Below are 72,089 nucleotides of genomic sequence, written 5' to 3' on the forward strand. Positions count from 1 at the left end.
CCAACCCATTTTTTTTCCTCTGTTCGGGACCTAACACTATTGCGACCAGTAAATTGATCTATTGTAGTATATCCCGTGTCCTTAGTTTAGTGCATGTCGTATTACTCCATCACTATTGAGAAATTTTTTTTACAGTTGCCGCTCTTGCATTTATCGCAAGGATCTGACTCTAATTGAAAGGTCCCGCTATTTATACCCTTCGGAGTGTTGAAACACCCTCCAAAGGCGCGCCCATTGGTCAGTCAAAATTGGATTCCTTAGCAACAAAATTAAGGTATGACACCGATAGTGACCATGCATCAGAACCCTAGTCTTATAACTAGGAAACAATGATTAGAAGATTAGGAATCACATAGATGAAGACTAACTAACTCATTTTTTCCTTGTTTCAAGATCATCTTTGGTAGACAAAGCCGAGTCTTGTCACTATCAACAAGGCATAAAAAGTAACAAGGACTAAGATGTGTTCCTTGGATTACTGAAAAATTCTATTCCCCTAGTTTGAAGTAGTCAGGACTAGGTAGATCTTACATCCCGTAACGTACCACGAAAAGGTGATCTACCCACGTTACGGGGATACCCAACCCATGCCCACATATTGACGGATCGCTTTCCTGAGCCGGGGAATTGGATTGGCCGGAATTTCAGCACCGATGAGTAGCAGCCTACCGCCACAATGCTCGGTTTTCTCCGCCGAAGCTGCGGCCATCTTTGTTGTCGTTACAACACCCTCCATATTGGTGCTATCCGATTCGTACAGCGTGATACAAGCCCTTACATCGGAGACCCTGACTCACCCCTGGATACAGGGTATTGTGGAGGCCACTCCTCCAAACACGGTGTTTTCCTGGATCCCTGGGCACTGCGGTATCCCAGGAAACAGCGAAGCCGACAGCTTGGCAGGGTCTGGACCATCTGGCCCCCGTTACACCGACGAAGTGCCACTACAGGACATATTTAAAGCGATGGATAGTCAGCAAAATGTAGGAAGCCTGGGAAGCAGAGTGGTGCCAATCCCAATCCCTCTCCATCCGAAGAATCAAAGGAACGACGAGCAAGTGGACGGATATGTCGAAACTACGGGATCAGAAGGTGGTTTCTCGTCTAAGGACAGGCCATACAAGGATCTCACATAGTTTTGGTGGGACGCAGTTCCACAGAATGTGCTACGTTTGCGGAACCACTGCATCGGTGGAACACATCCTATGCCTGTGTCCGCAATACCAACAACTACGGGAGCAGTACGCACTTCCCAACAGCATAAGGGACATGCTGGGCGACGAACCTTCCACTTTAGCGACAGTTATTCATTTCCTCAAGGACGCTGGGCTATACAACAACATTTAGGTCCTTTTAACTTTCTTTTGGCTGACGGGTCATCTCTGCCGGACGGAGGAGCTCCGATATTTTTCAAAACCCTACATAACTTTGATGTACCAGATTGTTTTTTTTCTCGTTGCCTAACAATACAGTCTTCTTACTGGAATCTGTTTTAATTGCTTCTATTTGAGTACATGTGAATTGTAAGCCAACTCCGTAACCGCCCCTCTGGGGCCTCCTATTTTTATAGAGATGAACTAGCCAACGGCTAAAAATCTCTCTAATAAAGCTAAAAAAAAAAATAAAAAAAAATATTATTGTCATGACAATCAAAATTAATTATTTAAACGTGTGGACAACTACAGTCAAAGTGCAATGTCTGTAATCTCTATACAAACTTCTAATCATTTGCGCGACCTAACCTAACAGTTTCCTTGTCCGAAAATTTTATAATTAGCGTTGAAGACATGTGAAGACATTTTGTCGATCTAGTTGAAGATTATTTTTTTTCCTATATATGTCTGGCATCCTTGCATAACTAACAAGTTCCCTCCCTGTCATCTAGCGCTTGCTAGTAGCCACTAATCTTAAGCTAGACGAATGATTTAAGTTGATCCTGTAGGCTGCTGAGTGCGACCACTAAGGCTGTGTCCGCCCCGTAACGTGGGTAGATCACCTTTTCGTGGTACGTTACGGGATGTAAGATCTACCACCGATTCCTAGTCTTGACTACTTCAAACTAGGGGAACAGGATTTTTCAGTAATCAAAGGAACACATCTTAGTCCTTGTTACTTTTTATGCCTTGTTGATAGTGATAAGTCCTCGGGTTGCCTGGACCGAGGATGATCTTGAAACAAGGAAAAAATGAGTTAGTTAGTCTTCATCTATGTGATTCCTAATCTTCTATTCGTTGTTCCCTAGTTTGAAGTGGTTAAGACTAGGGTTCTGATGCATGGTCACTATCGGTGTCGTTCTTTAATTTTGTTGCTAAGGAATCCAATTTTGACTGACAAAGGGGCGCGCCTTTGGAGGGTGTTCCAACACTCCGAAGGGTATAAATAGCGGAACCTTTCAATTAGAATCGATTCCTTGCGATGAAGGCAAGAATGACAACTGTATCAAAACCGAATACTTCATCATTTTTCAATAGTGATGAAGTAATACGACATGCACTAAACTAAGGACACGGGATATACTACAATAGATCAAATTACTGGTCGCAGTAGTTTTATGTCCCGAACAGAGAAAAAAAAAAAAAAAGGCTGTGTCCCAATTGCCGGGTGTAGTTTAACTCGTAGTCAGTGATGGCGAAATCATAAATCAAATGATATTTTTCCGCTCTCATGCGCTCTCAATATCACGCGTGATATTGGAACAAAATATCATGCTCGATATTGACTTTACAAGCTCCTTTGACTATTGCGAGACTATTCACAACGTGCAAAAACAAAGCTGAGAGTTGATTCGACATAAAAATTATCCCGTTTCACATCGTTTTCTTAGAAAGAGAAAGTATAGTTTGCTATCTCTTTTTACTCTTCACAGATGGCAGACACGAAGTGACTGTAGCCAGCCGTTATGGATGTTTCGGTTGCGTTCGGTTGTAAAGCAAAAATAATAAAACTCAATTTTACCACAGTTTGTTGAGATTTACTGCTGGTGAGTTTTGTTAGCTTGATATTCCGAGCTGTGATCATAGTTTGCAAAATCAACCGAAGTTGTTTGCTCGTTGATTTTCATCTAGGAAAATCAAGCGTGATCTTGGGCATTGATGAGATTCGATTTTTTGATATTTTCCCAACACTGCTCGTAGTTTAAAGTGACGGATCGAAAATTGATCCTACTATCCATGCGTGACTAAAATAGCGGATAGCCAGCCAAAAGGTAAGATTTTATCAACCGTAAGTGACTTCTGTTCAAAAATAGGTTTCGAAATTCAACTACGAATTAAATTAAACCCGGAATTTTGGACACAGCCATGCAGCAGAGCCATGAGAAGTATTTTTTCCAAACAAATTCCAGAATTCGTGTACCGCTCCAAATGCAGCACATATGCGAATGCAATCAAGCCGAACGATTCGGTCCTTAATGTTCCGTGGAAAAATCAAAGAAATCGTGGGCGGATGGCGTGTGTGTGTGGCACCACTCTGACCAACATGGATGATCGCTAACCTGCAGCTCTTGCAACGACGACGAAAGTGCATTTGTGTGTGGAAACGTGTGCGATTATAAATTTTTGCGTGAGGGGTGACATTGACAGAAAACGCAAATCGGAATAATTGTTCTACACCAAGCAATCCATTAATAATACATGTGACATAATATATGTTTTCCTGGGCTACTCATCTTTTCGGGGGGAGCAAACGGTTACCATGGTTGGCCAGCCGGCCGCAGAAAAACAGGATAACGGAAGGATATAGATGTTGGGATTTATGTTCTGCTCGGTTGCAAACATTTGGCTTATTCTCTTCTGAATTTCCAAAAACCAGGGACTCTGTCCCGAGAGAGCATAGAACGGAGGAAATGAATTAAAACAACATTTGGTTGAACGATGCAACAGCAGTAGCACCATAAACGCAACCAGCCGACACGTCGCACGGTATATGCATTTGAAAACGGCAATAGAACAAGTGTGCTACCGAAAGTGGTCCCTATTAGATTTGTGTGGTCAACAACAAGGCACAAATCGTTAATGTGGATATGGAAAATCCTGCACTCAAACCAAGTTTTTCCAGAGCCAGGGAGCGACACATTCTAGCCAGGATCTGGTTACAGCAAATGAAGCATTCCATGACGAAAAAGTGCATTTTAATAGGGAGACATTATTGACGTCGGTCGACTGCTTTGATCTTTTCGTTTCCTAACGAGGTTTTAATGGACGTCAAATGTCCCTTGAAAGTTGAAGTAGGCTACAGATCCGGACGTTTTCTTCTTCTATTACAAATTATTGAACAATCTGCACCTACATTTAACCATCAATAAGCACCTAATTTATTGCCCCAAATATTTCAGTCCGATCACTTATAGTAGCCCGTTCTATTTCTCTCTAGCAGCTTCGACACTCAACTTTCATTAGTAGCTTCCTTTTCGATAAAAAATAAAAATAAAATAAAACGTGATAAAAGTTAATTGCCCGCCATTTACGCGCGCCTGGCTGATGGCCCGTCTGCAAGCGTCTCCTTTCCACCTTCCAGTAGTCGTCGCACCCGTAGACTAGCCGCACAGAAAAAGAACAACCTGGAGAACAGAAATTTCCCACAGATCCCCACTTTGCACACCTGGTTGAACGGGCCCCCGCGAGACGCCAACGAATGCAGAAGAGACAAAAGTCGAATGCCCGTTAAGAGACTAATCAACACTCCGAGTCGGATCAATAATAAGAATAAAATCAACGGTAGTAGCAACTTGGCAGCAGAAGCAGCAGGGTTCGATCGAAGATTCGAGAGGGAGCATATTGTGGGGGGGGGGGAAAGAGGCGACTTCAAGGAACGTTAAATCGTTTATTATATTTGCCTACTTGGATGCGCGCGTTGAATAATGTTAAATGACGACTCCCCGAGCCAACGTGGAGAAAGAGCTGGAATTAAGCCATTTCCTGTATATATTCGTCGACGACGACCATGTGTGGACTCTGCCAGCTGAATTCGAAATGGGCTTTCTTCTTGATGTTGGTTGGAAGAAAGGATCGATTCGTGGATGATTCGATGAAATCGTAAAAAAAGCACATCGTCTGAGGCCCCAGGTGACTAATGTACCATAAAATTGGATTCTATCGATAGAAACAAAACAATGTAGAAAGTCACATGACAATGATGGTCACTCGGGTGATGCTTGACAAAGTGTATATAATGTGTTCTACGTATTCTTCTTGTTATACAAAAACAAATGTTAGAGCAAATTGAACAGGTTTGCTGCCTTTGCTGCCCGACCTCATCATGCATTAGATCTCGTTTTAAAAATCGAGGTGAAAGTCTATGGGATCGAAATTTTTTTTTATTTTTAATAACCGATATATTTTTTCAAAATTAAAGAACCCTAGTGGGCACTTCGCTTAGTGAGAAATTAGAATTTAATTAAAGTCATGAATAGTTATGCATATTGTACAAAATATTTGTTCAATAGAACGTCAAAATTTGTTTATCAAAAGAAGCATTGTAGAGGGAAGCAAACTGATAGTCGAACTCAATGGTGAATAACAGTACTTTAGTAGTTTTGAGAATTTTTGGACAAAATTAACCCCGGTAATCTGTTTCTAAACCCAATTTTGTGTAACTAATTTTATCCAAAAAATAGGTTTTCAATAATGCATGGTTCTTTAAAAAATATCATACATTAAAATCCGTCTTCATCGAGCAATAGAATTTCTTTTCCATCTCGTGTCCTCATTCTCAAGTGTATCAAATAAAATTCCGGATTATAATAAATTTCAACCTATCTGCCCGGCAACAATGCATTACAATGCGAGCAACATCCTGTCCTTTGATCGGAGTTCTATGCTAAAATAAATGATGCTGCGGAACAGCTTAAAGCAAGGCACCACTGAAGGAAGTCAAATCCAATAAAGGAGTCTAAAAAGGACAAGCCGGGATTTTCTGTGCAACTCTGGATAAATAATGACCGCTTGCTGAGAAGGATTCGTAGCTGAGAGCAGAAAAAAAAAACCCCGAATCGGACCTGACAATTTTCAGCCGAAATTTTTAAATGACTCCAAGGTGACAATGAAGAGGAAGTCCATAAATGCGTGTGCTGTCTTGGTTCGGTTCAGGAGAGTATCAATCATTGCCTTTGTTGAGTAGGCTCTTGAAGTGATGTGCGTAACATCGCATGGCCTGCTGGTTGGCTTTGAGAGCACCTATGCCTACTAGATGTGAATGGATGCTAAGCGAGTGGTGAAGGTGATTGTTCCTGGAATTTCGATCAATACGAAGGAAAGTGGCGGCCCTTTTGATAAGGGATCTGTTTTGAGTTTGGTTTATAGCAAATTTGATCCATCAAAATAGTTGAAGGAAGGTTAAAACACATCTGTTCTGAAAAATGTAGCGATGAGTCGTTCCCACGCTTCGATACCAGAGTCCCTAAAAGTGTTCCAAGCGAGTGACTGGTGGAGCATATTTTTGCGGTTCACTAGCCTTTGCACTCTCTACAACATCCAAACGGTCGAACTTATCAAGTGTCATCATATTATGGCCACTTGCTGTGTGATCCATCCATCGCAAAGCGTCGGAGCGGATGAGTAATACCTACCTACTGCAGTTTGGCGTAACGTTATTTGAAATTTGATGTCTCGTTTTCGCCAACCACCGACTTTGGTCTGCTGCGGTTGATATCTATCCTTCCTTCGGGCAAGGAGTAGGAGGATGACGAACTGGACGAGGGTTGCACACATGTGTGTGCCCAAAAGGAGGCTTAGTGATAGGAACCAGCACAGTTTTTGTTCTGCCTCACTACCGTTGATAGTGAAAACATGTTGCAGTTCTTTGAGACGGTATCGAATTACCTCGTAAATAAAACGGCAGTTTTTTCTTTAATTAAGGCTAGAGTTTAAGTTTACTGTACGATATCGTTTTGGTGGGGAAATTTCCCACGAACGGTTGGTAGACCCCCCATGGTGAGGGATTTGTTTTTTTTTTGTATTCTACTTGATTGAATATTTTGCGATGTAGCCAGTAATTAACAGGCTGATCGATCTATAGAGATAAAGATAAAAATATTTTTACTAAAACCTGAGATTAGCTGTAGAACTTGTCTTGGAAAAATTCTTCAGGAACGTAATTTGTATTTTTGAACATTTATACATCTTCAGAATAATACTTGCTAAACCTGAGCTATTGAAAAACTATCCAGAGGACTTTACTGAAATCTTTGTCTATCTAGAGAACTTTTGAATATTTCCTGAACAATCGTCTAGGAAAAATATCTAAGAGAATATCCTCTAACTTCTACAACGTTGCCTGAACTACACAAATCCTTTAAGTTCTAGAAAAGTTCTCTAAACTTTTTCCAAGTTCCATATTTTTTAGCAATGTTATTTGTACCAAGACCTCAGAAAATTTATGAAATTCGTCAAAATTCCGGGAAAATCCTCACCCTCATCCTTTCTAAAGAAGATTCTTGAACATCAATGATTATTTTTCTTTTCCCTTGATTTGTTTTCCGTCGATCTTATTTTCCGTGATGAGCATCAATGCTACCGACGCCAGGGAAGCAGCCCCACACCTGGACCCTACCTATCGACCCATCAACTCATGGGGGCCAACGGCTTTACTTCCCTTCCAAAGGAAGGCGTGATCAGAGATGTTATGCCTCAGAACATCCCGGAGGCGCCGACTGGGATTGAATTCTCTGATGATAAAATAAGTTCCAAAAACTTCCACGAAATTCATTGAGCTTCTTCGAAGTTAGCTACGAAGTTCCATGAGTTGAAATTAAGATCGCTGAAGTTCTTAGATGTTTGCTAAAGAAATTTTTCTGATTTTCTCTGAAATTCCCAGATTTTTTCAAAATTCCCTGCACTTTATCCTGCCAACTACCAGCATGAGATATTAGACTGATGCAAATTTTGACATTTTCGCTCCACAGTGCTCAAACGGTTCCAAATCGGGTCCTGATTAGTCTCCCAAAATTTGAACTCATTTGATAAGAAACTGACTTGGCACAAACCTTTTGAAGTTTATATGGAAATTACTATAGGAAATCCAAACTTTTTGTTCATTGTCTTCTTACCTTTTTCCATATTGCACTGTTCAAAAATTCAAAAGCTATAATTATGGAAAATTTTCTCAGCTTCAACTTAGCAGAATATAGTTGTTGAGCCAAACGTCAAATAAAATAGTTATTAATTGTTTAAGAGATTGATAATCTTCTGGCATGATCAAGCAGCTGTTTTGTGAGCAATACTGTATCTTGCAGTGTGACATAGTAGCCATGAATTTTGTGCTCTATTCCAAGCGCCAGAAACACCAATGTTGCCTGCTGAACAGTTGATTGAGCATAATCATAAGACATTAGTGGCTTGATTTATTGATAACTTTTGATGCTTACATTATATTGAAAAGTGGGTTTGGACAAAGTTGTAGCTGAGAAAATTCGCTACGAGCTCAGTTATCATTTTTTAAAGTAGAACGATATGGTAAATTGTTAGATAAATATGAACGAAACATTTGGTTTTCCTATAGTAATTTTCATATAAACTTCAAATGGTTTGTGCCAAGTCAGTTTCTTATCGAATGAGTTCAAACTTTGGGAGACTAATCAGGACCCGATTTGGAACCGTTTGAGCATTGTGGAGCGAAAATGTCAAAATTTGCATCAGTCTAATGAGATATCCTTCTACTACCAGAACGTCGATGGTATCAACTGTGATGTCGACGATTTTCGCGTAGGTACCTCGGATCTTTGCTACGACATCATTGTTCTCACGGAGACATGGTTGGATTCACGCACGCTATCTCGTCAGGTGTTCGGCGACGATTACGAAGTTTTTCGTTGCGATAGGAGTGCTGATAATAGCCGGAAAGCTAAAGGCGGAGGTGTTTTAGTGGCTGTAAATTCTAGGTTTAAGATTCAATTTACTTTGATGCTTTTTGGAAAATTTCAAAAGCAGTTTTTTCCGACGCAATATTTCAGATTGAAAAAAGCTCACACTATTCGATTCCTTTTGATATTTTACACAAAATGACGCGACCTTTTAGCAATCTAAAATAATGCGTCGAAAAAAACTGCTTTTGAATTTTTAAAAAATGCATCAAAGTAAATTGAACCTTAAAGCGAGGTTACTAGAAAATAATGCTTGGATATGCTTAGAGCAGTTGTGGACGTCGATCAAACTGGGCGATCGTACCTTGTTTCTCTGTGCGGTGTACTTTCCTCCCAACCGTAAACGCGAGCGTGACCCCATCGAAGCCCATTGCCAAACGGCTTTCTCTGTTCTGGATACCGCTAAATCAACCTATGAAGATATTGTGTTTGATGACTTCAATCTCCCGGGGATTTCATGGAAAAAATTTGCAACGGATTCCTCTATCCTGATATGGATCACTCTATCATTTATTCCAACGCTTCGCTCCTTCTGGACAATTATAGCTCAGCCACTCTTTCTCAAATCAATCATGCTATTAACCAGAACAACCGCAGTTTGGATCTTTGTTTTGTAACCTCCGATGACATAGCTCCTATCTTATGCGCCTCGCACACTCCTCTGGCGAGACTGGATCGGCACCACCCGCCGCTACTGGTGACTTTAAGTACTAAGCTGATACATGATTTTAATATTTCACCTGCCACCTTTTCCTACGATTTTCGCAACGCGGACCATGGTAGTATCGCCGAGTTACTCTCCAGTTTAGATTGGGACGACTTATTGGACACCGTTGACCATGCTTGGCATACACAGTTTTGATCATGAACTGCTCATTTGCTAATAACTTTACACAGAGTTGACGAAACAGAGTCCTTTTATATCAGTAGATAGAATAGAGTTTAAGCTTGAAATAGTGTATGTATCTATTTTCAAAGATCAAAGATGATTTTAATACTAGTAATAAACTGTATTCGTTTTTGGGTTGTAAAAATGAAGTAAGAAATGCTCGCTACACACCTCGGACTTTAAGCGTAAAAATTCATTGGTGTAGATTCAAATGTTAAGATTGACCTACTTTTCGTATATCTATAGTAAGCTATGATACTAATCTATCAATTACTTTAAAGAAAAACAAATTTCAAATACTGAGTAAAAAGTTATTAACAAATGCAATTGGTGTGTACAACTGTGTATGCCAAGCATGCCGTTGACATTGAGTCCACCGCTCAAACTATTTCCAATGTCTTGGCATATGTCATTGACAGACACGATCCGAAAAAGATTCATCATCATACGACCCATCCACCATGGCATACGAACGAATTTCGTCGACTGAGCCGCTCTTAGGAAATTCACCAAGCACCGCACACTATCCCTTCAACGTTACTATGTCAGGATCAATCACGAATACAAACGAGTTGCGAGACGGTGAAAAGCTTAAGTCGCGTCCCAAACAGTTTTGTAAGTTTGTCGACGAACAACGTCATGAAGCTGGTCTGCCGTCGCCTATGATACATAATTTATTTATTTGATTAATTTATTTAATTAAATCTTCAACATAGTGTTGTACAGATATTTTCTAGGCTAGGTGTCGAATTCTATGTCTGTAAGTAGACTTACTAATGTTAAAATCATATACATCAAACGTTTCATTAAACACACGACAACACAAAGTCCACGGTTCGTTGAATCCATAGTTGGTCCGATGGGTAGGTTGCCACAGAAGTGTGTAACTACGTAGAACTCTTTGAGGAGCATTGATGTGGATTTGACTCACAAGAGAGTTGCAATCCACGTCACCGTTAAGCAATCCAAACACGAAGAGTCGCTGAAGTAGTTTCCTCCTTGCTGCCAACGTGTCCAGGTCAATCAGCCTGCACCGTTCTTCGTAAGGCGGCAAACTTACCGAATCGTTCCAGGGCAGAACACGTAAAGCGTATTTTACGAAGTTTCGCTGAATGGCTTCGATTCTGTTAGCTTAAATAGCGTGAAAGGGTGCCCACACAACAACAGCATACTCTAGAAGACTGCGGACGAGAGCACAGTATAGTGATTTCAGCGCGTAGATGTCCTGGAATGCGTTTGTGTTTCGTTTCAAGAAACCTAATGTGGCGAATGCTTTAGCAGTTATCATGGAGATGTGCTCATTGAATCTGACTTTAGAGTCGATGATAACACCCAAATACTTAACTGAAGAAACGAAGAGCAAACTACTGAGTCCTATCCTATAGTCATGTCGTAAGGGCTCGCGTGAACGGCTAAAAGATATTGCGCAGCATTTTGTGAAATTAACCTGCATACCGTTCAATGTACACCAGCGCAAAAGGGAATCAATATCCTTCTGGAGTGCGCACCAGTCAAGTCTTGACTTAATTGTACGAAAGATCTTTAAGTTATCGGCGAACATAAGTTTCGAAGAACACAGTCACAGTCTACACAGATCGTTCACGAACAGGATGAAAATTAAAGGCCACAAATGGCTACCTTGGGGAACACCAGAGGGTATCTCGAAACTAGGCGAATTAACACCGTTAATGCTCACATAGGCTGAGCGGTCAGTTAAGTAAGACTGTAGCCACTTCGTGGCCCAATTAGGTATTCCCATACACCTCATTTTGTCCACTGCAAGCACATGTGGAACCCTATCGCACACCTTACTGAAGTCCACGTAGATCGCATCAACTTGTCGTCGTTTTTCAATGGAGTTGATCAGCGAGTTGACAAACACCATTAAGTTGGTTGTTGTAGAGCGTTTCCTCACGAAGCCGTGCTGATGTTCGGTGATTATTGGCCTAACCGCTTGATATACGACCTCATATACAATCTTCTCCTGAGCTTTTGGGAGGCAGCTTAGAATCGGAATTCCGCGATAATTTTCAACGTTGTGGATGTTTCCAGTTTTGTGAATAGGTGTGATGGATGCAACCTTCCACATTGTGGGGAAAACACCACTAACTAGCGAACGATAGAAGATAATCGACACAGGTGAAGTGAGAGATGCAGAAAATTTCTTAATGAACGATGGCAGCAAACAGTCTGGACCAGGGCCTTTAGAAGGATCTACAGATGAAAGAACTTTCATCACCTCTTCAACAGATACATCCAACTGCGGCAAATGCAAGTTGTAATGAGCTATGCTGCTCATCCAAACACGACGATCATTCGGAGAATGAGCGGGAGGGGTAGTCGAAAAAACATCCTTGAAGAATTTTGCGAAGAGATCAGAAGCTTCTTCCGCGGAGTCAGCACGAGCTTCTTTATAGGACACATTGAGTGGTATACCGCCATTCCGCCTAAGTTTCTTCACGTAGGTCCAAAAAGACGATGGATCCCGCTTTGCCTCCGACTCAATGCGCAATACATATTCATGGAAAACTGTGTTCAACCGGCTGATGTAGTGCTCCTCCATGTCGTGAAGTAATCGCCTGTTTTCCTCAGTCCGTTGTTTGAAAAGACGTTTCCTTGCTTTCCGTAACCTGTTTCGGAGGTTCCTAAGTTCCGTGGTTCACCATGGTTGAACACGGTAGTGACCACGGAGGCAATGTCGTCGCATAGGAGTATATTTGTGGACAGTATCGAAAATGGCACCATAAAACCGGAAAACAGCATCGTCAACGTCACAATCAGTCAAAAGCGTCGTCCAGTCTATCGAGCCTATCCGGGCGTTGATAAGGGGTTCATTGCAGAAGTTGAAATCGTAATAACAGCGGTCCAGCCCAACGTCGTCAGTATTACGAAGGTAATCAAATTTGATAATGGTAAAGTGGCTTCATCTACGCAAGATATCTGTCAGCTGTTCTCTGAAAAATTAGCTAGTGCCTTCACGGACGAGAAACTGAGTGACGACCATGTCCGACTGGCTGCCAGTTACGTACCACTCTCTGGCCAAACCATGAGTAGAATTGATATCAATCCCGAGATGTTTTCCAGGGCTTCCTCGAAACTCTAGTCGTCGTACAATCCGGGTCCTGTCGGAATTCCATCGGCGTTCCTCAAAACGCACTTGGGACAGTTTGTTGTCTCCACTGCTGCACATTTTTCAACGGTCCGTGGACGTCGGCTTTTTCCCATCCTGTTGGAAGCTAGCGCACATGTTTCCAGTACATAAGAAGGGCAACAAACAGGACGTTGGCAACTACCGTGGCATCACTTCGCTCAGCGCTGTTGCTAAATTGTTCGAACTCGTTGTTATGGAACCGTTACTCACTTACTGTAAGCCGTATATTAGTATCGACCAGCATGGTTTCATGGCTGGTCGCTCCACTGCCATTAATTTGCTGTGCCTTACTTCCTACATCTCTAACAGTATGTTGGATCGTGCTCAGACGGATGTCATTTATACTGACTTATCTGCAGACTAAATTGAATCACCGCATATCATTCGCAAAACTGGACAGGCTAGGTATCGACGGCTGCCGTTTTGCTATGGTTTCAGTCGTACCTCACCGATCGCTATGGTACTGTTGTCATATTGGTGATCACCAGTCCCGTATGTTCACTACCACGTCCGGCATACCCTAGGATAGTCACCTGGGACCGCTGATTTTCCTGATTTACTTCAATGACGTGAATCTGGTAATTGAGGGACCACGATTAACTTACGCAGATGACCTTAAACTCTTCCTTAGAATTCACTCAATTGAATACTGTTGCTTCCTTCAACGTCAGTTGAATGCTTTTTGGTGATTGGTGTATTCTGAATCGTGGTGTATATGAACCCATCCAAATGCTCGGTTATCTATTTTTTTGCGCAAGAAAGAGACTCTTATGTTCAAGTATGTTTTGGTAGGCACTGAAATTGAGCGTGTCAGTCAAACTGTGTGATTTTGGTGTGATTTTGGATACACAACTCTCTTTCAAGCAGCATATCTCGTATGCCATCGACAAAGTTTCCAGAATTCTAGGGTTTATATTCAGGATTGCCAAAGACTTCACGGATATCTACTGCCTTAAATCGTTGTACTGCTCCTTGTCTCGCTCCATATTAGAATACTGCTCGGTCTAAACACCCCTCACTACAACAGCGGTGTCGTAATATGAGAAATGCGCTACGTAATCTGCCGTGGATGAATCCCTTCCGATTGCCTAGCTACGAAAGTCGTTTGCAACTGATCCATCTGGAGCCCCTGTCAGTCCGAAGAGATACAGCAAGGGCATTGCTTATTGTAGATATTTTGCAAGAACGCACAGATTGTCCTGTTCTCCTTGAGCAAATTGACATCAATGTTCAACCCAGAGCCCTACAGAATAATGCAATGCTGCGCCTGCCCATACAGCGAACTAATTATAGCATGTTCGGCGCAATCGTTGATTTACAGAGGCTCTTCAATAGGGTCTACGTACTATTTGGCTTTGACCTGACTCGCCAACTGCTTCGCCGGAGCAATGCAATGTTCATTTTTTTACGAGATGACTATTGACTTATTGATGTTTGGTTTTAGTACTTTTCATGTTTAGTTTAGGTTACATCATTGGGGCCAATGAAACCTGTTGATGTTTGATTATAAATAAATAAATAAATTAATAAATAAACTTCTATAAAGGTTTACCAAGCTCCTCGAATTTCTACGTAACTGGCTAAACTCTTACAAAGTTCGCTGTACTTCTACGTTTCTCATTGATTTTCCGCAAAATTCTACAAAGCTTCCTATACTTGTACGGGAATCTCTCAAATATTCAAAGTCCATTAAATTCAAAGTGCCTTGAAATTTATCTATTTTCCCTTATGTAAAGTTTTCCAAACTTTTTTTTTAAGTTCCCTGAATTTCTACGAAGTTCTCTGAAGCTCTACGAAGATCCCAGATGTGTCTTGAATGTCTACGAAGCTCCCTGAATGAAAGAAGTTGTATGAAGTTCCCCAAAGTTAAAGAAAAATTCCTGAAATTCAAAAATGTGGAATCAATTTCTCTTAAGTTAGCTTAATTTCTTCAGAGTGCAGTGCAGTTTGGTATGCAATGGTCATTCTACAATTTTTTTTATAAAATTATCTGCACTCCTACGAAGTTCACTGAAGTGCTTCGAAGTTCGCAGAGCTTCTACAAAATTTGCTGCACTCCTTGTAAGTTTTCTAAGTTTCTACATATTTTCCTCTGAACTTCAGCGTGGTTGCCTCTGATTTTCAATGCAATTACCATTGAATTTTTAAAAGGTTTTTTGAAGATCTACGGAGTTCCTTGAAATTCTACAACGCTCCCTAGACTTTTACAAAATTCTCCGAACTACTACGAAGTTCCCTGGAACCAAATATTGTTCCCTTAACTTATCTGAGCTTCTGTAAAGATACAATTATATAAATCTCAACAACCATCCCACCTTTCGCACATTTTAAAAGACATGTCGTCCACATCGATTTTTCAAGATATAGCTAGCATCCCTTCATAACAGTAGGATAGATAAAACCAGATTATGTAACAGTAGGTAGTAGGAGTCAGGCCTAGTGGTTTAATAGCACTAAAGGCTGACTAAAAGTAAATTGGTACGCACAAAAATACCTGTAATTCGTGATTCAATAAGTTTAAAAAGTCCATTAATGGTTGCTTTACAGTACTTTTATTAAAACTCCAAAGTTACAGCATTAGATGGTTACATTTCTCCAGTTCGAATGAAATCTCTAACCTTCCTCTTGATGGTGCCCATCAGCGCTCGCACAGTAGAAACGGACACGGAATCAGCGTATTTCTTCCATTTTCCCACATTTGCTGGATGTCCTTGACTGCCCCGCTGCTTCGTTGAAGTCGCCACTTTGAAATTGCCCAGTATTTTTCGATTGGTTGAAACTCCGGGCAATTCGGAGGATTCATTAGCTTGGGGACTAAATCGATCTTGTTGGCAGCATACCACTCCAGAACCACCTTGGAGTAGTGGCAGCTGGTCAAACCAGACCAAAAGATGACTTTGCCCCTATGCTTGCGGATGTAAACTTGGGATGTCAAACTGCAAATCGATTGCCAAATCCTGGCCTTCTTCGAGAACTTGTCGGCAAAGACGAACTTGAATCTTCTCGGCACATCCCCACGTCCAGTCGCGATGTAAAACTTTTGACCGGGAAGCTGCTTAAAATCGAGTATGTCTCGTTATCGGGCAAAGTGCAGCCTTGTGTTTCGTCAATACACGGTCGTACAAGAGCCTTGCACGCTTTTTGGCCACAGAATTCTGCTTCATGTGTCGGTTTGGATGTTTACCGGCTTTGTACGACTTTTATCCTTCCCTGGCAAGGATGTTCCGCACCTTTTGAAAGTTGGCGTTGTACCTTCTGGCCACATCTCGGATCGAAATACCGGGGTTGGCTTTAACGCACCTCAACACCTTGCTTACGATCCCTACACACTAATCGAGTCAGTACGGTTTTACTGAGTTTTTGAATTGCGGAACTGTTCGGTAAAAGTTTAAATATCTGTGGAAAATTTATTAATGGGAAATTTTTTTCTGAACTTGCACATATTTAGTTCTGTTAACCCCATTTAATAATAGAAAATATAATTGGTCGATTTCATTGGTTCCTTACGGATAACTGTCATTTGAATTTTTACCGACTTTTTCAGCAATTCAAAAACCCAGTAAAAAAATACTGACTCCAGTAAACAAATCTTAGTGTGTAGTTCGAATTTTTTCGTAGGTCCGCTAATACCTTTCCACACTCAGAGTTTCCTTGTAGGTTTTGAGTACTCGACAAACTGTTGTTTTCAGCATCCTTAGCACTTTAGCCAGATTGGAACCGGACCACTCCGGATTTTCCAGGTGTTTGTGCGCAATATTTTTCTTCTTTCGATTTCCATTTGACGTTATTTCTGAACGCGATCAACTACTTTGATCAACCTTGCACCAGTTGTTCTCCTTAGAAGTGTAAACAAATCACTGTCAAAGATTTTCGGTTCCCAACACTAGAGGCGTGCTAGCGGCGCGCGAGGGGCGTAGCAATTTACTTTGGTATAGTCACTAGTCAGCCTTTAATTCCTGCACTTTTGGAGTCTTAGTGATGCTTCTAAGCTCTGATATTGAACGAATATGCATAAACGCGAACCATAAATTCACCTTACCGAAAATGGTTAAACATTGTTTATAATCCCTACTAAACTTTAACTGAAATCGTTATGGAACTTTACATGAACGTTTCTGTTATAAAGTTTTAACCTTGTGTATAATGGTTCTTTGGAATTGTATCTTACAAATAATGGGTTGTTAAGAACATAAATTTTCGAAGAGAGGACTATATTAGAACTCTTTAAAATATGGTTTGAGAACTTTAATCGTAATGTCTATGGTAGACAGTAAGGTCCATGAATGGTTATTATCATCGGTCAACTTTACGTGGAATATATCGGTAATCAGTAAATACAGGCAACCAATACGCGATATATTCCACATAAAGTTGATCGATGTTACAAAACCATCTTTAGACCTTACCAACTAAAATGACCATTACCATTAAAGTTCTCAAATCATAAATAAAATGGTTCCAATATAATTCCTTTCCCAAAAATGTATGGAGAAAACAAGAATTTGGAATGGTAATGGTGCTTAACAACCCATTATTTGAAAGGTTCACTTCCAAAAAAACCATAATACATAAGGTTAAAACTTTATCACACAAACGTTCATGTAAAGTTTCATAACCATTTCAGTTAAAGTTTAGCAGGGATTGTACGCAATTTGGTTAGGTCAAATAATGGTGAGCGGGGGGAGGGGACGGGGGGACACTGCTGCAGAACAATACATTGTCCTTCAGTTCTTCTGCTTTAAACGTGTTGAAATCAATATTTCTAATTCTAATGCTGACTACACGTAAACAAAACATAGGTATTGAACATTTTTCAAGATTACTGAAAATCGGTGATTCTCGGTAGGAAAAGTGAAAAATCGGTAGTTTTTAACCTTTCGTCTGTGAATCGATAGGCATCCCGAAAATCGGTAGGTCTGACCACCCTGAGTACAACCCTACTCTATGCCTAGGGAAGTTCAAAAATGTTTCTACCCTAGACTAGATCTGGAATCAAACCCAGCCGTCTCCTGCGTGGTTTTGCTTTATAAAGCTATAGCTGCGCCTTTGCCAAAGGAGCTAAGAAAGGCCCCCTTTCATGATATACTCAAATGATATATCGACAAAGTTATGCAGTGTCATCTGCATCCCCAGGAAAATACCTATCTTATTTGATGATTTTAACATGTATTTAATGACGATACCAGTGATTGAGTGATAAGCGTGACTGCTTTCTCATTCCAGTGTGTCTGGGTTCAATCTCAGCCGAGATCGTTGGAATTTTTCTGAGGCGAACAAATCTCTGGTTACGTCTTCCTTCGAAAGGGAGGTAAAGCCGTTGGCCCCGGTCCATATATAACTTTGATGGGTTTGATAGGTTCCAAGTGTGGAAGTCGCCTACCTGGGACTCGATTGCCGTCAGTGATAAATCATCGCTCGTTGGTGATTGGCACTCAATTGAGTTCATTTTCAGCTCACATGTTCTTCAATGCTTACCGATAACAATCCTGATAAGCACTGGACTGGGCATAGCGAGCCTTTTTTGTTTCTTAATATAGACAATAGGGTGTCTTCAGAAGAGATTTTATAAATGACAAGACCCATTGAATGAAGTTAACTTTTATTTCGGAACTTCACCGCAGGTAGCACTGTAGAATCTAAATTTTTAGTTTGACTAGATAGAGATATGAATACTGCAGCTAAGTTGTAGGTTGTTTCATAACTAAAAACTTTGCTGAAGACGCCATGTCTCTATCTCCTTGCTATTTTGAGTTTTGAAGCGTTTTTTATAGAAGGGCCTCACAAATCCGTTTTTTTTTTTGTAAATATTTCCGAAATTATTTGTTTTAGATGACTATAATGTTCTGCAACTTTTTAATAATTAATAAAATACACAACTTTACTCAAGACAAAAAGTTTCTATCTGAAAAACAGAAAATGTTATAGGCAATATCAGCTCAAAAATAGCCAAATTTCAAGCATCCACAAACTTCAAAGAGGCTAAAAGGGGCAGACGACTCATCAATATGATGAAACTATAGTGAAAATACTATCATTTCATCTAGTAGTCATTTGTATCCCATTGTATCCATGTGAGCAGACCAATGTTTAATTAACAGCATTCTAACCACCCACCATGTTTTGTTTGTTAGTTTTTGACATGCCAAAGCAACCCATGATTACCAGTTTTTAACTGTCATTCGAGCGTTATGGTACAAAACGTTCGTTGCATTTGCGTTCATCACAGTAAAAATTCGTTTGCAAATAACATTCTGAAAATTGTGATAATATGTCCAACTGCATAGAAGGTAAGTCAAATATTTTTTTACATGTATGAATGGTATTGCGTTTTGTTTTCTGGATATTCTGCATGCATGTAATTTTTGTGTTTTATTGCTCGGGAATGGTTTTTGAGCAACTACCAGTCAAATATACTGAACAACAATAAAATGGTTGCCTCCGTTTGCAACGAAGTTTTCGCTCATTATGGAATTGAACCTGAGCTCATGGTAGCAACTGCCATAGTAGCTAAACAAATTACACTATCGATGTGTAGATTTAAAAAGCTATGGCAAAAACATAACCGAACCGAAGAAAAAGTATATAGCAATGATTACTTTACCAGCCTGTTTAAACTTCCTTCGAAAAGTATTAATGACATTCCTTCGTCATCCTCATCTGCTAAACGTGACAGAAAGTTTCTGGCATTCGAAGACAGCAGTGAAGTTTTAAAAAGACGGTAGACATCGGATTTAAGGAACAAATATCCAACGGCTGAGTTAGCATATGCTACTCAAATGAAACTAAGAGAGGAGGGTAAACACCATTCCGCGACTATTGTGCATGATATTAAACGAAGGAGTACTTCAATAAATAAATAGTAACAAAGACATAGACAAAGAGGTAGACATTTTTTATTAATATTGCGTTTAATCACCTAATATAAACATATGTTAAAAGTACTGATAGGATCATACCGGGAAGCTATCTAGGACGACAGTGAATAAAGATTTGATCCATCGGCTCCTAGAATCGTCAGATCCATTCATTTCTAGTTTAAGAGGTGTTAGCGACAAGCGATAGATGGATTTGGTTGAGAATGCTAAAAATATGCTGGATCTACAATCAATTCACCAGCTGGAAGACACTGATTTGGAGTCAAACAAAAATAGTGATTCCAATTGAACAAGGCTGATATTAAAATAATTAATTCAACTGGAAATTCTTTATCAGGGTAATGAAAATAAATAAAATATAATAATAATCAATTGCGCCACCGGGATGTTCTTGAGGCATAACATCTCTGATCACGCCTTCCTTCGGATGGGAAGTAAAGCCGTTGGTCCCCGGTTCATGAGTTGATGGGTCGATAGGTAGGGTCCAGGTGTGGGAGCTGCCTTCCTGGCACGTCGGTAGCATTGGTGCTCAGCACGGAAAACAAGATCGACGGAAAAAACAAACCAAAAGAAAAAAATAATAATAATAATCAATGGATACTGTGGGTACAACGGGATACATATGACTACTAGATGAAATGATAGTATTTTCACTATAGTTTCATCATATTGAGGAGTTGTCTGCCCCCTTTTTGCTTATTTGAAGTTTGTTGATGCTTGAAATTTGGCTATTTTTGAGCTGATATTGCCTATAACATTTTCTGTTTTGTAAATAGAACCTTTTTGTCTTCAGTAAAATTGTGTATTTTATTGATTATTAAAAAGTTGCAGAACATTGTACTCATCTAAAACAAATAATTTCGGAAATACTTACTAAAAAAATATTTGTGAGGTCCTTGTGAGATCGCTTCATAACTCAAAATCACAAGCAGATAGAGACATGGCGTCTTTTACAAAGTTTTTTCTTATGAAGCAACCTACAACTTAACTGAAGTCTTCATATCTCTATCTGGTCAAACTTAAAATTTAGATTCTGCAGTGCCACCTGCGGTGAAGTTCAGAACTAAAAATTGTCTTGTCATTTATAAAAACTCTTCTGAAGACACCCTATTGAAAAAACCACTGTGAAAGGTGCTAATGAAAAAAGTTCATGGATTTGACCTTTTGTACCACTGTGGATTAGTTCAACATTGTTTCTTGTTGACGCTCCAAAATTATCAAGTTAGCATTGAAAAAACATGTTTTTTAAGGTTTTTAAAATATTCATCAATATTTATTCAGATTTCAGATCCATTATTCATTTTAACTTTTATGTGTGAACTATAAGTTTCGATAAATTTACGTTTGAAGTAATGGTTTATAAAACCACTTACATTGATTTGAATATTTGCTCGTAAAGTACTTGAAGTGACAGGTAATTTCCATCGATAATTTTGGACTTCAATTTCTACATGTAGGGAAAGTGCAAAAGTTTTGCAACTTCAGTGAAATTTAGATTTTGGCAACACCACACATAGGTCTTTAATCTAAAAATACACTGTCTAATCTAACTCAATGTTTCCTAATTTGTACACATTTGGAACGCTTTCGTTTCAAGTTTATTATTATTTTCAATCACTCAGTGACAATTTCACAAAAAAATGTGTGCACTCTGGCGAAATTCTTGAACAGCATCATCACTCAAGATGTGATTCCAGGAATGCTTACTTTTCGATTGCAATGGTGGTAATTCGAAGCCATTTTTTATGCAATGCGTCTCGACTTACGACTTCTTAATAATATGTGATATGTTTGCAAACATTTCTTCTGTTTTCTCTAGTGGCAAATTCAATATTGCACCCAACAAGACAAAAATCAATTTTCCATCCACCTGGGTTTTGAGAATGACGATCACAGTGGACTAAAGCCAGATGCGGGATACCGAATTGTGTGGAATTGAAAGTTGATAGTTCCACACCATTCCGGGAAGGATCTTCGATTACAGTGATCCGTAGGCTATTGGGTGGTTGAAATGAATCAAATTTTATCATTTGAACAGCCGACGTGAATTAAGGATCAACAGTGAATTGAACGAAACTTTGATTGATATACAATCCGTCTCTCGAAAGTTTTGCTCATCTACCGTGCTGATTTTTGTTCATGACTGCTTTAAAATTCCAAAACTAGGTAGATGCCTTTAAACAAAATCACGATCTCCCTGTTCAGTATTTTATTGAGTTTTTAAACATCTGAAAAATAAAGTTTTTATTTGTTTTCATAACTAGGACTCCTTCTTTCTTTTCCCTTCTCTTCGTCCATTTCTTCCATTCTTATCTTTTCAGAAAGCGAGTAACGGCGCTATTATCCTAAGCCATATAGGGCTAGGATAGGAGTTAGTGATCATGTCCTGACGACGCGAGGAAAATGGAGCATCAGTTAACCTTTTTAGACCAATCATTTATAAATCACAATACAATGGAACGTACGGTACGAGATGTCTACGTATCGTCCATGTATTGGATTCCAAAGGATCGTGCTTCAATCTTTAATTTAAATAGGTCCGATGATTCTGAATCATCTTACCGTTTAAATACTGCACAGTAGGCGTCGCCGTTTTGATATATTTTGCGCATCTCTGGTGTGCAACATATACCAAATAGACTAGAAAAATTATAGAGGTATATCTAACATTTGCCAGGATGCTTTCATGAACTGGCTGTGTTGGTGTTTGATTAGATTATATTGGATTAGATCTGAAAAAGTAATAAAAATTAAAAATACAATGAAATAATTGGAAAAATGAAAATGACTATCATCCCAAGTAACAAAATGAATTTTATGGTACACTTGAAGAAGTTTTCAAGACAAGTTCTATAAAACTGAACATAAAACTAATTATTCTACAAAGCTACTCTAAAACAGCCATAAAACCTTCATAAGACGAAGGAGGCCCATACTAAAGAAGGTTCTCAAGACTAGTTTTTAAGGTTCGCTTGAAACTTGATATTCCTATCGATACATGCTTATAATGGCATATCGATACATGCTTATAATGGCAAGATCTCTTTAAACCTCTGATAAAACTACGACAAGTTGCCACTGTGTTATGTTTTTTCTCTTCGAGAGTGCTTCCAGTACGTGATAAGTTTGTGTCACAGGTTCCAGTTTTTGCTAGATAGGCAGCTTGTTTCTAGATAGAAAATCTGTTCGAGTTATAAATTCTTCGATTATTTGGTATTCTTTTACCTATAACGATGTGAATAAAAATTGGTCATGGACATATTAACAAAGACGATTATTTTCGAGCTTGTAGCTCAGCGATTTTCCATGCTATATTTATTTTGCCGTCGTTAAGCAATACAAAAGTTCGAAAAACCTAACGCGCATCGACGATATTGCTTAAATATTGATTTATTTAAAAATAAAAATCTTATTGGCAAAGTGGTTAATTTGAAACAGGCAGATTTTTTATGATTTTGAAAGGGATTTTACAGATTCCTTTGTCAAATCCAGAACCTTATTAGGAACGGTAATAATCAGTTGGGATAACTGAAATCGAATGATTATTATTGTCATTTATGTGTTAATGACTACATTCCGAGAATGTCAAAAGCAATCGCCATTATTTTCAATGGTTTGAAATAAAACCCTGACAAGATTATGTTAAGACTAATCTTTCTTGCACAGAATTATGGAGGAGCGTGGTAAGTTCAATTAACCTTGTTGTTTTCTTGAATAAGATCAGTTGGGCTTGAATAAAATTAGTGATTGATATTCAAGACAGATAAGTTTTATGTAAGATCGCCATAAGTTCAGTGCTTCTATCACAAACACTGCAAATGTTAACGTTCTTATAATCAATTGTTGTTGCTAATTCCAATTCCATCTTGATTTTATTAATTATTCTAAACAACACAACTTAGTAGAAATGTACAATGAAAACATCGCGGTGTAATTAAATGTAAAGGGTGTCCACGATGAAATTGCCACACTGTGAAATTGCTCTAACTTTTTAACCGTTGGGTAGAATTTAATGAAAATTTGGGTGGATTTAGTTCATAGTGCATTATTTACATCCTGCAAGTTTTAAAGTCCTGTGATCAAAACTCGCGGAAATGGAGTCGAAAGAACAGCTCGTGCGTGATAAATTCTTGCGCATTCATCACGAGAACAAGGATCTCTCGCATCTTTCCATCGCTAAAACGTTGGGAATCGCGAATTCCACGGTGTCGCGAGTGATTAAGCGGTTCGAGGAACGGTTGACCACCGATCGGAAGCCCAGAAGTGAAGGAAAAAGTATTCCGTACAACACCAAAAATCACAACCGCGTAGTTGGGGCCTTCAACCGAAATCCGAACGCCTCCGTTAGGGATGTGGCTAAGAAGCTGCACCTAAGCCGAAGTTTTGTCCAGAAGGCCAAAACTAAGGCTGGGCTTCGAACGTTCAAGGTACAAAAGGCCCCTAATCGCGACGAGAAGCAGAACAAGTCCGCCAAAACCCGTGTCAGGAAGTTGTACCTCAACATGCTGACGAAAGTTGAATGCTGCATCATGGACGACGAAACATATGTGAAGGCCGACTTCAAACAGATCCCCGGCAACCTGTTTTTTACGGCCAAGGATAAGTTCAGCGTTCTGGAGCATGTCCGCACTCAGAAGATGTCCAAATTTGCGAAGAAATTCCTGGTTTGGCAAGCCATCTGCACGTGCGGGAAGCGGAGTGCACCTTTCGTGACCCAGGACACGATGAACGGACAGGTGTACATAAAAGAGTGCCTCCAGAAGCGGCTGCTTCCTCTCCTGAAGGCTCACAACGTCCCAACAATCTTCTGGCCGGATTTGGCCTCATGCCACTACTCCAAGGACGTGCTGAAGTGGTATGCGGACAATAAGGTCAATTTCGTGCCGAAAATGTTCAACCCTCCCAACACTCCGGAGCTCCGCCCCATCGAGAAGTACTGGGCGATTATGAAGCAGCACCTTCTTAAACGACCTAAGGTAGTGAAGACAGTCGAGGAACTGAAGAAAGTATGGGTTTAGATGCAAAAAACGTTTGATTCACAGGTTGTGCAGAATCTTATGGCCGGGGTTAAGGCCAAGGTGCGGGCATTTGCGTATGGACTGTAAATAAAATACGAGTAAAATGGTAAAATGAAGTTTAATAGTTATTTCTCAGTCCCTGAAAATTTGATGGCAATCGGATGAAAACTCGAATTTTGCGAATCAATTTTGTGTGTGGCAATTTCATCGTGGACACCCTTTAAGTATTGAGAAGCAAAGTGATTTGCAATGAATAATTTAATTTGGAATATTTCTTATACCGCTTAGAACCTTTTGGTATGTAAATCGCAGTAGACTAGACAAAAGCTCGTCATCGAGTTTGTCATTTGAGCATCGGAAGGAATGTTCTCCGGCTTTGTTTCCTTGTGTCTTTGTATACATGTTAATATATTGGATAGGTTTTTACTCAATTTCCGTTTGTAAGATCCACTATTTTTCATTTTTTTTTCCACCTGTTGGCATCCATTAGTTGTGACAGTTTGTTTATGTATTTTAGGAAAGTCTTTCTCAAGAGTTTTTACTCTCGGTTAAAACCTTTTTGTTTTAAGAAAGTTTTATGCCAGCATTCTCAAGACACATTAAATTTATAGAAGAATGCCATAAAACTTTTTCAAAACAGTTCTCAAGTTTTATGAAAGCTTAAAAAGAAGGCTTGAAAGGGAGTTGAAGTGTCTCTTAAAACTGTTCAGAAGATCAATAACATTTACAAAAGATGGAGTTTTATGTAGGCTTCTACAAGTATTCTTGAAGCACTCTTCAGAAATATTAATGATATGAGACTAAGTTTACTTGAAAAAAGCAATAATAAAACCACATAGACTCAATCATGCTTTGATAAAACCACCATAAAATTTGAATAAAACCAATTAACATTTGGATTGTTACTTGGGATATATTGCAACTGTATTAAAAAAAAAAAAAAAAAAAAAAAAAAAAAAAAAAAAAAAAAAAAAAAAAAAAAACGAACCAGCCTAAGGCTGAAAGCCTCATTAATAAAGTTAAATAATAATAATGTATTAAAAAAACCCTGAATCGTGCGGAACCGAAATCTGATCAGGATCGCAATTGTTTTTTATTGAATATGCTTAAGAAATTATCTTACAAAAACAAAATTAAAATTCTCCTCAAAATGACAGAACAAACAACCCAATTTTTTCCTTTTTCCATTGATTTTTTTTGGAAATCCTCACAGATTAAAAAGTTATTTGTGGCAATTCCATGATTTTTGCGTAGGTTTCAATTTAATAAAATCGAGGTCTACTCATCCTATCAATAGTTTATGGCTCCGGCACCTACTAAAAATCAGCTTACAAAAAAAAAATCATAATACCACATTCTCAGCAGCAGTTCCCAAGCCAAATGGATTCACTCTCATCAGTGACGCCTGCTTGTGGTACGTCGATAACCATAACAATTGGAAGCCAAGTAAACCGAAAACTTGTTTTTTTTTCTATCAACTGACCGAAACGCCACCACTAAACGCCGCACGCATATGAATATGTCGGTCCCAGGAACCCGAGAACAGAAGCAACGGCAAGCATCGCATCCCAGTAGCCCGAGTAGAATAATTTATTTTAAAAACTAATTTGTTCTTAATTTGGTCTAATTTGATGCGCTTTTGTTCTTCGTCCGCGCTCTTTCTTCCGTCCCTGCTTTTTTTCTTCTTCTTCTGTACAACAGCATTCATATGTGAAGTATGAACGTCATGGTCTCCTCAGCGTTTTCATTTTCCCTATGTCTCGAGCAACTCTTTTTACTATTAATTCAAATTTATCGTTTGTTTACTGTTTCATTTCGAACTCTAGGGTGATCGTAAATATCCAATTATTTAGATTTGAATAAATTTGAATTTGGATCGGTCTTTCCTTTTGCTTTTCTCCTGCTCGATGTGAGCTATTTGGATGCGCGAGAGTTTTTTTTTATAAATACAATTCAAACAGGAAGTTGGAGCTAACGGTTTATGTGGTCATCCTCAGGATGGGTGAGAAAACCAAACAAATTAGCTGTAATCATAAAAAGTGTTTCAATGTTCATACTCATTATAGATCTAATTTTTCGCTAAATTTGATTTGCGAAACAGACATTTGGTGATTATAGACAAAAACGACGCTTGTACAGTGCAGTGCATTTATCTTAAATTGGTCATAATTTGAAGCCATCAGCGGGCCATCATACTTCTCACATCATCGGTTGCTATGACGTATGCAGAGTCGTCTCCGAATGAAGCTTGTGTGACCGGGTGACTGCGATGATGGCTGGCTGCAGAGAGCGATGATGTGATTCGAATGGATGCTGCACTTGGTGCTTGGTGGAGAAGGAAGACAAATGTAAAAGAAATGAATCGTGACCCACATTTTGCCAATAGACCCTCAGTTGTACATATATCTGGTTTCTGATCCGGCCAGGCCGGAGCCGAGTGAGTCAGAGAATAGTGGCGGTAAGGAAAAGGGTACTTGTTGCACTTTCATGGACTCTGTGCCCCTTCGAGAGTGAGAGTGAGCTGCACTCGGCGAGGCGAGAGCACGGCGAACTTCTTTTTCTCCTTCTCTTCTCCGGTGTGATGCAATCCAAGAAGGCAGGCAGTGGGTAAGAGAGATGCAGGAGGAAAAATCAAAAGTCAATATAAATAAATTGGTAATTCTGTTTCCTAGTTGTTGAAATGGCGGTGGGATTGCCCGCTGGATTGTTGGGTCTGCTGTGTTGCATACCTCCTTAGCTATGTAACGAAGTGAACCTTTCAGGATTGCATAACAAAAGTACAGGCGTACCAGAAGATATAACAGCATCTTGAATGACTAATTCAACTTAGATTTTTTTTTTAATATTATCATTACAACAACCATGAATAACTGAACAATCGTAAGCAAATTTTATGTTTACCATTCAATTTGCAGTAATTTTCTCCTAATTACCGGCAAACATATAAATACAACCACTGACGTTACGTAAACAACATAAACTTGCTGCTAAATAATGACTTCCCGATCCAAGTCCCAAGGAACAGTTAGGAACGAGTCAAATCATCCGGTTCAGTATAGCATCACATAGCAGCCTGGTTGTTTCACCAAAATGCGATTCCATGACATACTACGTGCGCACGTGTTGCACATAACCGCTTCATATCTGCATCCAAACAGAGAAGAAGCACGAGATAAATGAAAGGCTAACCGCCCTGCAGGGGATCATAAAAATCGGATGAGAGTTTGTAAAGTTTCCGCAAGAACATCGAGCTGGGATTGAGGCAAACTTGTTTACTTTCTTGGTAAACAGACCTTTGCACGGTATTTACTCAAACACGCACTTAGCTTCTCCCCCGCACTAGGTGCTTTCGGGACTGCAAGTTTATGTACCGATCTCCGACCGGATCCAAGGTCGCATTTAGAAATGTACCTATGTTCTGGTCTCAAATCGCCAGCACAACTTGAATTTTTTGGCGAAAGGTGCTCTGAACAGTAAATCTACGTTGTACAGTTATTGACGTAACGATTCAATTGTTTACATTTGAATAGGCGTCGGACTCAACAACAACAGCCAATGCTACACAGGGTAAATCTGATTCCCATTCGATAATGGCCGTTAAACAATCGAGAAATTCCCGAGAAAGCGCACGCAACATGAATAACCAAGTTAGCTATGGGTAAATACACTTCTTTCCGACTCCGAGTAACGACGCACAGCCTACTGGAAGGAGACGGGACCGGGTTCTTGGAATTCGTTGGCATAATATTCAAAACATAGAGACGACGACGCGCGACCTTCCCTCCCTAAAATCGCTAAGTCTGACAACCGTCGTCCGTCATCGATATATTTGCCATAAGTGACCAATCGGCCCCGTCTCCAGTCGCAATCGAAGCAATTGTTTACAACCGTTTGATTTTCTCATGGAAATGATAATTCGCACTTGTCAGCCTGGTAAACGAACGGTCGCAAGACCAATGACCAATAAGCGAGGGGCCCGCTGGAATGTGGGAATGGCCGCACGAGTCGCGTCGTATTCGGAATCGACGATCAATAGAGGGAAAGAAGAATCGATGTGAGAATGATGATGATGTTTTAGTGCTTTGGGGGGTACAGGAAATAACACCTTTTGCATACCAAATATAGAAATGAGCTCGCACCGATTCGAGGAATTTCGGGGCATTCGCCTAAGGTGGGAAACTTTCCGACTAAGACTTAGAACCGAATTTATAGCTACATCTTTTTTTTTTTAACGAAAATCCCTTCATGTTAAAAATGATTACGAGATTGGAGAAAAAAGGTGAAAGTGCCATGACCGCCTGCTGAGCTCCAAGGAACAACTAGGAAAACATGCACATTCCGTTCAACTCTCAGCTGTTGCAATAGCATCAGTGTACTAATTTTTCCTAACGCCATAGCCGCTGCCGTTGTCTTCGTCGATCGAAGGCAACCATGAAGACGCGAAAATGACGACGATGCCGCCGTCGATGCCAACTTCGATGACTGTGTAGCATATTACCTCATAGCATAGCGGCGGGCTGCTGACATAAGGTCTCACACAGTGTCTTTCCTCCTCGCAGCAGCCAGCTCGGATCGCTCTCTTGCACAAGCTCCTCTTCCTGCGGTGATCAAATCCAAAATAGCGAGAGAAAAAAAACAACACCCGGTTCCAATCGTGGGGTGCGACAGACAGGAGAAGGGATGCAAAAATGTTGTGTGTTACTGTGTCTGTGGAGCAGCGTGGCCACGGCACGTGAATTTGAACTTTTCCGCCAACTGCGGCTCGGAGAGATTGGGGGCCTTACGTAGCTGGGTTTTTCCTTTTTCTAGTTCAGATGTTTCTGTGTTTTCGTTGGCTTAGATTGGTGTTGCTGAATTTAGCCGGTGCGCTGGATGTTTCCAAAAAAATAATAATCGGCAGTTAAAAATTGATGCAGTAAAAGAAATCCTACTCTTGCTCCACGATACACACACAATTGTAAATGACTGAATCTGCTAGTCAACAATAACATCAGTATTCTTTGATTCAGCGTCGTTGTAATTTCTTCTTCGCATTTCAAGCTTATTGCTTATCGCATGTTTGCTTATTGCGTGCTCTCAACTTAGTGTTCTAGATGCACTTCCACAGTTATTTATTAAGAGCTTTCGAAGCCTGTATCATTTTTCCAGAAGTATAATTGTGTGGCAAGTTTAATTATAATCTATGCCCAGGGAAGCCGAAAAATTTTCCAACCCGAAAAATTCTTAGACCGAACCGGCTATCGAACCCAGCCACCTGCCTTGCTTTGTAGCTGCGCCTGTGCCGACTGAGCTAAGCAAGCGCCGTAGTAAGGGAGTGGTGAAAACGGTCTCTGGCAAGGGCGACAAGTGGTTAAATTCATAGAGTTTCTGCTCCACAACTTTTCCACGACATTAATTCCATTAATCCATGGTTGTAGTTTGAAGGACATACTACAGAAATTTTCTAGGGAATTCTGGATAGTGTTTTTATGGAATTCCTTGGAGATTCTCAAGGTAATTCTGGCTTAGTAATCATTTCAGGTGAATTATTTGGGAATTTGTTTAAGGGTATTATGAGTAAGAATTCAGTTCCTTCCTGGTTTTTGGCATCATGACATCATCAAATAGGGGAAATAGCTCTAATGTTGGCCTATGGATCTAAGATTGGACCCATCTCTAAAAATCTGCTATTTATCAATTGTGTCTAGATGAACGCGTGATTGGGACGGTACTAATGGATATTTTTGGTTGCTTTTGAAAGATTAGTCGATTGCTGAATTTATGTATGGGCCCAAATTAGGGACACTTAGGCTGACATTACATACATTTCCCCTATGTGCTACTGTTTTGTGAAAAAGAAAAATCATGAAATACCATGCACCTCAAATCCTTAAATAATCAGAGATTCTTTTTTTGCACGGTAATTTTTTTTTAATTTTGTGGTGAACTCTGAATCTTTTTGTTGTTTCTGATCTTTTGCGATCAGTTTCAATAAAATTTGGTGTAATTTGAAGACAGTAGAGTGAAAAATACGACCGTGCAAAAAATGAATCATGTGCAAAGAATTCAAGGAATTTTCTAAATTGAAAAGTACCTAAAAATCATGCGTTTCTTAATGCTGTAAGGTACTTTACATGGTAATTATGAGACGAATTCAATTGGGGTTATAAGCCCAAATTAAATTCCTAGCAATATTTCAAAGGAACTCCGAAGAGTATTCAAATGCAAATTCCAGAGGATTTCTGACAAATACTTCATAGAACTTCTGACATGGAATCCATAAGAATTCCGAAAATAATTCTCAGGGAATCTGAATCTATAGACATTTACGAAGGAGTTCTAAGAAGAATATCAATTTTTGGACAGCAAACCCATGGACGATTACTTAGAGCTCAACGTTTTTAAACAGCGGGCCAAATTTTCGAATTCATATCAGCTGGTGGGTCAGAAATTTTCATTTTAAACTGAAGCCAGTTTATACGTGGATTTTAACGTTTTTTCAATCATATTCACCCATATTCTTATTTTCGTTCGAACCGTTTTTGAAAAAAAAACATTTTTTTGTTTAAAAAATACGGTTTGATCGAAAACAAGAGTATCGGTGATTATCAGGTTTGAACCAAAAGTAATCAAATTGCATCCTTAAAAAAAGTGAAATACATTTTTTGGGTGTAAATACAGGAATTTAATGAAATTATGCCCCCCGAGTATCTAAACAGAAAACCTTAGTTTCACGAACCCACTCACAAATTGTAGATGTCGCCACCGTACGCGTACGGAAACAATATGGGTCATCTATCGTTAGTGGCACAACTTTTTTCACATCAGAAAACATGTTTTTGTTTCACTTCATGTTGACGTCGTCCAAGAATACATTTTGAGTGAGACGTATTACTGATGTTGAAATCAAAATTCATTATTTGGCATGATAGGTTTTAATTGAAGTCCGGTCTGGCTAAATCCCCGGGGGCATCTGGGACATGCCCAGAACTGATCAATGTGGTCCGCGGCGTTCGAAATGACCAAAATTGACTATTTTGAAGTAATTTTTTTATCACATGATAGAATTCCTCACCGGTCAAATTTACTATCATGGCTCACATTCCCCTGAACATTTCCAGCACCAGTTGAGCGATTCTAAATCTGTTTGATAATGTTCTATAGTCGAGCCTTTGGGATCATGATACTTTTCATTTTGGTGGCAGGGTTACTTCCACTCACTTGCTACAAAAAAAATGTTTTTCGGAATTATGTAATCATGAAATAGTTTAATGCTAATTAGTACTTGTAAGTTACAAGAAGAGGTCATGAAGAATATGTTTGACACATAAAATCTGTCAATATTGCTTTCAGAGCGCCACAATCAGCGATTTTACGACTCGTGAGCGCTCACTCTGAGTGAACGTTCACGAATCATAAGATCGCTGATTGTGACGCTCTCAAAGCGAAATTGACAGGTTTTATGAGTCAAATACATACTTTACACCCTCTTCTTGTTACTTATAAGTGCAACATAGAATTATAACTTCTAATGATTGCATAATTCCCAAAAATATTTTTTTATAGCAAGTGAGTAGAAGCAACCCTGTTTGGTGGTTGTTGCGTGCAATTCGCATTAGCTATTTTCGAGAAATACGACTTTGTTCCCAAAATGCATGTTTTCCGGAACTTGTCCCGCCCATATCTTCGGAAAAAGTTGACCGATTATAAATTTTTTCAACAGTATTCAATGTGATCATAATACGTTTTATTTGGTGGTGGCTTTGTTCAATTCGGTTATGTAGTTGCCGACAAGCACCACTTAGTTCTCGAATTCCACGATTTGTGAGTCTTGTTCCGTCCAGTAATTCTTTTGGAAATCTATTAGTTAACATTCTATAGAATCATGGAACCTTTCATTTGATGGTTGTTGCGTTCAATTCGGTAGAGTGGTTGCCGAGAAATACGTTTAAGAAAATTGTGTACGTGATCTCACACACACATACACAGACAGACATTCTCCAATTCCGTTAAGCTGAGTCGAGTGGAAGACTATTAGAAAAATATAAATAATTTGATAAAAAGCTTAAAAACCAAAAAACTCAAAAAACGTGAAAAACAGAGTTGATTAAAAAAAGACCAATTGTAAATTTACTCCACAATTTTTCGATTTCACAGAACCAGGTTACCCGAATTTTTGAGATACATTGACATTGCACTGGAGCTGTCAAATAGCTCCCGGGGTGAACAGAACCCAAACATTTGAAAATGTTTAAGCATGTGAATTCATCGTCGACCGGACAATCGAGGTTTTTGCGGTTACCAAATTTTTACAAAAAAAAACAGAAGCTTTCGCCTTATTTAACAAGCATTAAAAATTGCTAAACTAAATAAAGAAAACAAAGTATCGATCTTCAGCAATGTTTAAACATTATTTTTTTTATTTATTATTTTTAGTTTTTTTAAGATAAGCAGTTTAGTATTTTTTAATCTAATCTAATCTAATCTAACAAACCTCCAATTTTTAAAACATCCTGGAAAATTATGTTTTTATCTTGTCTATTTGATATATGTTTCACAATGAAGATGCGTCATACATACCAAAATGGTCATTCGTACTATGTGGCATTTAAGGGACAAGATGATTGAGAAAAAATCGTGCCTGTTTTAATCTAACACGATGCTACAGAATCCAGTAAATGGATTAAATGTGGATATCTAGTACCGTACTTTCCGTTTTTGGCAATTATTTGATGGTTTTTTTTTTAAATCCTTGTCGGGTGTTTTCATCACTGCGACCATTTTGCTGATCTATTTTGATATATTCCCCATTTTTTTAGCTATATCAAGATGCCTTATCACTATTATTAGGAGTGATCGCCATTGTTGAACTAATAGCATTATCCCAGCAATTCCAATTTACAATGCTTTGATCGAAACCACGTTCCATCATAGCTGTATAGCCATTGAATCGCGAGATGAATTATCGAATGCACCTTCAATGTCAATGAATGCGGCTAGAGAAATTTCTTTGGCTTCGAAAGATCTCTCTAGTTTTGTAACAACCGTATGGAGTGCTGTTACTGATGACTTACCTTCCTGGTATGCAAACTAATTTTTTCTCAGAGGATTTTTAACTAGATATGATGGCTTTATGTGTTCATCTATGTATTGTGGCCTCCGGTTCTACACAGATCCGAACCCTACGGCAAGCGCAAGCGGCAGTCTCTGCCGTCGTCAAATGGACCGACTCGATGGGTTTCCAGCTATCCGCCAGGAAGAGCATCCGATGCCACGTATGTCCGTCTCAGCATCGAGTCAATAGCACCCCAATTACGATCCACGAGCAAGTCATTCCAAATAGGAAAACAGTTTGCGTCCTCGGCGTACTGATCGACCGAACGCTCTCCTTCGACCAGCATTTCCAACAGGTCAAAAAGGACTGCCGCAGTAGACTCAACCTCGTTAAAACGATCTCTCGGCCTCACCGATCCAACAACCGCGATGTTCGGTTCCGGGTGGCGCAAGCCATCATCGACAGTAGGTTGCTTTACGGGACGGAAATTACTTGCATCGCTTCCGAGAAGCTGATTAGAACCCTAGCACCAGTCTACAACAGCTACATCCGCATCATATCTGGTCTCCTGCCATCCACTCCAGCAGACGCCGCATGCATCGAAGCGGGTCTTCTTCCTTTCCGGTTCTGCTTAAACGCAAATATTGCCACAAAAGCCGCCGCCTTTTCCGCCAAGACCTCCGGAAACAATAGGATCTTTCTCCTCGACGAGGGGAACAGAGTCCTCCGCACGGCCGCCGACATCGACCTCCCCCCAGTGGCCAAAGTCCATTAGCATGGAGAGAAAAGTTGGCACTCTTCACGAATCCAATTGGACAATCGGATCAAGAACCGCTTCAAAGCAGGGGATGCATCCATCATTTTGCGCAGATCGGTCGCCGAGTTACTTGGGTCCAACTATGCCGACCACGTACATCGGTACACCGACGGCTCCAGATCGATAAACGGAGTAGGTATCGGGATTTTTGGAGACGGTATTGCTGAAAGCAGCAGTCTTCCTCCACAATGCTCGGTTTTCTCGGCCGAGGCTGTAGCGATCTTCCGTGCCGCTACGACGCCAGCCAACAAACCGATACTTATATTAACTGACTCACACAGCGTCGTTCAAGCGATCACCTCGGAAGCACCAAAACACCCATGGATCCAGGCGATTATCAAGTACGCCCCACCGAACACCGTGTACACATGGATTCCCGGACACTGCGGAGTGCCAGGTAACGAGTCTGCTGATCACCTTGCCGGAGCCGGGACATCGGGTCCCAGACTCACCAACAAGGTACCCCTACAGGACGTCAGACGGTGGATCATGCGGACCATTCGAGCGACATGGGAAGCTGAGTGGTTCCGCAACAGAACTGCCTTCATCCGCAAAGTAAAAGGGTCAACTGAACCATGGAGAGAACTGGACAACCTGAGGGATCAACGCGTGATTTCGCGGCTTCGAACCGGGCACACTAAACTCTACTATAACTATGGTGGCCTGCCGTTCCGCAGAAGCTGCATCATCTGTGGGGTACCCTACACCGTCGAACACATCCTGTGCAACTGCCCGGAATTCCAAAATCTTCGGGAGTCACTCTGCCTAACTTCCAGCATCAGCGATCTGCTCGGGAATGACACTTCGGCCTCGGCAGCACTAGTAACCTTCTTAAAAGAAGCCAAAATCTACCACTCGGTATAGCAGGAATTTCTTTCGGCCGTCGGGACATCTCAGCTGGATGGATTTCCCCTATTGGACCCATGCCAGCTGAGCTCTGTTTTGTTTGGATTAATCGTTTGTAGCTTGTATTAAATCATTTTGTTTTCTGTTGTTCTTCTGTTTAATTATTTTATATATTGTTATTTTTTCATAAAAGTTGAAGAGCCAGCAACCAAAGTTATTAACTAAATGTTAATATACCGTGTATCTAGAGGTTACTCACTCTGAGCCCTCTCCTTTCTTCGGAGATGAACTAGCCATAGGCTAAAAATCTCCTTAATAAAGAACTAAAAAAAAAATGTGTTCATCTATTGTTTTTTTTTCTCCATTACTTTTAGCATTATAGACGATAAGATTATTGGCCCGAAAAATCTTGGTGAAGTTTTATTCTTTTTATTAGCCTTGGGTATAAAAATAACCCGCATTATTAAGCTTGCTTGAAATAGCTTTGTTAGAATAGGCGTTAAAACCGCTTTTCCCTTGTGTGAACAGGAAAAATTTCACTCCTACCTGTTGACTTGAAAGGTTCCAAGGAGTCAATCGCCCATTCAACTTTTCTTTCAGTAAAGATTTTGCTAGCCAAAGTGCAAGCATCAGCTCTTATTTTGTCTCTCCAACACTCGTTGCATATTGATCTCAGAAACTGTTACCGAAATCCACAAACAGGATTCCAAGTTTTCACCTGACAAAGATGAGCGAGAGCAGAACAACCCGCGGGCCGGATGCGAAGACTTTTTCTAAGCTCGTTGCGGGCCTCCGTACGTTGGACAGGCCTGACTTACGGAATGCGGTGGAGAATCCCTAACGAATAGTACTAATAGTAGCTATGGTCAGAATTCTAAAGTTGTTAGTTATGACTCAGAACTTCTGAGGAGAATTTCACGGGGGTTTTAAGAGAATTCCAGTAAAATTTGAACATAATTATAAGAAAAATTTCATCTGAATTTTCATCGGAATCTCGTGGTTGTGGAGTCGGATCGGAGTAAGAATCATTTTGATAGGATCTGAACTCGCAGTTACAACTAATGATGACTCCACCGCCTTGAATAATTCTAACGGAATTTTGAACAGAATCCAAATGGAATTCTGGAAATAATTCTGATAATTCCAAAGAAATTCTGAGCTCAAATTAGATAGTATTGCAATCGAATAGAAATTCAATCACCTTTATTTATCATGTGCTTTTAAAATTCAACTAGTTTTTGGAAGTAAAAGAGTATCCTAACTATATTGATTTATTGATCTTTGCTGGTTAAATAACGGCTGCAAGAAATGTGCAAAATATTACGATGCATTTATTTATTATTTTGCAAACACTACCTACTGGCAAATGTTACAAGATAATTGACATTCAAAACTCTGCTACCGAATTGTATTTTCTTTTCTCTCTCCATCACTCCCTTTGAGGATTTCTAGTGGAGACCACATATTTTTTGTTTTCGGCATTCTGACAACTTGGTTTTAAATTAGAGCCATAGTTGTGAAATAAAAAAAAAACATCGATTGTCCATAATATCCATACAAACTTCAAATCATTTGCACAACCTCTAAACCTACATTTAACTTTACCATTTTTTCACAGGCTCATATTTTGGGGGTATGAATCAAATGGGATAGTGGCAAGTACTTGTTTTTTTTCAAAAAGGATTCATTTAGCATTACTTCCAAATTGATCTTCATGAAAATACTTAGTCTTAACACAGAATCACAGACATGAGCAAAACGTGATCCAGTTATTTAGAAAGGTATGGAAACCCCCATTTAGACAGTATTCACGCCATATCGACGCAACTGGGCGCATGTTAATTATAGATATCGAAACATTATTTTTAATGCAAAATAGTGATTTAGTAATTTAATAGGATTTTTGGTAATTTTAAAGTAAAAAGTGTTACTTTTCCTCGTTAAGGATGTGAAAAACTAATGCAATTTAAATTAACTATTCAAATTCATTGAATTTCTCGGAAGCAGGGCTGCAAAAACTCGACAATACATGGCAATATTCAATATTCTGCTTTGGTCACTCATTTGAGCTAACAGTCATCGTCAAGGCAAACCATGGCAATTGTCAGTGAAAATGCTGTCAGTGACGAACATGTGCAGATTTATTTTTATTAGTTAAATTTGAAACGAAATTAAATGACCTGAGCAAAACAATTACATGGAGCCGTTAAGATGTTTCCTTGTAGAGTACATTTTTCCATCACACATCGAAATTTCAAAGCATCTGAAAATTTCAGACATTGCTTGCTTCTCCGCAGCAAACAGCAAGTAGTAGTTTCAGCTACGTGCATTCACAGAAAACTTTTTTTTTTTTACATGTGAAATTGCAAAGTGTAACACGAAAAAGGACGCTACAGGGAGTCACTTCTAAGAGAAAAAGCATCTACGTCCTGAGCTACTTGGAATAATGTGACTCAGAATGCACGAAATTACACTTTTTGTGACGAAGTGAATCTTTGCCATTGACGAAAAAATGAATGAGATTTTGTTGAGGTTCAAGTCTATCAGTGACGAAGGCCTGTCAATGACAATGACAAATCTCAGCACTGCTTGGAAAATCAATGTTTCAGTTAAAAATTCACATTTTTTCTGCAAATTATATAAACACTTGATCAGGTACTGTTTATTAAAAGACACAACAATCACGGTGTATTATTGTTTATGTCTAACCTTGTTGCGAAATAAATTATGTAAATAATATGAACTAAAAGATAAGGCCAATTAGAGGATCATTAGGGCCAACAATTGGCACACTTACTCTAGCAAGTAGAAGTGATGTCACGAAGCATTTTCCACACACTTGCTGATCCGGATATACGGGTCAAATTCTGAGAGTTTCATGTCTCAATGACTTTCGGCATATGTCTGGGCAGATTCTACGGCATATTTTTATGACTATTAGGATCAAAATGTTTCTCCGGGACATGCTTGTAAAGGACACCCAGGGCGTCCCCAATAATCCTATTGCCATAGAGACAGTAACTGTTCGAAAGAATCGGCATCACTGATTTCCGCTCTTCTTGATAATAAAAGCCCAAGAAGAGAGCGAATAACTCAACCGACAACCCGTTCCAAAACATTCCTTAGCCAATTAGTGTCGAACAATTTCTTTCATCGTTGAATATGCTGCGCTTCCGAATTATCTCAATTCCTCCTCATCTGTCATCGCCATCTCCCACCGTACATCGTGAATAAACACATGCCCATATGTGTCCACGTATTTTCGAGAGACAGAAGAGACGCACAATACTCACTTCACTTCACTGGCCACTCTGGGTGAAATGTTCTAAATAAGACAACGATCTGAATAGTAGCGATAATAACAATAATAATAAATTCAAATAAATTCTACTTTCAACACCATCTTTGGTCGGTGGTATGCACAAATGCGGCCCATACGGATGAGATCCGCTGGAATCTGATGATTTTTGTTTTCAACCAAAGGGAACAAGGAACCAGCGAGATCATGGGAAGAAAACCGGGGAAGTTTGAGTTAAATCATACAAATAGATTTACCCAGCAACTTTTCCACACGGCGACTTACTCTGAAAATAACGAATCGAGTTGAACAAAGCCAATCGAAACCACGCTCGCGATATCGTACAGTTCACAGTTCAAGCAACTTCAATTGAGCCAATCAAACTGAATATGTCGTTTAGCGCGTTTACTTCTTCCCTTTATCTTCCTTCCTTTCTCTGGGCTGCTAATCGACCGACTGGCCGGCCGCTCTCGCTGGCGGCAGGCTACTTGAATATGTTTTCGCAACCATGACGACGACATCAGTTCCGAAGGGGTGCGCCACTCAAATCCGTCACATGCCATAAAATAAAACTGTAGTGCACTAATTTAACCGATTACGTTCCATCACGATTGTTGTGTTCATTGCGGCTGCTCCCGTGTCTCTGCGCTTCGAGTGTGTTTTCATATTCCGTGACAATCTTCGATTAGCTGGAGATCATTTCCTCCTTTCCTTTTTCGAACGAGAAATTTTCCCATCCTTCAACCACTAGGAATGGAAAACCCTTTTCGAAAAATGCACGTGTTCCACCCGCATTTCAAGTAGGTACCTCTCCGGTTCAAGCATTTAAATCATGTGTAATAATATCCTTTCCTGTATATGGTATGCGCTCCTTTCTGGTTCATTGGTGCGGCACTTCATGTGCAAGTCAGTGACACTTTTCTGGGTTAAGAGGGAGGACAAGACCGGGGAAAAGGATTTCACCATGCTGCTACGCCTAGGATGCTTGCTTGGATTATTTGAACATGTGGTTGCCTATGCCTACCAGATTTCTGTTTTACGCTCGATTTTCAAGTTCTTCCTCGGTTTGTTTATTTACATCAGAATACGCTTCGTCAGGACAAGCCGACTTTCCCACGGTTCCAAGAAAGACGGGGAAACCAAATGTTTGCTCCTTGAATTGAAGATCGGTACTGGAAGGATGCATGTTAATCCGCTAACGCATGGAAATGATAATGGATACGTTGCGTAATTCACACTACACTACAGCCTATCTTGTTGTCATCATCCATATATCTAGTTTTCACTGGAAAGAATTTGTACGTAATATAGGCTGTAGAGTGAACGGGGTATAAGACGCCTGAGATAGTTTCTGTTACTGCGCAGGTAACAATTTGATGCTTAACAAGTGTTGTTTAATCGATTTTAATTCAGCCTTAGATTGAATAATTGCTGTACATAGACCACGTTAACCTTTGTTCAGCTTTTAAACATCTAAATCTGGTGATTTTAATCAGCCAAAAGCTGAACAGTAATGTACATTATAAGCTTTTTAAGGCATTACATAACAGTCTTTTCCAACCCTTGTTCAGCCTTCTAGTTTTATTTCAAAAATAATAATGGAAGACCGCTTCATATCTGATGCATTTATATGGAACTGCTTTAAATTGTTGCTGACTAATTGAATTTACATATTTATGTTGTTAATATAAGTTTTAAAATTACCTTTGGATTTTGGCATTCGAACCGGCAGTCGCTGAGTCACAGGCGTCAACCATACCTACTGGACCATTTAAGCATATGTGTGGCAAAAGGTATGACCATTAACTTGAAGCACGTCAAATTTAAGTTGAATAACAGCAACCGGAAGAGTATTATACAGCAATGCAGAATTGTAAACAACAACTAATATTTTTGAAATGCGGTCTGAAACTTCAGTGCAATATAACAGACAAAACACAGGAATACAAATGTATACTTGTCGCAGCCCACATCTACCAGCTATTCCTAAAAATCTCCTTTTCCTTGTCTCTAGTGCTGCCACTGCTTGTAATTGGAAAGGTAGGCAGTGAATTTAGAAGAACTAAAATGTCGGACATGCAACGAGGGACACAGACACTGACGACATTTAACAAATCAGGCTATCAAAATATGTGTAACGCATTGCTGATTTGTGGAGTTGTGTTAAGCTTAAATAAGGCTTGTTCAATCTTTAGATCAGCAAACTTATTGAGGTTGGGTTATGGGGGTACAATTCGCTTCATGAACTACTAATCAACTATATATTCAGCCTGATGTTAATCAGCTTTGTACACCTTAAATCAACCAATAATCAGCTTCTGTTCTTAATGTTCAGCTTGAATTGTTACTTGGGAATCGATTAAACAACACTTGTTAAGCATAAAATTGTTACCTGGGCAGTTATATAAATAATAAGCTTTTTTAAGGCATTAAATAACAGACTTTTTCAGCCCTTGTTCAGCCTTCTAGTTTTATTATGAAAAAATAAAGGAAGACCGCTTCATATCTTATATATATATATACTAATTGGACTGACTAATTGGATTTACATATTTATATTCTTATTATAAGTCTAAAAATTACCTTTGCATTTCGAAGATTCGAACCGGCCGTCACTGATTTGCAGGCATCAATCATACCTACTGGACCACTTTAGCATATGTGTGGCAAAAGGTATGATCATTAACTTGAAACACGTCAAATTTAAGTTGAATAACAGCAACCGGAAGAGTATTATACAGCAATGCAGAATTGTAAACAACAACTGGTGACAGTAAAACATTCCTCTCATGTTCAAGTGTAGTCAACACAATGTGGACACAAGTGCGTGATTTATTTCGATGGTCATGTGCAAGCTATTTTAATGCCATAATAGAGATATATTTTTTTTAATTCTGTCTGAAAATTCAATGCAATATAACAGTCGAAATACAGAAATACATTGTTAATACTTCCGGCGTCGTCGCAGCCCACTGCTACCTGGAGCTATTCCTAAAAAAAAACTCCTCTACCTTGTCTCTACTGCTGCCGCTGCTTGGGATTCGAAATGTAGGCAGTGAATTTAGAAGAACTAAAATGCCGGAAATGCAATGAGTGACACCGGCTACATTTAAGGTGATTCCTTGTAGAGTCCACAAATGGCCGCCACGTAGGCTAGACATGCACTTCCACTTCGAATTTTCAATTACACAAATCTCGGAAATCAGTACCCCATTTCGTTTGAAATTGCTACTTCATGTATGCTGCAGTGCAGCAAACGTGGAGTAACAATTTAAATGTTGCACGAGTCGCAAAAGCTGATATGTGTGCACTTAAAGTTTCGAAGTAGTTACGAGAATAAGGATGTAACAGCAAATCACCTTAACTAATCAGGCTATCAAAGTGCATTGCTGATTTGTGGAGTAGTGTTAAGCTGAAATAAGGCTTGTTCAATCTTAAGATCAGCTAACTTATTGAGGTTGAATTATGGGGATACAATTAGCTTCATGCACTTCTAATCAACTATATATTCAGCCTGCTGTTAATCAGCTTTGTACACCTTAAATCAACCAATAATCAGCTTCTATTCTTACTGTTCAGCTTGAATTGTTACTTGGGTAGCTATAAGGCCTTCCTTAGCTTAGTCGGTAAAGGGCGTAGCTACAAAACAAGACCATGCTGGAGGTGGCTGGGTTCGATTCCCGGTCCGGGCTAGGAATTTTTCGGGCTGGAAAATTTCTCGATTTGCCTGTGCATAGAGTATAATTGTACTTGCCACATAACTATACTAATGCAAAAATGGTACTGGCATCGAGAGCTCTCAATTGAGAACTGTGTGAGTGCATCTACTAAGTTGAGAGCACGCAATTAACTAATATGCGATAAGCACATAAGGAAGAAGAAGAAGTGTTATGCAAAATCGATCGATTTTCATCCCGATAGGACCTTGGTTCGGGAGATATGACCAAAATAGTTATATTTTTCCCTAGATCGGTACACATTAATCATGTCAGTAAGGATTTTTGAATTGCGGAACTCTTCGGTAAAAGTTTAAAATCTGTTTCCGAACTTATACAGAGTTAATTCTGTTAACTCCATTTAATGATAGAAAATAAAATTTGTCGATTTCATTGATTCCTTACGGAATACGGTTATTTGAATCTTTACCGACTTTTTCGGCAATTCAAAAACGCATAAAAAATACTGAATCCTGTAAAATAATCTAAGTAGGGGAAATGGATGAAATATCGGCCTAAATGCCCCTAATTTGGGCCCATACATAAATTCAGCAATCGAATAAATTTTAAATAATGACCAAAAATATTCATTAGTACCATCCCAATGACGCGTTCATCTAGATAAAATTGATAAATAGCAGATTTTTAGCGATGGGTCCAATCTTAAATCCATAGGCCAACATTAGAGCCATTTCGGCGATGAGATTTGAGTGTAAATAATTTAATTTTGTTTGTTTCTATTTTTCATAGAACTCTATTGAAATTCATTCCGATCGAACGTTTGGTTGCGGAGATATGATCTAAATACATGTAAATATATATCTTATGTTAAAATATGTTTGCATATGAACTTTGATAAGCACCAAAAAGTGCTCAAAAATGCCATGATCGAATCTCCCTACCCTAGATCCACAACAAAGTTGCCATCCGTTCTCTGCCAAAATTACTCAGGGTCAATCAAGCGAAAACAAAAATAAAATCTTCAATGTCCACTCAGGAAAGGAAACTCACCGCATCGCAGTTTGCCATGCAACGGTGCAGGTTTTTTCCTCAATGTCGGGGCATTCTTCTCCTACTGAAGTGCTTCGAACCACCAACCTTTTCGGGATCATTAATAACGATCCCAGTAGAAAAAAAAACTACATCAGGAGCTCTCCAACAGCAACGACGAAACCAACATCATCATGTCAGACAGGAAATGGTTTTCTCTCATTTTTGGCTGGTGACCCGCCGAAAGCCGAGATTCGAGCAGCGGTCGGTTCGAGTGTGTGAGGAGTCAAATTTCATAAAGGTTTCAATTTTTTTTTCTGTCTCTGGTTGTGGTAAAGGATCTCCGCGGTATTTTTTTTTTGGCTGCTGCTCATCTAATGTTTACACATAAATTTCCCGTTTTTTCCTCGTTCTGGTGACGGGCGAAAGGTTGAAGAGCAGTTCTGAATTGTGAGTGGCGGAACAAGGCAGAGTGAGTGAGAGTAGTATGTAAATCACCAACCAAATGAGTCAAGTGGTTGCTTCGATGCGGAGATTTTTTAATTTTTTTTCCCTCGCTCCTAATGAGGAGTTGAGCAACAAATGGGCTGAGTGGAAATTTGTTTCCACCAGAACAAATCGTCTAGAAGGCGACTAGAAAGAAGGAGGAAAGTTTCTGACTGGAAAATTATCACGATATAATCAAGCGACTAATAAGCACGTTCGGGTAGGAAAGGGCAAGTCAAGTGGAATGAATGATAAATGATTCATAATCACTATATAGATTGCTGGATCGCTGGATCATGCTCGCTGGGGAAAATGTCCAAAGTGGAAAGTAATACTGCATTTCCGCTGTTTCGAGAGGAATACAGGAATGTTGAATGGTTGGATTTATTCGTTAACGATTGCGAGAATCTGTCAAGATTGTCAAGTTTCTTGACGAAAGATTTTTAAAGCTAAGCGGTGAAGCCAACAAACTTTTTTGCAAGAATTAAAACTTCAGAAATTTGAACCATTGACCTCAGGTCTAGACCGGATGAAACCAAACTTATGAAACCATTCATAATTCTGATCGAGGCAGAGTTGCATCAATGAGCTCAACGAAAAAACGGGGGAAAACTTCTCCCAATAGACCAATATTGGATTACACAAAACCCCCCCTGCAAAATCCCTAAGGTCTAAAGCGACAGTGTTTGAAATTGAGACCCACCGATCACCGTCATTGGTAGGACTTCCCGAAAAAATGTCAACTGGGCCCACCTACTACGGTCGTCGAGAATGAATGAGACCTTTCAGCAGCTTCAAGCTTTGAACGAAAATTCAGTGGCCCGGTGGAGAAAGGGACGAATCTGAACAGACTTGATAACAATGTCACTCTTTCTATAGGGCTCTTGTTGTTATTCTTTTTTGGGGAGCAGCAACAGTAAGACCACTCTATTATACGAAAGGCAACCTCAAAAAAGGAAAAGAAGTATCATCTCGTGTTGAGTTTCATAAAATTATACCAAAATCGGTAGGAACAGGCCAAACCAGATGGAAGCAAGTGTAAGCCAGGGAGGGATTTGGGTAGAGTTGAATGGAGTTTTGTCGATAATAATCTGCAATGCACACTGCCGCAATCTGAAGATTGCTAGAATAATCTGCAATGCACAATGCAGGTGTCTGAAGATTGCTAGTTTTCTCTTCTTCCTCGCATTTTAAGCTAATTGCTTATCGCATATTTGCTTATTGCGTGCTCTCAACTTAGTGTTCCAGATGCACTTCTACAGTTATTAGTTGAGAGCTTTCGATGCCTGTACCATTTTGGCATTACTATAATTGTTGCCACACAATTTCTAGACCGGACCGGGAATCGAACCCAGGCACTTCCAGCATGGTCTTGCTTTGTTGCTGCGCCTTTATCCACTAAGCTAAGGAAGGCCTTAAAAGGCCCCTTCATGTCCAATGATATTAGTAACAGCAAGATAATTAGATATTAGGTGAAATCTCAATAGCATATTATGACTTTCAATCTTCAGACAATAGTTTGGATAAGTCTGGATAAGTTTTTTACGTCTTATTTTACTTTTTACGATGTTCAACTAAAACCAAGTTCGATAAGATTTAGATTTAGTTTTTCATTTTATGTTGTCAATTGTTATATACTGATTTGCAGGTTTAGAAATCCTATTTAAAATACTGAATTTCAAAGGCAGTATCAATTTAAAAACACTTAGATATATATCATTAAAACTAAGGCTGGTAAGTTACTGTAGTAGCTGGAGCACCTAGGTTAAAATGAAATGTAATTTATTTTGAATTTGGAACAAATAGAGAGTTAAAAAATCCTGATATCATCTAGATAACAAGTCTTGTTATTCCTTGTTATATCATTTTGATTTCAGTTGTTATAGCGTCACTAATTTTTTTTATAGAATGCGTTTATTTTTCCAGGCTCATTTCTGTAGCTTTGCGAAGCCGATATTCATCGTTTAGATTAAAAAATTACTTAAAACTAGCATTAGTAAATCGGGGGCCGATTACTCTCGGCTTTCTCGAGGTTAGGGGTAACAAATTGTTACAAACGGATGGCAGGGTAGGGATTGAAAACACAAGGTTTTTTCGAGCAATGTACTCTTGATCTCGAACTAAGCGACATACTGGAGGAAAAGACGAACATGGGATTACACCGATGGGAAGCTAACAACTTGGGAGAACACTAGATGACACTAACTACTAAATCATCAAATCGATCCGTTCAGAAACACATACATTAATTTCATGTATTCGAAATCTCGGCTAGCCAAGACATCTCTAACGGGTATCGCTTAGATAACTCAGATCTGGCAACACGGTGTAGGGTACATGACCAAACAACATGCTCGATATCACGATAACCACTGCCACACGCACATAAATTGCTGTCTGAGAACCCAATTCGATATAAGTGCGAGTCTAACGAACAGTGATTAAACATAAGCCTTGACATAACGCGTATAAAGTCACGGCTCATGTCCAACCCTTTGAACCATGGTTTGTTCGACATCTTTGGGAGAATAGAATGTAACCATCTTTCCAAATCACCATCATTCCATTTTTGTTGCCAACTGATGAGGACTTGCTGACGAGCAATCAGTGATGCAAAATATCATGACACTCACGTGACACTCGTCCTCGCATCAACCGACTATCGCTGACAGATCGTTTTGTCACGCAGTGAGAGTTAGAGCCATGGCAAAAAACAACTACCAGTAGGGTAGATGTACCAGTTATGGCTATACGTTCCTATTATGGTGTGTTCCAATTATGGCCTATGGAATTCCATAGGCCATAACTGGAACACACCATAATAGGAACGTATGGCCATAACTGGTACACCTACCCTAATGGTCGCTGCTCAAAAGCAAAGCGTTACACTCGCTGCTGATAATGTAAAGCACAACGAAAATAGTGAAGACTTCTGCAGTACGATCATGAGAAAAAGCGAAACGACAGAAGAAAATGAAAACAATGCGAGTGTGTGAGTTGCAAACAAAGCAGGCAACATTAAACGGAAGCTGTTGGGCTCACTCACCAACACACTCACATATGCGAGCAAAGCAGCAACAGCTTCAAAACGAGCACAGATGAGTGTCGTGATTGTCAGGAATGACCAGATCGGTGATGGATCACAACAGAAGACGACATTCACCATTTGCTTTTTACTTCTTTCGTCAACTTGATGGAAACACATGGAGAGAGCTTCGACGAGCACATTGATAGGAATGTACAAAGCATTACTACCATCAGCTGTTTGATGATGGTGATTGTGATAGGTCGCAACTCTGCGAGCAGTGGAGAAAAATTCGGTGAAGGCAATTTGTCGCTCAAAAATATCGCCTTCCATAGCGTCCACCTTAGCCAACGAGTCAGCTTTCTCATTACCCGGAATTGAGCAATGAGATGAGACCCAAGCTAAAGTGATAGTATTGGAGCAGTTGGATAAAGCACTCAGTTTAGATCGTATTTCAGGCAGGAAATACGAGGAGTGCTTCATCGGCCTCATTGAATGAATAGCCTCCAATGATCTTCCGGGTGGGCTCCCCACCAAGTTCCGGTATTTGTACGAAGAAAATTAATCCTTTGCTGGCATTTTTGTTTCAAATACGCAATATGTTTTCCCTACGTGCATTTGGAATCGAACCAGACACCTAAATACTTGAAAGATATACTTTGAGTGATTGTTCTAACCTTTAGTTGAAGCTGTAACTGTGCAGGATGATGCTTCCTAGAAAAAAAACAACCAACTCAGTTTTCTTCAGAGAAAATTCGATACCTAGCTTCATAGCCCAAGTAGACAAATTGTTACTAATTTAGTTATCAACCTTGAATAATTTTGATAACAAAATTATCATAAAAAAAGAAAGAGGTTGTATCCAAGGCACGACCGCAGATTTGACGTAGGACTACGCTTCGTTTTCTGATGAAAAAATTAGGCATTTTCGTGCACAAAACGTACGGAATTTTTGGATTATTCAATAGATAATAAAAAAAAAACAAAAATTTATTGGGCTAAAATTTTCCAATCGTGAGATTGCTTTTTTCTAGCGTCATGGAGAAAATCCTACATTAATTCAAAGTGTTTCTGGTTAATTGACAAGGTAATGTGGTATTCAGTCATTGCGAGAATTTTTCTGTACCACTTCAATACTGTTACGCATTTGACCACAAACATTTGGCTATTGAGTACATTATCAAAGAGCTATGGGGTGATGTGGCTGGCAGCAAGACGAGCGAACGTTCAATGAAAATTAACTCTTAAGCAACATTAATTTATGGTGGTCCTGAAAAGAACCGGTTTGTCGTGATGGTTGAGTAATGCTGAACTATTAGGGTATTCAACACGGATGAGCAAGCACCGTTGGCGAGACCGGATGGAATTCGACTTTGAAATCCGTGTTCAGGAAAGCACTTTCTGCAGGCAATCGGTGATAATTTCAATCACCATTGCAACAGTTCGACATTTGTGTAATTTTCAATAGTAAACTATTGAAAATTGATACAGCGTTCATTTTAACACATTCGTAGAACAACTTCCATTCGATTTGCTTGATTAGAATTAAAATCGTTACGCTTTTGACAGAGTTATAAATGGTCAAAACCTAACCATTTTTCGTAACGCGGCCGATTTTGTTTTTTTTAATTGCACCCCCAAAGAAGTTTTAAATTGTTGCCGAAAGACGTAATCCTACGTCAAAAATACTATTTGTTTATGAAGGTTGCGAGGTTGGTTCAAAACTGTAAATTTTATCCGAATGGAAAACAATCCTTTACACCGTGAATCAATTGTCTGTTATAAGCGTAAGGCTTTAATATCAAATCGATAACATAATTTGAAATCGGTTGAAAAATGTTACATGATTTGTTATCAAGATGTTTCCACCACAGTTGTTTGTGATATCCAACGAGCTCTTTTTATTATAAATGTTGTTATGTTGGCTGTTAATTTAACCACACTGATAACATATTCAGTTATCAATCCTTGAATTTGTTATCAATTATGTATAAAACATTGCTCGGGTAGCCTTGCATCACTGATTCCATCCCTGTCCCAACAGCACTCTCATTATTACCGTTCAGCTAAATTAACATGTAACATGAGTCCCTCCTCGCATCACCGCATGGTGGAAATGTGAATATTAAGTAAATATTATGGTATGTGTCCCTTAGCTCCGGGCAACGTAGAACACCACAAAAAAAAAACTGACTCCAAGTTTTCTTTTCACGCTTTTTTCTCCGAACCACACTGACTGGCCTGGCTGTGTTGTTCTTCCCGTTGTCGGTGACAGGGCTTCTGCTCGGCATGGGTTCTGCCGCAATCTGTCAAGTGACAAACGAGTCGAGTCACGCACCGGATGATGGAGGAATGAACCAGCCAGCGCTCGTTGTTAAATGGGACACGGATCCACTCCCTGACTCATCATCGCCATCATCTCTCTTCCAATCTGCAACCTCTTAAAGATCACACTGACGCTGGGGAAACGATCGTCGAGTCATAAATTCTCTCTACCTATAAAATTTCGGTCAGAAATTAATAAAGCATAAAATCAGCTAGACACCACCATCGCCGCCTAGTGTCGTTAAATATCAACAAGGTGTCAAAATTTCAAAGCACTTCCCCAATAATAGGGGATCCGAGATTCCCACACTCGCTCTCGCGGTAACTAAGATCTGGCTAAGGTCCCATTTCGCAATCGTCATTCAACCTGATGCAATAGGGCAATCAGTCGGAACAAGTGGTAAACCAACGCCTACTACTTTGAGACGTGCGAGTCGTGTCAGATGTCTTCCCTAATTTAAATGTCAACGTAAACACGACGCAGTGTGTTTGTTGCACTGGATCACAGTAGGCCACACTGGCATGGGAAGTTGCTTATCACGTCTGCGTCGTAAATCATATTGCTTAACCGGGAGATCTTCGTGTTGGGAAAGAGGAGTTTTGTAACGATCAATTAGGAGATCAGTTCAGATCTTGCAGTAGAATTTTGAGCTTCGAAAGAAAGTCTCTTTTCCGTGTCAATTGATGTGATTGCTAATTGATCGCATTCTCCGCAGAGCACTTATCATTGCACGGTACCCAGGTAAAACCCCATAAAATCAATCACCGTCGGTCTATCGCAATAACCTAGTTTCCACTTTTTCATAACCACAGACACGGATTTTTTTGTCGGTTGCTGCAACCGCGCACCCCATCGATCGCGTTTCTTATCTGGCCAACTTGATCTTGTCCTGCTTTCCGGAGTGCCGAAAAAAGCACCATCAGAGATATTACATCATAAGCTTGCCTCGCCAACCAGTCAGTCAGCCATATTCACACACACACAAACTTCACGCTGCCACCCTTTGCTGCCTCCCTCCGACCCCAGCTGCCGGACGGTGGCTGCTGCAGAGTGCCATTGTTATGCTTTCTGGTTTTTATTTTGTGTTTTCTTTCCTGCTTGAACGAAACCGAACCGAAGTTTGAGGCGGTTTTCTGATTCGAGTGAGAGTATGTCAAGAGCTGCGTCGTCGTCAACCCATCGACCGAGTCTCCGATGGGCTCTCATCACAGCTCAGTTCCAGCGCAACAGCCTACTAGGAGGTCGGAGGTAGGAAATCATATACAAATGATCAAGGCAGCAAAGATGACGACGTAACAGCACCAGCCAGCGAGAGCCACAATCTGTGAGGCAAATCTACCCTCCTAATAATGGAGGATTAGGGGTGGATGATGATCAACGGGGGGTAGATGAAAACTTGGTCAGTTGATCAAAGTGTGCTGCTGGTGATGACGTCATTTGGCTGTTGTAAACTGTTAGGACAACATTGGGAGAACATTTAGTTGGACAGTTTTGGACGAATTTGGAGTTATATCGCTATATCAACACTATTTACACGTGACGGAATCCATCTTTGACTTAAAAGATGTCATGTCATGTAAATTAAGACTGAAAAGTTCGTTGCTTGACGAAAAGTACGTTTGATTAAGCTATATTTTGCGTCTATTATGACGCAAATGTTTGTCAAAATTGACGGTCGTATATATCACTCTCAAAGCACCTAAATTTACATGAAATTCTCTAAGTGTGCAGCTTTTTACGCTGGTGTGCCATAACATTTGAATCGCCCATATTGTATATTAATCGATTACCATTACAGCAGCATCATAGCAAACGGAGGCTGTAAACAATTTTCTACTCTATTGACAGTTGATATAAGAGAACAAAGCATTTGTTTTTTAATTTTGGGTTGTTGGGTGAGGAAAAAAAAATAAAGGGTTGTGTCCTAGACACGACCGCAGTATGACGTAGAACCACGCAAAATTGATGTTTGGCATGTATTTTTGACTATTAAACTTATTATTATGAATGGGGCGGGGCAGAACGTATCTATTGTGCAGAGTATGTAAAAAGGATGGACTTTGGATGTTAATCTAATTGCATATATAGAGGTACCAGATATGTTTTACAGTCAGCTGCGTGTAATTCATCAACATAAATCATCGAATTTGCCTTTCAAGTAATTTTTTTCTTAAATTCGAAAGTTTTGGTGCGGGAAGAAATTAACGGAAAAACTTTTGTTTTACTAATAATTGTGGGTTTTCTTAAAATTTACTTCCCCGAAAAAAGTGATCGTGTATTTTTCGGGTTGTTGTTAGGGGTGGAGAAGTTGTTGGTAGGGGGGGAGAGGGGGTTTAACATGCATAATTTTCCAAGTACCATTCCTCATTGTGGTGGACACGCCGTGATCCAACTCTAGCCGCTGACTTGGTCATCGCTGACTTATATCTTTTCAGGTTCATGCAGAAATATTTGCGACCGCACCTAACAGGATTTCACGCCGTTTTTTATGAATGGGGCGGAGCAAAATGTTTCTTTTGTGCAGAATATGTAAAAAAGAATGGACTTTGGATGTTAATATAATTGCATATATAGAGGTACCTGATATGTTTTACCGTCAGTTGTTGGTAATTCATCGAGTGTATGTCTCCTGTTAAGCTATTTTTTTTAAATGTTGGCTCTACATGTAGAAAATTAATTGTTTATACATAATTGTAGTTAGCTTAAAATTTATTTCCCAGAAAAAAATGATCGTCAAAGTCCATGTCTTTTTCGGGTTATGTTAAGGGGGAGGGGGTTTTACATGCACGTTTTTTTTTCAAGTCTCATTCCTCATTGTGGTGGACACGCCGAGCAGAATGATGTGCAACCAAGTGGTATTCGTTTATGATGACTGGTTTTGGGAAAAAGGCTTATTTCATGAAAAAAGTGATAAAATTATCATTTGTACATTTTCAAAAGATTAATTAAATCAATTCCTGCAATTCAGCAGGTTCGTAATGTAATATCCTATCGATTGCCGTATTTGGATTTTAATTTCATCTATAAATGCCAAAGTTACAAGCGTTCAAAACTTAACACTTTTTCACCATACATATTTTTTGATTTGCACCCCAGTATTTTATAGTTAGAATATTAGTCCGATTGGACAATAAATCGGCTTGATTCGTGACGAATCAGTGGTAGACTAGATTCCTTTGGAACCATGGAATTATTATATAACATTTGTTACCGTTACTGGTAACAAATCGGTCGGTCTTTCCGGATATTTAACAGTCCATTATGGGATTTGTTCGAGAGAGTTATAATTTCCCTAAAGAGTATCAACAAACAATCAAAGTTTACATAATGTTCAGCTTAGTTATTTTAGGTTAACTTACGTTTAATGTTTACTTCAGATCCGCTGAAGCTATCCGGTATTTGTCGAATCTTTACAATATCTGTTTAATTAGTTTTAAAATTTAGTGGTTACATTATTTCAATTGACATGGAGGCGAACCAGCCCAAGGCTGAAACTAGAGATGAACTAGCCTAAGGCTAAAAATCTCTTAAATAAAGAAAAAAAAAAAAAAAAAAACCCAAGGCTGAAAGCCTCCCTAATAAAGTTAAATGATAATCATATTTCAATTGTCTAACAAATTAATGCATTACCTTACTTCGGTACAATCCTTTAGCGTAATTCAATTGTGTGTAAACCATGCGAAATGAATGTTTATAGTCTGAAATATTGTTGCAATTGGTTTCACAATTCTAATGTGCAATATCATTTGCTTACCATATAGCCACTTTTGTTTGGCGAATTTTATGCTATTTAATTCACTAATTTAGGTATTAACTAATTTACTTACTATTAAGGGTACTAAAGAGGAATAATAGTTCAATTGATTGGCTATTGGCTAATTGATTGTAATGATTGGCTAATTTTGCTCTTCAAGTGCTCCCAATTTATTATACTCAGTTGACGTCACAGCAATCCTCTCGATGAACGCTGGGTGTGTCTTCGTTGACGAAGGGGTTTTCGCCAAAGGGCGTAACAACATTTATCGTCTGCAAAGGTTGAGACCGGTCAGGAATTAGGGGCATTAGGTATATGAAAATACCGTAAGAGAGGGAGAAAGAGGGAGGCCTGAGTTGGTCTTAAAATGTCACGTCATTTAATGTCCCCTTTGAACTTTTTTCTGTATCCAAATGGAGAACAGGTGAATCCTGATGAATGTAAGCGTCTTAGTAGAACGCGTGGAACATCTCCCTATAATATTTACAAGTATTTCAATACCTTTGATTTCAACGGCAATATGACGTACTCCAATAGTATCCCTTTTTGATTGACTAGTTATTCACTTTTTAGTAATTTACAATTCTTAGCAAATGTCAGTATGCGATATATAATCAATATTCTAAAGTTAACAAAATACTTGAAAATTGATGATTACTGAAGCAAACTGAGAAAAAAGAGCCAATACGGAAACACAGTCTGATTCGTGAAAACTATCCTCTTTATTAGATTTCAAACATTATCAGAAATCCAGTCCGAATTATCTATACGAAACAAATGAAATATAAATGCAAATTAATTAATCGTTAAATACGAATACATGAAATCATGGCCCATAAAAGCAGATGTCACAAATTGTGTTTTGTTTTTGAAAATCAAAGTCTGAAGACTGACATAAATTGTTATTACCGAATTTATGGCAGTCTTCCGAGGGTTGAATGATATAAATTATGGCTTGCGTAAAAAGCTGGATAAGATTTAGCCTTTCTTGATCATCCTACCAACATTTTAGTTCATTTGGCAGCATTGTGAATTATGACAATTGTGTTGATACACTTCCCGTTGTGTGTTGATACACTTCCCGTTGTGTGTTGATACACTTCCCGACTGGATAATGAAAACTAAATGAAACATAATTTAATATTATTATATAATCGTTCATGATAATTTGACAACCGTGTGGTTGAGTTAACAGTAATGATAACAAAACTGAGTTCTCTATTGTATATGAAGATTATCAAAATGATACAAAATATAGATCTACTGATAACAAATCAATTTAGGTATTTCTATATTGGCATATTCGATAATATTTATCAATAACAAGTTATCAATATGTTATTATCAATATGACAAAAATCAAAATTTGTTATCACTTTAATGGTTCAATTATAACACGATATCAACATTTTGATATATAATTTAGTAATCAACTCTTCTAGTTCTATTTTTTTCCTAAAAATTGAAGCAAAAATCCTCCTTTAAATCTTCATAATTGAGAGGGTAAGAAGAAAAGGGGTGCTAATGACAAACATTAAGAAAAGAAAATGGCACTTTCCGATAATTCGAGTAATATTTTTTAAATGTCTTTCACATTAAGGGCTGTCCATAAACATCCATAAGAGGGGAAGATAGGTGATAAGTTAGTACGGTTTATATTATCTTAAAATAGTGAATAGTGCCCGTTTCTGTTTATCACTTGCATCCCTTTCCTTCTGACCCTTTCAATTAGTATTGAACTATAATTCTCTATATTATCTCTAGGCTGCTAAAATTCAGTAGATAGGTTTACACGATGAATTTCAATTCAAGCCCCTCAATTCAGTTCATCAAGGAAATAATTTTTTTTTTGCAATTAATCACACTTTTTATTAAACTGCTCACTGAAATTGTGATCCGCAAACGAACCACTTCAATTTAAAAACTAATGCTTGTAATATTTTTTCTTTTTAAATAAGGCAAATTTTGTTTACCTAAAGTGATTTTGATTTTTTTATCGACGAAATGCAGGCCGATATTACATCAATTTACCTGGTAGTTCTCAAGTGATAATCAAAAGTTCATTAGTTGTTTATCATGCCCAATTGTTATTGGAATGTTAAGCTTATATTAGCATGTATGTTGGCCAGCGTCTGTTTTTATCATTAACCATCACAACCAAGGAATAGCGCTTAAACCCAGTGTAGATGAATTGCGTTTGTTTTAAAAATCTTCGCTGTTGTGTTCGAGCGAAATGAACAAATGAGTTCATTGTACTATTGTACATCAACGAATACTGGTTTGGCGATATTCATCAGTACTTGATTAACCAACCCAAAATTGACAAAATCAGAAGCGATCCTCAAGAGCAAAATAATCAAATTCATTTTGAGCAAAATAATTATTATGAATATTGTCAACCTCAGAGCCTAAAACTTAGATATTGTCATCGTTGAATTGATGAGGCAATAATTTTTCATTGATCTGTGTAGACACACGACACGTTCTTCAGCGCTATATTTGTGTAAAATGGAAATAATCATTTTGCATTTGATCCTCAAGAAGACGAATATTAATATTGACAACAACAGAGGCGACGATGAACATCCTGCAACGAATAAAGAAAAACGGATGTCGACTTCGATACTCAGAGGTTGCCTTGATCAAGAGAATGCTGTTATGTCATAATTCAAATTCATGCAGGTAGTTGGTCTATCTGTTAAGGTTGTCTTCATTTTCAGCTAAGTTGAGTGTAGAAGAAATGTTTTTTTTTTTCAGCACTAATATTGGCCGTTAAAATATCGCCCGTAGGTCTTTTATTTATTGTCATCAATTAAGTTTTAATAACATAATTGAAAACAAAATTGATAGTTGCTTATTAAACCCAATTTAGGGACTCCCTATTTCGTTTTTTTGTTTTAAAACGAAGATTTTAGTTACCAATGCGCTGTGGTCCAGGAAGCAAAATTAGGTGGAATAAATTAATAACTCGAAAAATATTAGAGATAGCGTATTGACGTCTTCTAAACATTTTCTTGTGAGCTTTATTCGCGTTGGTTGCAAAAGTGTCCTAAACGCCAAATTCTACCAGCAACGTAATTTGGCCTCTAACTTTTTTATTTCAATAGATAGAGAAACTAAATATTGTACAAAGTTGTGAATTATAAAAAATTAGAAAAATTTCTTGAACATCGTTTTTGTTTATCTCTTCTATTTTTGGAGATATAAGCCATTTAAAAAAAACAAAAGCCAAAAATCAGTTTTTCTGTCATATTTTTTCAAATATCACTTTTTCGGCCTACTATGTTCAAAACGATTATAGTTAATTTTAAAATACATATTTGCTCCAAAGACACTATACCAGTACAAGTCTCCTGTCAAAAGTTATCGTCAGTTTTGTAGTCTTTTAGCTCAAATTTTCAAGCGTAATATTTCAAAATGGCGCAAGTACAACCGATAGTGATACATATCACTTTAAAAAGCATATCAAGAAGTACATTTTAGCAACTTTTGGTGAAGGTAATTTTTGATTTTTTTAAATAAATGCACTTTGAAAATAGGGGTTTTATTCCATAAATCATCATTGTTCGGACTTCTTTCGAGTATCAAAGAACCAGGTCGATGATACACTATTTTGTGAATACATTTATATAATATATAGCATATAATCTTCAAAATAGCATAAGAAATGGAACCCAAGCAAGACTGCTAATGCCCTTAACATAAACAAGAATATTATTTATAGGTATGCGTATTTCATACACAAACAGACGAATTTGAAAATTTTAATCAATCATTCACTGCGGTATGAGTTAAAGCAAGCGTTGATTTTTGAGATGCTGAATTGTTCATTTCAAAACGTTGCAAAATGAGAAAAGGTATTTTTTTTCAAGTGCTTTCATTATATTAACTCAGATTTTATTTATCAGCGATTCGTTTGGCCGATCTTACCCTTCTTCTCATGAACGGAGATAAGGTAAAAGATTTATTGGAATTTGTAAAGAAAAATTTTCTGGAGAAGAGCTGCACGTAAGTTTGGTGCAAAGGAAGCTTACCCTGGTGATGCTGAAGTTTCAGAAACTTTGGCGAGCAGCTGGAAGGAAACGTGAACGATTTTTGAAGATCAATCACGCTTGGCTTGGAGGAGAATTTATTGTCGATGTCCTTTCGCCCTCAAAATCATTCGTTGGTCGTCCTTCTAAGCCGTTCAAAGATGCACACAGAAAATCAAAGAAAAGCAGGGTTCAATCTCTTCTTAATCAATTTTCGGCAGAAGAAATTTCGTTTGCTGCAGAAACATCTGTAGCCTCCGCAGGGTTTCGTAAAGCCGGCAAATTGATAGGAAAAATAGCACAAAACCCCGAGATGGCAATCGAGCTACAGCGTTCAGCAGATCGATCAAAACACGGATTCGAAGCTCTTACAGCAGAGGAAGCTCTTGCATTCTTATGCAAAAACGAGTTTTCAAAGGCTCAGTTCATGAACATCCGGCAGATGAATATAAGCAAGGGCGTGGACATGTACCCAGCTTATAACAAATTGATTGAAGCTAAGAAACTATGCTATCCTTCAGGTATGTTAAACATAGAGTCAATAATATTGAATAATACCTATGTAATGATATATTAGGTCTCTCTATCCATTCATCTGTTGCTGAAGTGCCTTTACAGGAACTTGTGGAGCACACCACGAAACGGCTTTTTGCAAGCGTGATGAGCAGAGCGACGTCCCAAAAGGTGGTATCATACGACGATTATACACTTATCTACAAATGGGGTTGTGATGGGAGCAGCAACCATGCTAGATATAAACAATGTTTTTTCGAGGAGGACGAGGATGAAGAGTTACAGGAATACAGCGATTCCCATATATTCGCGTTTTCATTAGTTCCTTTAAGGTTAACTGGACATCGTGAAGCAGAAGAAACCCAAGAAATTGTTTGGAATAATGATCTGCCATCGTCAATTTCGCTTTGCAGACCGATAAAATTGATATTTGCAAAAGAGTCAACCGAGTTGACAAAACGGGAGGTTTCGCTTATGAATACGCAAATACAAAATTTGATGAATGTGGAAGTAATGTTGGAGAACCGATCTGTTTGTGTAAAACCCCAAATGATGTTCACAATGCTGGATACAAAAGTCGTAAATGATTTAACCGGAACGAACTCTCAATCATGCTACATTTGTGGAAGGTCTGGAAAATGTTTGAACGATTCCAGAAGCGATCCAGATTCTGATGATCCAGCCAAGTACAAATTCGGGTTTTCTCCTCTGCATGCATATATTAGAACGATGGAAATGGTTCTGAAAGTGTCGTATAGACTGGCCCTTGATAAACCTACATGGCGTGTAAGCAAGGCAAATGAAGCGGTGAAAGCTAGAGAAATCGAAATTCGAAGCAAGATACGTGCGGAATTAGGTACGTATGGTTAGCAATTTGCAACATTATATTTTTGTTTTTGAAGATATAAGATTTTACCAGATTTTGTCCTTTTTAACAGGATTACGCATCAGTGAGCCTATGCCTGGTGGCGGAAATTCTAATGACGGAAATACCGCCCGGAAGTTTTTCCGTGAATGGAAAGCTGCAGCAAAAATTACCGGTCTCAATGAAAATCTGTTGGAGCGATTTCATATTCTGCTTACTGTAATTAACTGTAAGTCGAAGATTAATTATAATTCTTTTGAAATTTATGCTGAAGAGACTAGAGTTTTATACCAGAAATTATACGGTTGGTATGCATTGTCTCCAACAGTGCACAAATTGCTAGTCCATGGGGCTGGCATTATTAAAAACACGGTACTTCCGATTGGAATGTGCAGCGAAGAGGTTCAGGAGACGAGGAATAAATGCATCCGGAGATATCGCGAGCTCCACTCCCGAAAATTCAACAGAACGGTTAATATTACGGATGTATTCAACAGATTGCTTTTATCATCAGATCCTGTGATTTCATTAAGCAATAGAGCATCTTTGTCTTTGAACAATCCTGCACTACCAGATAAAGCCAAGCAGTTAATTTTTGAAAACTAGCTTTATTTTTTATGTATTTTTTGTTTTTGGTTTAGTCAGTAGCATATAACTAGTTGTAAACAAGGTTGCAAAGACTCATTTCAGCTAAAACAATGTTTTTCTAAATTATGAAATAATTAGATGCCATGATCAAATTTTGAATTGGTAAGATACAAGAAGAGGTTGCAAAGAATGTGTTTGACATATTAAACCTGTTTATTTCACTTCATGAGAGTCACAATCAGCGATTTTTCACAAACTCACTCACTCACTCACTCACTCACTCAGCGATCAGCAAATCGCTGATTGTGACTCATAGAAAGCAAAATTTACAGGTTTTATGTTTCCAACGCATACTTTGTAACCTCTTCTTGTAAGTTACAAGTAAAACATGCCATCATACCATCTTTTGGTTTTATTATTCCGAAAAATATTATTTTAGCTGAAATGAGTCTTTGCAACCTTGGTTGTAAATATAAATATTTACTGTAAATCATCCATCTGGTTCTTTAATACTCGAAAGAAGTCCGAACAATGAAGATTTATGGAATAAAACCCCTATTTTCAAAGTGCATTTATTTAAAAAAATCAAAAATTACCTTCACCAAAAGTTGCTAAAATGTACTTCTTGATATGCTTTTTAAAGTGATATGTATCACTATTGGTTGTATTTGCGCCATTTTGAAATATTACGCTTGAAAATTTGAGCTAAAAGACTACAAAACTGACGATAACTTTTGACAGGAGACTTGTCTTTGGAGCAAATATGTATTTTAAAATTAACTATAATCGTTCTGAACATAGTAGGCCAAAAAAGTGATATTTAAATAAAATATGACAGAAAATCTGATTTTCGGCTTTTGTTTTTTTTTAATGGCTTATATCTCCAAATATAAAAGAGATAGACAAAAACGATGTTCAAAAAAGTTTTCTAGTTTTTATAGTTCACAACTTTGTAGAACATTTAATTTCTCTATCTATTGAAATAAAAAAGTTAGAGGCTAAATTACGTTGCTGGTAGAATTTGGCGTTTAGGACACTTTTGCAACCAACGCGAATAAAGCTCACAAGAAAATGTTTAGAAGACGTCAATACGCTATCTCTAATATTTTTCGAGTTATTAATTTATTCCACCTAATTTTGCTTCCTGGACCACTGTGCAATGTGCTTGTACTCTTTTATATCAAATAATTTTTTCAATCCAGATTTTTGTAATATCAAAATGTAAAATAATAATAATTCGAGCTCATTAAAATAGAAAATAATATCATATATTGAAATCAATGTTTTCAAAAGCAAAATTTAATATCATTTGGATCACATTTTTATGTCCTACTTTGCATGGGTTGCTTTTGAAGTTTATATGGAAATAAATATGGAAAAGGTGAACCTCATCCTAGCCTTTCGAAAAATTTCCCTACGTTTTATTCCACTATTCCGATCCACTTTGATAAATTAAATTAACTATTGTACGGCCTTCTCAGAGTTGTCATGACCGATTACAATAGAATATATCTTATATCATTCCGGTGAGTAGTTTTTACATCTGATGGGTAATACTACCGTCCAGGCCCCTTCCCCTTTTTGTGTGTATTAAAGAATTCGTGGACACGGTTTTATTTTCAATCTTCATCATAAATCTTACCTATCATCGTGACAACATATTGATTTTTTTTTCGTGGAACTCTCAAAAATGATATAGAAAAATCATCAGACCATATACCTTGGAATCGGTTCCGAATAGTGTTTCCTACTCGGGATATCCCGAGTTTACACAGCAACAGGGAAAATTATTTACTTAATATACATGGAAAATTACAAGAACCTATCAAGAGGATTCGGTAGAAACTTCCGGAAGAAGCAGGCAAAAATTCCAAGGCATTCAAACAATTTTTCAAGCGCTCTTTTTACGAGGCTGTACCACTAGCGTGGGGCTTATTTTTAAAAACCGTTCGGAAACATGTTTTTCCAGTTGAAAAATTTATTATTGGGTCTAATTATGTAACATATCAAAAATTGAGCTATTTTCGATGACATTTAGAGGTGGCACGAGGTGTCCAAAATGTCGAACGATGAGCTTTTTCAAATAAAGCATAAGCTTATATAAGTAAACACGTAATTTTGTCCATTTTACAATATCTTCACTCGTTCTTGAGATATATGGCGTAGCGATGTTGCCGCATACGGGCTTACGCTTATACATTGATATATCGAAATCAGTATCCTTGCGGTGATAGATCCAACGTGAGTAAATATGAGAATGAGAGAAAATTAGAGAGAATGAGAGAGAAAGAGAGAGAAAAAAACAAGAGAGTGAAATAAAAATAAACCTCATTACAATAAACTCGTTCTAAATAAATATTTTCGATCAACGAGTTAGGAAAGATTTTCGAGTAACGGTGGTAAATTTTGTAATTTTGTATGGGAAATGTGGTTTAAGTGGCCTGAATTTCCGTCGAGCTAGGAAGAATATCGTGTTAAAGAGAATGAGACTTGACTGAATTTTAAATGTGCTCTGACTAGCTGCTCACGAACTGTTTGTTTACGAATATATATATTTACCACATTGTATCGTTGATTATTCTTGTTTCGATTGATGTTTCGATTGTAATGAACGGGAACATCTGAAGATCTCCAGATTTGTTGTTTAAACTCAAATATTTTAGATAAAAACACACGTGGTATCTACGTGAAGTACTAATTGGTCTTGCCAATATCAATGAAAACCATCACGGAATGAAACGACAAAGTCACCTCCACTCTCCAAGTTTTAGGTCAGCGGCCTCCTGGGGGAAGTCGAAAAGAAGAGTTTTTCGTATGAACGCTTGTATGAAAACCAGGGATCTGCATTTTCGAAACAAAGAAAAGAAAATGAACTCTCCGCAGAATTGCTTCATTTCGAGCAATATCATTTTCGTGTAAGTCATCGTGTTTCTTGTTATCGAGTAACGATGAACATTCCTCTTTTCAAACATGACTGGACGATCACTTGTTTCGTTCGTCGAGTGCTTCAGTTCATTTAATTTGAAGCAAAGACTTGTTTCAATTGACGCAATGAATGATTCGAAAACTGCTAACTTCGTTTTTTCCACTTTCACTTAAATTTGGGGCTCATTCGACTTGTCACGACCTGACGACGCAAGCATCAAAATATAGTATCCGGATAGTATCCACACAATATCGGTTGTAGTAATAATATATTATTTTATATTAAACGAAAATTAAATTTACGAGGCCATTTTGGAGTCCAAGGTGGCAGCCATCGGGGTCAAGGGAAGTCTCAAATACTCTACAATACGGGTATTTTCGGAACGGGGACGACGCGAAGGTGCCGAAAATCGATATTAGACGTAATTTTGGAATCCAAAATGGCGGCCATCTGGTTTCAGAAAAAGTGTCAACGTGGTGTCAACCAACGCCATTTTGGAATTCAAGATAGTGGCCATTGGTTTTATGATGTGTTAAATACCCTAAGATATGGGTATTTTCGGAACCAATATGGCGGCCATCAGGATTCAGAAAGTGTTAACTATCCTACAATATGGGTATTTTCGGAACGGGGACGACGCGTAGATGCCGACAATCGATATGCGACGCCATTTTGGAATCCAATATGGTGGTCATCAAGTTTCATAAAACGTGTCAAATACCCTAAGATATGGGTATTTTCGGAACGGAGACAACGCCTGGCTGCCGAAAATCGATATCCGATGCTATGTTGGACTCCATTATGGCGGCCATAGGGTTTCAGAAAATGTGCCAAATACCCTACAATATGGTTATTTTCAAAACAGGGACAACGCGTAGTGCCAAAAATCGATATCAGATAACACCTTTTGAATCCAATGTGGCGGCCATCAGGGTTCAAAAAGTGTCAAATACCCTACAATATGGGTATTTTCGGAATGGGGACAACGTGTGAATGAAAAAAATCGATATCCGATGCTATTTTGGAATCCAATATGGCGGCCATCGGGTTTCACAAAAAGTGTCAAACCCTACAATATGGTTATTTTCGGAACAACGCGTAGAGCCTGAAAATCGATATTCGATGCCATTTGTAGGCTATTTGACACTTCTTCTGAAATCGAAAGCCACCATCTTGAATTTCAAGATGGCGTCGGACTTCGATTTCCTTATTCAAGACCCCGATTCCAAAAATACCTACATTGATGGGACAGCATCAGCATTTCCCATTTTTTTCTGAAATAGGAAGCCACCATATTGGATTTTAAAATGGCGTCGGATATCGATTTCCTGCCTCTAAACGCCATCCCGATTCCAAAAATACCTATATTGACAGTATTTTCCACTTAATCTAAAATCGGAAGCCGCCATCATGGATCATACCGATTACAAAAATACTAATATTGATGTTTGATACATTTGATACAGTCAAATATATTTCCACTTTTTCGTAAATCGGAAGCCACCATCTTCGATTTCAAAATGGCGTCGGATATCGATTTTCATCCTCTAGACATCATGCCGATTCCAAAATATCTTTATTGATAAGTATTTGACAGCATTTCCCACTTTTTCTCAAAGTGGATGCCGCCATCTTGGATTTTAAAATGGCGTCGCATATCAATTTTCGATATGTAAACGTCACCCCGATTCAAAAAATACCCATATTGATAGGTAAACAAACCACCCGACAGTGATAAATTTGACATTCACGTGCACAGATCTAAGCGCATACGCTTAAATGAACCGAGTGAACAATCAACAAAAGTCATAAAAACTGCGCGAATTTGGATCGAACAGCTGTTCCTAATACTTAACGTTGAAATCAGATTACATTTCAAATACAGCCAACCCTCCTTCCCTCTCGGTGGGTATCTAGGTTTAACTTTTCACCTCGCTTTTCTCGTTTTCTCTCTCTATTTCTCTACCACTCTCTTTTTTTCTCTCTCATTCTCATATTTACTCACGCTGCATATAGGACATATGATATAATTTCGATGTATTAATATGTAAGCGTAAGTCTATGTGTGGGAACAACGCTATGCCATATATCTCAGGAACGAGTGAAGATATCGTAAAATGGGCAAAATTTTCGCCGTGTTTACTTAAAGAAGCATATGTTTTATTCGTTAAAGCTCTTCGTTCGACATTTTGAACTTGGACCTCTTGCGCTACCTCTATATGTCAACGAAAATAGGTAAATTCTTGACATGTTACATAATTAGACCCAATAATCATTTTACACCTGGAAAAACATGTCCCCGAACGGGTTTTAAAAATATGCGCGCAGAAGTGCTTCGCATTAATCAAAATGCCGCCTAAGTATTAGAATTATCACCGAAATGAGGGGTAAACGTCTCGATAGTGTTTTCAAATCTTCCTTGAGTCAATTTCTTCAAATAGTCCTTGCACAATAATAATTCCACTTTATCAGGTGGATAGTAAATGGAGAAAGTTGGGAATTATTTCCCTACTCAAAAAATGGTACCGTAAAACGGGGTAACTTTGATAGTTTTTTGAAGTATATTCTACAAAAATTTTACAACATGAATGTATTTCAAAGTTCAATTTTTTAAAACAAGTACTAGGGATCCTAGAGTCAATTCGTTGGCAACATGCTTGCCAGGAATTATTGCATTTGCACTTTTTTTTATTGTCTTATGATCGAACGTCGGATTTTTGTTTTGGGGTTACTTTGATAATACTCGATGAAAGTAGAAAACCACGCGAGAATCGCAAACAATTTTGATCAAGAAATAAGAAACTTTGAATGAGTATATAATCAGAAACATCATAAGCAACATAAAAACAATATTGAATTTGTCATGACTATATAGGAAATACATTTAATAAGTGATTGTTTGAGTGCCTTTTCAATCAGGCAACAAACAAGAAAAATTTGTTTTGGAGGTATTTGAAAAATATATAAAACATACTGCAAAATACTCTATACGACATCAAATGTATTACCCTAAGCTACAAAATGGAACCAATATTTCCAATTCGGAAATAGTGTAGAGTGTAAATGTAATCATTTTATTCTACTATCAAAGTTACCTGCATTATCAAAGATACCCCGTTTTACGGTACCAAAAAAACCGTGACTATTAGGGCATACATATTTTCTAGACATTAGCTCAACTGCTAGGGTTGCATTTGAAAGATTATGATTTCATGTATCTACGGTGAAAAAAATGGGAAGATAATTTTTGATTATCTAATTTAATTCACGTTTGAAAAGGCGTGTTTTTTCTGAAAATTAACCACAAACAGAGATAGTAAGTGAGTTGCTTGGGCCAAAATGGGCGCTATTCAATTTTACATTCCATATAAAAAACATGTATCGATCGTGAAACATTAGATATAGAATATTACTTCATTTTGCAAAGTTGCTTCAACTGATCTGATGCGGATATTTGTTTCAAATGAATAACAGCAAAGACCCGCAACTCATTTCAGCTAGTATCAACTACAAACGTGTTCAAACCCAAAATACCATCCTAGTTTGGTCCAAAAAGCCAGAAATTTAGCGTGCCTAGGTTAGGAATCTACAACATTCATACCAAATTTCCGTTAGGTGAGCCAACGAAAGTGAGAGGCTGCGTTGCTACGTTGCCGGTGCTCACAATGTAGAAAATGGCAAATGGAAAACTATCTGCGGCAGATGAAGCAGCTGAGTTGTGGCTCGTCAGCGACCAAATTTCCTCACAAAACACGCGCCCGCCAATTGGCCCAGTGTGTTACATAACCGAAAATCTTGAATACGCAACTTTTACGCACCACAGTGATGACGACGTCGGCATGATTTTCGAGGGTATGCTTATGATCTACACGGAACGAAATAAAAAAAAATAGGCAAAGAGCAAAAGAGAAGTGGCCGAATAAAATTGTCGGTCATCATCGCAGCCGGCCATGGTCCAGTGTGGTTGATTTTTTAGTAGGAAGTCTGGGGGCTCCGTTGATCCGGCCTACTAAGATTGCGGAAGATGTTTGCGCTGGTCGTGTACATTCATCAGACGGTTGTGCCAAATTTGGGCGTTTGGAAAGTCAACTCACAAAGTGAATGGTGCTTTTTGCGCTTGGAATTCCACTGTAAATTGGTCATAGGGTTGGTTTATGGGCGCGTATTGTGAGCCCACATATTGATCGGTAATGGCCAGTGAGTGTGATTATGAAAGCATTCTTGTGTATTTGTGGAATTGCTTATTCCATGAGGGTGGTCCACTTACCAATTTACAAGTTATTAAATGATAGCATTTATTACGAACAGGAAATTAAACATTTCATCTTTCTCGGCCTTGTTCCTTTTAAGCACCTAACACGGAACAAAGGACCTTTTACCGGACTAAAAACAAACTAGAAACCTCGAAAACAAAAAATTCTCGCCTCGAACTCTTCAAGAACCTCATTCATTCTTCCAAAAGTTTATCTCCACTGAAAAGATCTCAACGTAGGACCTACGTCTCGAAGCGGAAAAGAAAGGATCCCCGCAGTCCCTAAGTAGGTAATAATGAATTACCAAACACGACCCATAAAGTGCATTCGTGTCTGTGGTTCCTTTCTCCTTCCATTCCATGAATCCGTTTTTATTTCTTTTTCTTTTTTTCATCTGAGGATTCCTTCGAAAGCCTACCCGAAGAAGACGTGATTGTTTTGAAATTAAAGCTTATTTACGCTTGATCGGGAACAAAGCGGATGGATTCTGGCCTTAGGCAGCCAGTCGATCCTATGCGAACAGCTCGGTGTGTGGCATTCCATTATCATCAGCAAATCAACAGTTTTAGGAACAACAATTTGGTTGAACCGTCCGAGGGGAATTACCGGCTCGTTTTTCCGCACCCTGGCTGTGCGCTTGGCAGAGAGGAGCATTGCTGTCCATAACGGGGTCCGTTAATTGCACTTGAGCGATGTGTGTAGTTGTTCTCGGAAAGTCCAAAGGGTAATAGAGTTGTTGATAATTGAGTTTTCAGGATTTGGACCTGGTTGGGTACCTTCCTCTGTTTGGGTGGTAATTACGCATGCACCAGCTGAAGTGGACGATTATCAGGATGGAGTGAACGAAGGCTAGGCAAACACGTGTGCCTCTGAGCCTCCGTGGTGCCAAGTGAATATGAGAGAGAATGGTCAAACTTGGCCAGTAAATTATTCAATCGTCCTGGGTGAATTCGATGCCATATTTGGCCTTCTCCGATTTGTATGAATTTGACATTTTTCAATAAATCGTAGCAGGAAAATGTCACTTTTAATCGCAATTCTATTATTCTATAGTTCTAGGGGAAAATAAATTCGTTCTAGGAAACAATATTTTAAAAAAAGCCTATGAAAAATGCAATCTCTTGAAATTTTGATAACCATGGGCACTTGAAAATTAACAAAAATCGTAGAGCAACAACTTTTGGTAAAATTTTAAAACTTTTTGTTAGTATGCTGTTTTTATTTAATTTTTGAACAGAAAAGAAATTTGAGATCTTTTAAATCGTTTTCTGTGCAACAGTGCAAAAGTATCTCCATCAACTTGAAAACATATTTTTCAAGTATTTTCGAGCAGATTATATCTTGTGTTGCAGATCTCAAGTCGAGGCACTTAGCCACGAACGAATTAGACAAATTCATAAACCAATATAACAAAAGTTCTAGCCTATGAGAGTTGCCTGTGTTCAAATTGACCCCAAGGTACAGACAAAGGTTTGCAATATAATATATCATAATATTTTCGAGTAATTTTATTTGTGAGTTGTGATCATGCATTAAGTACGTTGCGAGGAATACAGGAAAATCAACTGCTCCTCCCCCTTTCGTCACGTTTTTTTCTATTCCTTATACATTGCTTGCCAAACTTTTCTAAGCCCCTTCTCTTGCCTTGGAGCGTGACGTACTTAATGGATTGCCCCTAATAAGCATTTCCAAGAAAAATAGCTAAGAACAAAATAATTTCAGACTCGATCTGAACCGATAATTCATTTTTGTGCTTAAATTTGTCTATTTTGAATCTTGCAAGATGTTTGAAAATAGTTGGGGACGACGGGGTAAGACGACCATCCTAAGCTTAAAGTAAAGTTTAACGAAAACTGTATAAAATTTTCGTTGTAAATTAAGTGAATATGTTTAGAGTACTTTCTCTAAATACTTCATTTGATGATGTTTTATCACGATAAAAAAGTCTAAATAATGCAAATAAAAAATCGGGCTGCATTAGGTTGGGTAAGACGGTCGCATGGATATCACATGATCCTGGCCATAGGTTATTGTCTTGAGCAAAGCTGTACAGTGAGCAGTGATGGAAAAGTTCGCAAAAAATCACTATGACTCGCGAACTTTTCCCTTGGTGAACTTCGTGAAATATCGTGAACTTTTCCAACACTGACAGTGCGTCCATGTCGATTGGTTAAAGAACAGTAGTTCAGAAATTTCTCACTGTGCGGTGCTAATGTGCAAGTATATTTCCTGTATGAAATATATTTTGAGGAAATTTGCTGACCAAAGACCTCTAAATTGTTGGTAGGTTAGTTCTGAATTATCTTACTACGCGGCGATAGTGTGCATGGGAACTTCACGTTGCTTGTCCATAAAAGTGGTGTGTTGAACCTGAGTTCCAAACTGTGCACGAAATTTAGAACTGGAGTTGCGGAGGTCAAAAACAAGGAAACTGCTTTCAGGTTTCACAATGAATTCCCGTTTGCTGGCCGAGCGGAACGAGCACTGCAAATTGGCTACCGTAGCAGATGGACAAATTTTCAAATTAGAGCACGCAAGCAACAAACAACCAGTACACTGCCCAAGTAACAGTTAGGGTTTTATGGGGGTTCTGTAGACTATGAATTAGACTTGTAGTATGCTTTAAAACCGTGATAAAACTTGCAATGTTACTTGGGTGCAGTGCTCAAGAACCAATGTCTCGCTTCTGAATCGCCACTAAAATCTATTTTCAAGAATGGTAAATCAACGAACGTTGAAACTTTATCAGAAGTGAAGTAGGGGTATTTGAAAAAAATTCTAAAAGAGTCTGGACCAGTTCATGTTGATCCCCGTGGACCATCTACGGCTGGTACTATTACGGCAAGAAGAAAGATGATTTGAGGACAGTATATCAAAACACTACGAGGCAGCTTGTTGCAGGTCCCATTGATTCATTCGGTAAGATCTTTCCGTTTTATCTATTTATACTTCATATCCTCTTCTTCTTCTTTTCTTTATTTAACGTCGGTCTCTGTTCTGCAATCTAGTGCCAATCACCGACGAACATCGTTTACCATCCATTAACGGCAATCGAATGTGCAGGAAGGCAGCTTCCACACCTGCGTAGGCATGCTTGGCATACACAGTTTTGGTCACGAACTGCTCATTTGCTAATAACTTTGCACACAGTAGACAAAACATACACACTTAGTTTTTTCTACCGAGCTCGGCTGTGCAAATCTCGGCAAAAAAAGTTTCACTGAGATCTCAGCAAAAGTGACATTTGATTGCTGAGTAAAACTTTTTGTGCCGAGATTTGCACAGCCGAGCTCGGTAGAAAAAACTAAGTGTGTAGTTCTTTTTGAAGCAGTAGATAGAATAGAGTTTTAGTCTGTTATAGATATCAAAAAATATGTAGATATTAATTTTATTAATAAACTGTATTTATTTTAGCGTTGTAAAAATGAAGTGAGAAATGCTCACTGCACATCTCGGACTTTAAGTGTAAAAATTCATTGGTGTTGATTCAAATGTAAAGATTTAGCTACCCCTTGCCTATCTATAGTAAACTGGGATCCTAATCTTTCAAATACTTTAAAGAAAAATAAATTTCAACGATTGAGTGAAAAGTTATTAACAAATGAGCAGTTTGTGTGCATAACTGTGCATACCAAGCATGTGCGTAGGATATCGCACCAATTCAAAAACAAATGGGCCGGGACCAACGGCTTTACTTCCGTTCCGAAGGAAGACGTGACCAGAGATTTTTATGCCTCAGAAAAATCCCACCGACCTCGGCTGGGATTTAACCCAGTACTTCATATCCATTTGTGTTTAAGATATGTCATTATCAGCATTAGTTTACCACAACGATCCCTGCTGTAAACCTTACCCTACATCCAACATCCCAGTGATTTCTCGTGGAAGCGCAGAGGACTTCTCGGTTTCCTTCACAGCGAGTATCACGTCAACATATTCCTTTCCATTCCCTTATTTGACCTGAATTCGGACACGGCTGGCGTTGGTATTGCTAAATATTAGATCTCCAGTTTTTAAACATTGAGGATGAATGTTAGTCCCAAACATCGTCGGTTGGGTCTCTGTGAAACCTTCTGGATGGGAGACAGATAACTGCAAAATTTTATCGCTACTCGGCGCTTATAAATTTATCATCATGAAAGCCAGTCTGATCAACTTTTTTGAAGACGACAACTCTCTTTGGTCAGGCTTTCGAGATATAGCACACAGCTTTTCAAAGTCTCTGATATTTAAAATTTAATAGAAATTTTTATAAATAATAATGTGCTATAAGTACGAATTTTGCTAGGAGAAGGAATGGACTTTGAAATGGACCGATGGCTATTGGACGGATGTCTCTTTCTCACCAAGTGCATGGTGTTCATTAGAGAAAGAGAGAGAGATCCGTCCTCTCGGTTAATTGTTTTAGATATTTTGAAATTGAATTAAATTACAAGACACAATTTTGAGATTGCAAGCTAAGGAGAATTTTCAAGACTGTTGGGCTTTAGAACATTTTCAAAATCATGGGCCTTAAACAAATAACAATCTAAGCATGATGAAATTTTCCAGATTCTCAAATGAATATTCAGATATCGCATATTGGAAAACTTTCAACGTTCTTGAGCTTGATGAGATTATTCGTGATTCTGGAATTAAGGGGCATTACCTCGAGAATTTCAGGAGAATTTTGAGGTGAACATTATTCGGGGGTAGAATACGCAGAAATTACAGTTTAGATTGCAATTTTTTTTTAGGAGAACTTCAAACGAAATTTATGGAATGCTTCCAAGATAATTCTGAGGACCTATTCCTGATAATAAATACTCAGAAGAATTTCAGGGACGTTCTGAGAAGCATTCGTAGATAGTTTTGATAAGAATTCAAATGAGAAGAGCTTCAATTTTATACCTCAATTCCCCTCATCCATCAATGTCCGAGCTTGGTAAAGAAGTGTGCGTTTGATTATGAGTGTCGCATTAATGGCCTTTCGCTCAATTTAATTTTTTTTTTGCTGGTCGGACGTCCCTCAGGATTTGACTTGCATAACAATGTGACGTTAACTAGCTCGATCCCTAGCTGCTTGTCTCCAATTCCTGGAGTGTCCCACACTTCCTAGATCTTGATCCACTTGGTCCAACCACCTAGCACGCTGCCGCTGCGCTTCTCTGCGTCTTGTTCCAGCCGGATTTGAGGGATTATTGGCGGGATTATTATCCGGCATTCTTTCAACGTGTCCCTCTATTGTATTCATCCAGCTTTAGCGACTTTCTGGGTTCACCATAGAGTTGCACCAGATCGTGGTTCATTCTTCGCCCCCAAACACCGTTTTCATATGCCCCACCAAATATGGTCCTAAGCACGCGTCGTTCGAAAACTCCCAGTGCTTGCAGGTCCTCCTCGAGCATCGTCCATGTCTCATGACCGTAGAGTACTACCGGTCTTATCAGCGTCTTGTACATGGTACACTTAGTGCGGAGATTACGTTTACCCGACTTTAGGGTCTTGTGGAGTCCTTAGTAGGCACGACTTCCGGCAATAATGCATCTCCAAATTTTTCTACTGCAGTTGTTTTGACGTAGGACTACGTTTGTGATTTCTATATGGGGGTACACTTTGTTAAAACCAAAAATGGAACATGTAACGAAATTATGAAAGATTTTGGACGCTAATAACTCAGCTGCCCCTTGACCAATTTCAATAATTTTATCACCAATCGATCAGAAATATTTGAACACACTAATCCAGTCAGTACGGTTCTACGGGGTTTTTTGAATTACGGAACTGTTCGGTAAAAGTTTAAAAATCTGAACGTACTTAGTTCTGTTAATCCAATTCAATGATAGAAAATA

This window comes from Ochlerotatus camptorhynchus, unplaced genomic scaffold (genome assembly GCF_037179485.1).
Source record: "Ochlerotatus camptorhynchus isolate MF236.1 unplaced genomic scaffold, CSIRO-AGI_Acam_v1.1 ptg000363l, whole genome shotgun sequence".
Lineage (NCBI taxonomy): Eukaryota > Metazoa > Arthropoda > Insecta > Diptera > Culicidae > Ochlerotatus > Ochlerotatus camptorhynchus.